Source organism: Geotrypetes seraphini, chromosome 14, assembly GCF_902459505.1.
Source record: "Geotrypetes seraphini chromosome 14, aGeoSer1.1, whole genome shotgun sequence".
In the NCBI taxonomy this organism is placed as follows: Eukaryota; Metazoa; Chordata; class Amphibia; order Gymnophiona; family Dermophiidae; genus Geotrypetes; species Geotrypetes seraphini.
In genome coordinates this window covers 20,758,951-20,831,039 of record NC_047097.1, presented here as the reverse complement: position 1 = coordinate 20,831,039, position 72,089 = coordinate 20,758,951, and the positions used below count along the sequence as shown (strand labels likewise).

The following is a 72,089-nucleotide window of genomic DNA, read 5'->3' as shown; positions in this document are numbered from 1 at the left end:
GAAAAGCTCTTGATGTGAAAGCTCGCATGGCTCGAGGGTTGAGTGCTGGGTTAGTAACTTGAGACTGAGGGTTCGAGTCTCATCTAAGGAGTAGGATCTAAATGATGAATTTTTCGTCGACTAGGTTTTGAGCTGATATGGATAAATAGAAGTTCCGAAAAGCTCTCAATGTGAAAGCTCGCATGGCTCTAGGGTTGAGTGCCGGGTTAGTAACTGGAGGCTGAGGGTTCGAACCTCAGGTAAGGAGTAGGAACTAAATGATGAATTTTTCGTCGACTAGGTTTTGAGCTGATATGGATAAATAGAAGTTCCGAAAAGCTCTTGATGTGAAAGCTCGCATGGCTCTAGGGTTGAGTGCCGAGTTAGTAACTGGAGGCTAAGGGTTCGAACCTCAGCTAAGGAGTATGAACTAAATGATGAATTTTTCGTCGACTAGGTTTTGAGCTGATATGGATAAATAGAAGTTCCGAAAAGCTCTCGATGTGAAAGCTTGGATGGCTCGAGGGTTGAGTGCCGAGTTAGTAACTGGAGGCTAAGGGTTCGAACCTCAGCTAAGGAGTATGAACTAAATGATGAATTTTTCGTCGACTAGGTTTTGAGCTGATATGGATAAATAGAAGTTCCGAAAAGCTCTCGATGCGAAAGCTCGCATGGCTCTAGGGTTGAGTGCCGAGTTAGTAACTGGAGGCTAAGGGTTCGAACCTCAGCTAAGGAGTATGAACTAAATGATGAATTTTTCGTCGACTAGGTTTTGAGCTGATATGGATAAATATAAGTTCCGAAACGCTCTCAATGTGAAAGCTTGCATTACTCGAGGGTTGAGTGCTGGGTTAGTAACTGGAAGCTGAGGGTTTGAATCTCATCTAAGGAGAAGGATCTAAATGATGAATTTTTCGTCGACTAGGTATGTAATGTAGTAATATCGCGTTCTCGTGGAGATGGTAAGAAAGACAATGAATGATGAATGGACTGCAAAGTAAAAGATACAGTATTTCAAATACAATGGCGCCATCTGGTGGAAACGGTAAAAAAAGACAATGAATGTGAATAGGCTGAAAAGTAAAAGATTCTGCATTTCTAATACAATGGCGCCATCTAGTGGAAATCATCACAAAGGACAACGAATGAACTGCAAGTGAAAAAAATATATTTTAAATAAATAAATGCTTAAAACAGTTGTAATATGTATTGTTTAAATGTTTAAAAAAGGCAATATAATAAATATCAGCATTCATACCATAATAGTGAAGGGTATTAAGCTGATAACTGGGTCTCTTTTCTTCCTTATATAAAATATTGTTGATGTTGCCTGGCGAGAAATAGGAATCTATGTGAGATCTTGATGCCATCTATTTTACCTGGCTCATACACTCAGCTACCTGCACACACTGGCCAACCAGCCTGAGGTTGCTGCTCTGTCTGCAAACATGTGGTATGCATTGATTCCTTCACAGATCCACATACTAATAAAGGTTTCAATATACTGTACATCATTCATCCGATTGTAATGCCTATCAAGTTGTTTACATCATAATTTGTCTATGTGATAAACTATTCTATCCAAACTGCTATGCAGTTTTTAGCGGGAGGAGCCAGTCCATTCATTGCCTTTTTTATTGTTTCCACCAGATGACGCCATTGTATATGAAATACTATATTTTTTATTTTGCAGTCCATTCACATTCATTGTCTTTTTTACTATTTCTTATCTGTTATACATAACATTTTTTTCCAGCAGTATCAGCTTATTTTAATTTTTTACTTTCGCGGTACCGCCCCTCCTCTGACATCAGAGGAGGGGCGGGACCGCGACAGAGGAAACAGCTCTGAAGCAGTGGAAAGATCGCTGGCATCGCGATCTTGCTGCAGGCTGCTTTGTTAAGGTAAATGGTGCGGGGAGGCCAGGGGGAACACAAAGGCCTTCTCAGGGGGGGGTCAGCAGTCCTTCGGGGTGGGGGGTGGGTGGGGCGGGCAGGCCTTTGGGGGGATGCAGGCCTTCAAGGGTGGGACAGGCCTTCAAGAGGGGGAGACAGGCCTTCGGGGGGGATGCAGGCCTTCAAGGGGGGGACAGGCCTTCGGGGGGATGCAGGCCTTCAAGGCGGGACAGGCCTTCCCAGGGGGGGGGTGAGCAGTCCTTCGGGGTGGGGGGTGGGACAGCTCCAGCCCCGGAAGCGAGAGGACGCCAAAAATAAGTGCTCTCTGTTGGAACCCTTGAAAAAGCCTGTTTAGGCGAAACGGGTCCCGTCGGGCATACAATTGTTGGTGCAATAAAGGATAAGTGAATGATGATTCATCAATGGTTGATTGCCGTTTTTGAAATTTGAATTATGTAAAAGAATTTTACTCATTGACTAAATAAGATTTTCACAATCTGTGATTGAACCCATGATAAGTGAGGTTACTCTTTTTTGTGGATTTTTCCATTTAGCCTCATTTTCTATCTTCTATACTTTATTTTTTTACAGGTCTTCAGGGGGGACAGGCAGGCAGGCCTTCAGGGGTGAGATGCAGGCCTTCAAGGGGGGGAACAAGCCTTCAAGGGGGGGGTAGACAGGCCTTCAAGGGGGGGACAGGCCTTTAAAGGGGACAGGCAGGCTTTCAGGGGTGGGATGCAGGCCTTCAAGGGGGGGGCAGGTCTTCAAGGAGGGACAGGTCTTCAGGGGGAGGTGTAGGCCTTCAGGGGTGACAGACCTTCTAGGGGGGGGGGCAGGCAGGCAGGCCTTCGGGGGGGATGCAGGCCTTCAAGGGGGGGCAGGCCTTCAGGGGTGGGATGCAGACCTTTAAGGGGGGACAGGCCTTCAGGGGAGGGAGACCCTGGTGTAGAAGTACACGGAGGGAAGAAGGGATGGAAGGGGGGTTCAAAGAGACATGCATATGCCGGACTTTGGGGGGGAAGAAATAATGGGTCTGAAAACAGAGGAGAGGAAGAGGGATGATGGACAATGGGATTTAGGGAGTGAAGGAACAGAAAGGGAGAGAAGTTGGACACAAGGGATGGTGTGGAGGGGGGATAGAGATACTGGATAGGAGGGTAGGCGGGAAAAGAAAGAGAGAGATAGTGGACCCTGGAGTGGTGGGGAAGGAGGGAGAGATGCTCGATGAAAGGGTAGTTAAGAAAAGGTGGATCTGTGGAGGGAGACGAAAAAAAGGAAAGATTCCAGACCTATTGGGGAGGGAAGGGAAATGGAAGGGGAGGACAGGGATGGCAGATGAATGGTTAGCACAGAGAAAGAAGAAAGAAGGAGACCCTGGAAAGCAAGTTATCAGAAGACAACCAGAGCCTGGGACCAACAAGATTTAAATAATGACCAGACAACAAAAGGTAGAAAAACTAATTTTATTTTCTGTTTTGTGATTACAATATGTCAGATTTGAAACGTGTATCCTGCCAGAGCTGGTGATAGACCGCTTGTTTATTTTGTTTACACTACAGCGCCAGTGTGGTTAGGAGAAGGCAAAGGGGGTGAAGAGACAATAAAATAAACCCACCAGGATGTTTGAAAAAAAACAAAACAAAACACCCAATTGGGCAGGAAAATTGAATTGAATTGAAAAACCAATTCAATAGGCTGAATCGAATCGAAATTTTTTTTCCTGAATCGGACAGCACTAGTGCCAAGTGGTATAAGGTGGTATAAGTGATTGGGCCTTATTTCTCTTTTGTGATATCTCTATTTATTATCTTGAAAGTCAATTAACAGAGCAGCCACTACTCTACCTGCAGAAAACCCTTCTCTTCGAAAACTGAACACTACATGGACCTTCAAAAATATTCTGTCTACTATGACTAGGTCTCTCTTCTTTTCTCCTATTAATTCTCTTCCTTCCCCCCTTCAAAACCCCTCTATGCCCCAAGGTACCCTTTTATCCCCACTGTAAGTCGCCTGGAGCCTTCATAGGGATTGCGCAACACACAAATATCAGACCAGATTAGATTATCATGGGATCATTTTGGTGGCCTTGAATTTTTAGTGCACTGTGTTGAATTTGTGTTATAAATTATTATAATAATATAATATGACAGTTTATATACTGCAGGACCGTGTGGTGCAGCGGTTAGTGCTACAGCCTTAGCATCCTGGGGTTGTAGGTTTAAGCCCCACGTTGCTCCCTGTGATCCTGGGCAAGTCACTTAAGGCAGAATTCTATAAAAATGTTGTGTTTTTCTATGAATTAAATATTTTCCAACTCTCAGGACAGGTTCAGCTGAGAAAGTGGCTATTTTGGGTCACACTACCCTCACATCAATATGCACCTAGGTGGGACAGGCACAGCAAAAATGGTCTTGAACACCCTACCTGCTGGGCACAGAACATCAGCTGAACACAGTGATGCCTTAAGCTGTTGAGCCACTGTAACTTGCTTCTATAGATTGTAACTGTTAGATACCTGTTGACAAAAAAGTGGACTTGACCTCCCCACCTGGGGAACAAATAAAGTAGCTAAGAGCCTTGCGTATTCACATCAGAATTTGAGATCTGCTTTGTTTCTTTTTTGAATATCTAATGCTTCACTTAGGCTCACTACCACTTCCTTACCATATATCATTGAGCAATACCCAACAACAAATTTGTGTGGCTCAACACCTTAAGGCATTGCTATGTTCAGCTGATGCTTTGCATCCAGCAGGTAGGGTGTTCAAAACCCCATCAAACCATTTTTGCGGTGCCTGGCCCACCTGGGTGCATATTGATGATGTAGTGATGATGTCAGAGTAGTGTGACCAAAAATGGCCATTTTTCTGCTGAACCAACATGAAACGTGAGTGTTCTCTTTGTTTTTGGGGTTTTTCCTGAGAGTTGGAAATGGGATGTATCAAATAATTCAAAAGAAAAAAGTTGTGAAAAAACAGCTATATCTAGAAATGCTGAATTAAGTGAGTCACAGAATTTATGACTTTAAACAAGATATTTTGAGGGGAGAGGGGAAATAGACTATAGCATTATAGTGAACATGTATTCTGCTTGAGCTGGTTTGAGACATGGCTGGTCAATACATTTTAGAAGTGTCCCCAAAAGTTGACTACCAGGCTTCACCATGTCTCTGGCCAGGGGTAAAAGAGTTAATAGTGCAAGTTGGAACCCCTAACACTACATCCTCTCTTGACTTTGCACAGTGGAGGAAGAAAAGTGCATCTCTTTCCACATATATAGTGTTGTACTACATGCAATGACTGCCTTTTGCGGGGTTTCCATATGGCTATGGTTTGTAGGTAGCAATGTTCTTCTGAGTGTCACAGACAGTGGGGCTTTTTAAAATCTATATGAGCTACAAAGCTAACTGAAGGCTGTGTTTTGGAATGTGTGCCAACATTGTGGATTAGCGAAGAATTGGACAGTCTTTATATGTGTGGCTGAATATCCACTGAGTTTGGGGAATACCCTGCACAGCTTCTAACTAGCTCAACTACTTCATTGAGAGGTGCAGTGCAAGCTGCACTGTGTACCAAGGGTGGGGTGACAGCCAAAGCTAGAAGGATGCTATAAAACTAAGATGTATGGCAGGGGTCTCCTAAGTCCCTCCTTGAGGGCCGAATCCAGTCAGGTCTTCAGGATTTCCCCAATGAATATGCATGAGATCTATGTGCATGCACTGCTTCAATGCATATTCATTGGGGAAATCCTGAAGACCTGACTGGATTCGGCCCTCAAGGAGGGACTTTGGAGACCCCTGGTGTAAGGGGACAGACTCAAAAAGATCTCAATATATTGTGGTATGCCTGCTAGGAGTGTCCTTAAGGTAGCAGAGCTGGTTGAGGTTGTTAGATACATTCCAGCTTTGAGAAAAACAGAAACTCCTGAAACTGGTGTTTTCTCCAGAAGCACCAGAGGGAGCAAGAGAGCAGAAGGGTCTGAAGTGCAATTCACATTGAACTGAAAGCAGTTTTAATTAGGAAGCTGAACTCTTTCACCTGGTGGTTGGGGGGGTGGGGCATTTGCCTATTAAATGCTAGCTGCACTGCTAGGAGCAGTGGTTTCAAACTCTTGGCCTACTAGGTACTATTTGGAGGACCTCAGTATGTTTATCACAGTCACAAAAGTAAAATAAAACAGTTTCTTGATCATATGTCTCTTTAGCTATAAATTATAATATTATTATTATTAAGACTTAGCCAAAAAGAAAGATTTATAAACTATAAAGAGTTTTACTGAAAGGTCACTTGGACACACAAAGTCAGAGGCGTGAAGAAAGTAAAAGAAATTTATTCACAGCATGCATGTTGGACCCCTGAGCTTCAAGCTGGCTCAGAAGTGCCGAAACCAGGAAGTTACAGAGATATTTATTCATTTTTCTGGCTATACAACTGAATTCTAGAAAAAACTTTTCACGTGTTACTTTTCTTAACACTCATTGGTTCTAAGCTCACACTAGCAGGTCACTAGCAGGACACTTATCTAACTCTTGCAGGTAAATGTACAGAAGGGCAGGGTACATCATGGCTCAAACTCTTATCTATTCAGCTTACAATGTGGTAAGGTAGGGACATACATTTTAGGCAGATGCAGTCAATAGATTATACACTGTTTTCAGCTATGTAGGCCAGAGCAATATTTTAAACATCAGTTAACTATTTCATGACCCTACATTCCCCCCTTTCAGGCTGGCGTACCTAAGGAGCCAAGCCTGACAAAATAAAGTTAGGGGTCAGGAAAGTCGGGGTTCCCAGTGGGTAAGGGACGATACTGGGAGAGGGCAAGGGCCAATTCAGCAGTGGAACGGTTGACAGCAGAGTCCATAGTTCAGTGGAGCAGCTTTATGGCTATGGGGACCATACAGGGCAGGCAGCAAAGGAGCAGAGAAGACAGGGCAGCAACCAGCAAGATGATCTTCAATGCTGAACCAGAGGGCAACCAGGAGCTGAAGGTACCAGAGATCCAGTCTGCAGTAAGGTCACGCTAGGTCTGGTCAGGAACATGAGCCAGTTTGGTGATACGATCCACATCGTTCTCAATCACTTTACTCAAGTTCAAGGCAGCAGTTGGAGAGGTTGAATTTATCACAGGCACAGCAGCTAGTAAATAGTCCAAAGCTAGACGATTCTGATAAATAGCAGTGCACATTTTAGCATTCGCTCTGCCAATGGTACTCAAAGCTCGGGAGGTCTCATTGGTTATCAGTTCAAGTACAGCTTATAGACAAATAATGCAGTTCAGCATATAGATTGGGGTCCGATAGCCCCAGGTGTCATCCTCGGTCCATGTGGCAGGTCCATAAGCAGCAATGATCCGTTCTGCAGGCCAGTCATCACCCCATTCACCTATTTTAAGGGAATTGGTGGAAGTAGACCGCTTTTGGCGACCTCTGGTGTTGAATACAGGGGCTCCCAGGTGTTCACCATCGGGAAGAAGCTGGGACGAATCATGCAAAGCACACATGTACCAGTCTAGTTAGCAGGCAATCAAGAGTAGGCAAACAGATCACAGAGCCAGTATCAACTATCAGGAGCTGACCATCATTCATAGGAAGTTCCATTAAGCAGTGTCTGAAGGGCTGAAGACAGTGGGAAGCAACAATGGAGGTTCACAAGGCCCATCGTGAAGGTTGTGGACCTGACGTAAAAGTGAGGGTCTGTGAAGTCAGGTTTAACATGTCCAGCTGCATTGCCTCCCATAGCCACTGTTCTCCCATACCAGTCCCTCCTCATACAAAATAATTGCTAACATTAAGAGTCTGACCTATAGTTTCAGCAAACTATATAAACAGATTTCTAGTGATTACAGGATATCAGTATCTACTTTCATAAAACTGGGGAAACACCACAGAGTGATGGACAGAAGCACATGAGTGGGATACAATTCGGACATATACATCAGTACCTGAGTCTCACCTTTTACCATCAATATACAATGCCATGCAGTCTCTGGCCTTCTGGACTTGGACATTGGCATTCCAGTTATATGGGTCAGTGATAGTGAAAACCATGGGATTACAGTAGCCTGTAGTACACAAGGGGCCGGAGCTAGGACCTATAGTAAGGGAGGCAGACGGGGTATTAGGAGGATATTTGTGTGGGTTATTGTAGGTGGCCCACAAGACACTTTCTCATAAAGGACAGGCTCCACCATTAGTGAAGGTTTCCTCATAGGGGCAGTTCTTAAAGGCATCAGGTTATACAGACCTATATACTTAGCACATTTGGTATAATAACGCTGTCAATCTAGGGAGCCACACAAAACTGAATTAGGGGTAGTACCATGACCTTGAGAAACATCAAATAGCACACATGTATCACAATACAAAGACACCGGGCGAGTGGGGTCTACAATAAGAGTCTAGTTGATAAGTGGACCCTCAACATTATAAATGCAGATTTCCGCCCACTTAAACTTCATCACCAGTAGGTTGGAAACAGAAAATACTCTCTGATGTTTGACACTTTCTGTACTTAACTCCTTCATGCAAACAAACATCAGGCAAAGGGGCTGCACTTGTTAAGTACAATAGGAAAGAAATACAGAAGAAAGAAGCATAAGTAAGGGCAACACAAATATCAGATATATATATACTAACAGGGGAAACTCATTTTTCTTTCAGGCACAACTTAGAAAACTTCAAACAGTTATATTCAAGACACTTGCTAAAAGCAGTGGTGAACCACAGGCAGTCAATTAAACTCAAACACTTATAAAGAATTATATTCAGAACACCTGCTAAGTACAATGGTAAATATTCAGAACTTTTGAGGTCTTAGAAAGCTTCAGCTGAAGATCCGTGTTGTAGTGGAACCAAGTTTCATGTCCGGACACCTTTGACAACTGTAAGAGAAGAAATTAGGACAGTAAAAGGACCTATCCACCTAGGTTTCAGGGGGTCTGACTTCCAAGTTTTAGCCATACTGTATTTCCAGGGAATTACCCATGGACTTGTGTAGCTATCGATAGTGGGGCCCTTTCCAGGACCCATTTGTGGAGCTCTTAAAGGGCTTTAGCTAAAGACTGGACCTGACTCTGGAGGATATCTGATCCCAGAGTAGCAAAGGAACCAGGATCTGGGTTCACAATGGGTGGTGGCCGGCCGGACATGAGCTCAAATGGGGCTTAGATGGGATGCATCTAATCTGGAAAAGAACAGAAGGCAGCAGGACAGGCCAGGACAGATTAGTTTCTTCAATTCATTTTGTGAGAAGGGTCTTAAGAGTTCTGTTTATTCTTTCGACCTGACCAGAGCTCTCAGGATGATAAGCAGCATATAATTTCTATTCAATTTGGAGGGCCTGAGCAATTTGTTGGACAACATCGGCAATGAAAGCAGGGCCATTGTCACTGCCTATAAAAACAAGGAGACCAAAGCACGGAATTATTCAGGAGGTGTTTGGTTACATCTCTGGCGCGTTCAGTGCAAGTAAGGAAGGCTTTGACCCATCTAGTCAGGGTGTCTGTGAAGACTAGGAAGTGACTGAGGGAATGGGAAATGGGCATGTGGGTAAAATCTACAGACAGAACCTGCATCGGATATGTTCCAATAGGTTGGTATCCAAGAGGTGGCAGTCATCTGATTGGGAATTTTATTCTAGAACCGACAACACACTGTCGGACCATATTCCGGACTAGCTGATCAAGGTGATTGATAAAGAAATATCTCTTGAGAGTCAATTTTCATAGCGGGTTCTCCAGAGTGTGCCAAATCATGGCATCTTTTGACAATCGTGAGGGCCAGGTGTTGAGGAATAACTATGAGGGTACCCGCTGTGCTTGCGTTTGAAGTATCAGTGTGTGGGTCTGGATTGGCACTTGAATTGGCGCATTTTGTATCCACCCCCCTTTCAGGACAGACTGGCCCAAAATAATGCATGCTCAAGTCTGTTCCTGAGAAGCGTACTGGGGTGTAAGGGAATCCAGAAAAGGAATGATTGTATACAGAGGGGCCAAAAGAGGGGGCAGAGACTGGCAGCTCGGGCTGTGCGGTCGGCAAGGGCATTGCCACGAGAGACAAGGTCCATCACGCGTCTGTAAGCATGGCAGTGCATAACAGAAACACATGAGGGTAGTTGTACGTGGATCAGGCGGCCGGAGGCTGTAATGAAACCTCGATGTTTCCAGATGGCCCTATGGGAATGCAAGTTAAGGAAAGCATATTTGGAGTCAGTATATATATTGCAAGACTGAGAGGCAGAGTGGCGCAGGGCAGAAGTGAGGGCATAAAGCTCAGCTTCTTGGGCAGAAGGGCCAGAAGGCAGGGGCCTGAGTCAGAAGTTTTTGGAGGCAGCGAAAAGACCGCTCCTGAAGTTGGGTCCAGACAAAAGGGGCTGAGTCAGCGCCTTTGGTGGAATCATACAGAGGACGAGCAATAGTAGAGAAATCAGGGATCCAGATGGGACAGTATCCTGCAATACTGAGAAAGGTGCTCAGAGCCTTGCAGTTATCAGGGACAGGGAGACTACAGACAGCCTAGACCTCGGTGTAGGAAGGGACCTGGTACCCTTGGAGATTTGAAAGCCAAGGTAGGTGACACGAGGAAGGCATACTTGAAATCAATGTAAATATGGCCACAGGAAAATTTAAAAGGCAGACCCACTATCTGAAAGACTCAGATAAATAATAATAATAACAGTTTATATACCGCAATACCGTGAAGAGCTATGTGGTTTACAAAAGATTAGAGAAGGTACAAAATAATTGAACTTAAGATGTGCACTAACACATAAGAATTGTTCTCAATCCCTATTCTATATCAGGTTCCTACCCCAAAGAGCTGACTTATAAAATTAAGCTAAATGCAGTTCTGGATCCACCCACTAAGCAGGGTAGTCTGACACAAGCACTCTCTAAAGCAGCAGTCCCTTCACTATCAGCTGACTGGCAAAAATATTTACTTCAATACAAAAGCATTCCTAAAAATTACATTGTTATACCTAAACTTACATTTTTTATATACAGAAATACAAAACAAAGATTGGAATATACAGTAAAACTTTGGATTGCAAATAACTTGGTTTGCAAGTGTTCTATAAGACAAGCAATGATTAAATTTTAACTTGCTATACCAGCAACGTCTTGCAATACACATACATACAGTATAGAAGCATCACATTTTCACAAGTGAGCCAATGGTTCCTCTCTATATGACGCTGCAGGAATGCAGTGACTGTTCCAAACGAGCAAGGGCTTGCAATACAAGTATGTATATTTTTGTACACTAGTGCCCTGGAATACAAGCATACTTCTGGAACAAATTATGCTCCCAAACCAAAGTTTTACTGTACTCACAAGTTTAAACATTGTTCATTTTTATTTTTTTTACAATCAACATGGGTCTCAGTAGAGACTTACTCCCCCTTCCTACAGAATTTCACAAAGGAGAGAAAGTTGCTTAAAGATCAAAGAGATCAAATTACAGATGTAGTCCTTTTCAGAACTTTTAAATTTAGACAAATAACTACTAAATTTGGACAAAGAACTTCTTTTTAGCATGGAATATAAGTTCCAGAAATCATATTTTTCGTTTATATGCATTTCTGAATATGCATATACATTTTATAACATAGCCAAAAACTTCAAATGCAAAACCACTTATCTGTTTCAGGAGAAACCACATTGGAAGTGCTACACACTTCATGGCCCTTATCAGCACAAAAGGAAAAGTACTCTCCTCTCATGCTATGAACAACTGACAGTTTAAACTTCACTGAAACATTTGAACAGACAGAAGTCATAAAGAACCCGGGATACTGCAGGACTTGGGAATCAGATGAAGGGAAGAATTTGGCAAGGTCTGAAGCAAGGGCAGTGCTGAATAGAGAGGGGCTATTTTTAAAGCCCTGGGGTAGACGGGTCCAGGTTACTTAGGAGGTTTGTCCAGTGGAAGGGTTTTCCCATTGGAATGCAAAAATTGGCTGACTGGAAGAGGAACTGACAGCAAACGAATGCATAAAAACCTGACGAGTTATGTCCTCTTCCAGGGAGCCAGAGGGGGCCAGCCCACACCAAATATCGGCCATTCTAACTGGCACAGACAAATAAGGGTTGATTTGTTAAGTATAATCAAAGACAAATTCCTTTTTTTAAAATTAGCTAACATATCAAGGGATCCCCACAGGTAGACAGACATCCCCCCATTGTGCAATGGAGGACAAAAACACTTCCCTGTATTCCTGGCCCCGCCCGTCTCCGGGCTAGGGAAACGCAGTACTAACAGGTCCACACTCGCTTCGTCCTCAAGGACGTCTCAGACACTCTCAAACACACAAAACACAACAGATTTCAGTTCAGTTACTCAACCAGAAAATAACAGTTCCTAGAATCCCTTTCCCACAACTTTTCAGCGACAGATCACGTGGCTTACTAGGCAGGAGACGAGAGACAGGATAGGGATGATCAATCCCCACTTACCAGATAGTGGCCACTCCAGGTACAGATACAGATACAGATACAGATTCTTGTACTTTAAACTGAGACTAGATAAGTCAGTTGAAGCGGTCCAACGTCCTGAGGTCTGCAAACCCCCCAAAAGGAAGGCAGCCGGCTAAGCAGACATATCAGCCGTAGGACCAGAAACAAGTGACCAATCGAGTAACCAGTGGTCAAGAGACCTTCAAGTCCCTGTTCGGGCGCCAAATGAAAGGTCACTTGGACACACAAAGTCAGAGGCGTGAAGAAAGTAAAAGAAATTTATTCACAGCATGCATGTTGGACCCCTGAGCTTCAAGCTGGCTCAGAAGTGCCGAAACCAGGAAGTTACAGAGATATTTATTCATTTTTCTGGCTATACAACTGAATTCTAGAAAAAACTTTTCACGTGTTACTTTTCTTAACACTCATTGGTTCTAAGCTCACACTAGCAGGTCACTAGCAGGACACTTATCTAACTCTTGCAGGTAAATGTACAGAAGGGCAGGGTACATCATGGCTCAAACTCTTATCTATTCAGCTTACAATGTGGTAAGGTAGGGACATACATTTTAGGCAGATGCAGTCAATAGATTATACACTGTTTTCAGCTATGTAGGCCAGAGCAATATTTTAAACATCAGTTAACTATTTCATGACCCTACATTACCTCATGCAAAATTGTCATTTCTTTAATAAGACATTAAGTATTTTTTCTGAGGCCCTCCAAGTACCTACAAATCCAAAATTTGGCCCTGCAAAGGGTTTGAGTTTGAGACCAGTGGCTAGGATAGGAAAAGAGTGCGGTCCTGACTGAGGAAGTAGCCAAGCCTCATGGCCAGGGAGAAGCCAAGGCTGAGGGTCAGGCAACAGGAGATTTGCCATAAGCCATGGACCTAAGAGAAGCAAATGCAGACCAACAAGCAATAGAGGGCTGTTTGAACTAAGGCAAGTGAGATTATTATGAAATGCTGAGCGTGTTTAAAAGTAGAGTGGTTTTGCCTCTTGCTAGAGACTTTGAGTGTTTGTTTGTTTTTTTGCAATAAGGAACTCTTTGCTACACAGTATTGTGTGATACCCAAGTTCTAGGAGGAACCATTGAAAGTTTTATTTCTCTTGTGGGTTTTTTTTCTCTCTCTGGGATTGTGTAAGAGACTGGCTAGTGCAGAAGCATAGGAGCTGTGCTGATTAACCCAGCACAGCTCTGAAAAAAAGTTGGGTGTTTTTTTTGTTTGTTTGTTTTCTTTCCTGCTCTAACTCAGAAATTTATATGTTTGAACTCAGGGTGAGAACGGAACTCTTTTGCAAATATTCTACCTGTGTGCATTTCCTTCCTGCCCTACATGTGGCTTAAAGAACACCTGAATAAGGACCTGGAGGGAAGAATCTGAGAGGCACAGAAGAACCCAGAAACGTTTTGGTTGTTGCAAGTATGAACTGATGCTGGAATTTTCTTTGGATTGGGAGCATACTGACACTGTGAACTGTGTTCTGATTTTTGTCTTTTGAATTGTTCTGTTTGGACTTTCTTTTGAGGCTTTTTGAGGCTTCTTTTGAGGCCTTTTTGAACTGAGTTATAATAAAGCATAGTTCATATTTCAGTTACAGATAGTGCGTGGTATCTTAATGGTTAAACACCAGTACTCAGTAGTCTCCTAAAATTTGTGCTTCCCCTAGAGCAGGGGTCTTAAAGTCCCTACTTGAGGGCCGCAATCCAGTCAGGTTTTCAGGATTTCCCCAATGAATATGCATGAGATCTATGTGCATGCATTGCTTTCAGTGCATATTCATTGGGGAAATCCTGAAAACCCGACTGGATTGCGGCCCTCAAGGAGGAACTTTAAGATCCCTGCCCTAGAGGCACATGCTAACCCCTGTCACACGCCACTCAGACCAGCTGCCGCCGGAGGGTAGATGTGACAATATGTATACTTTGGAGAAAAGGTGGGAGAGGGGAGATGTGCATGAGGTGAGTCTTTCATTTGAAAGGAAGCTCTGAAATGAGAACGCAAGAATTGCCTTACTGGGTCAGACCAATGGTCCACCAAGGCCAGTAGCCCGTTCTCACGGTGGCCAATGCAGGTCACTAGTACCTGGCCAAAACCCAAAGAGTAGCAACATTCCATGCTACCCATCCAATAGAGCAGGGGTAGGGAATTCCGGTCCTCGAGAGCCGTATTCCAGTCAGGTTTTCAGGATTTCCCCAATGAATATGCATTGAAAGCAGTTCATGCAAATAGATTTCATGCATATTCATTGGGGAAATCCTGAAGACCCGACTGGAATACGGCTCTCGAGGACCGGAGTTCCCTACCCCTGCAGTAGAGGCTTCCCCATGTCTTAATAACAGACTATGGACTTTTCCTCCAGGAATTAGTCTAAACCTTTCTTAAAACCAGCTCAGGAGTTATCTAAGTAAATACTTATTTTAATAGAAGGAGTGGTAGATGCATGGAACACTCTCCCAGAAGAGGTAGTGGAGACAGAGACTGTCTGAATTCAAGAAAACCTGGGATCTCTTAGGGCAGGGGCATCAGTCACTCCTCGAGGGCCACAATCCAGTCGGGTTTTCAGGATTTCCCTAATGAATATGCATGAAATCTATTAGCATACAATGAAAGCAGTCCATGTAAATAGATCTCATGCATATTCATTGGGAAATCCTGAAAACCCGACTGGATTGCGGCCCTCGAGGAGGGACTTTGACACTCCTGTCATAGGGAGATGAAAAGATAATGGTTACTGCAGATGGGCAGACTGTCATGTTTCTATGTTTCTGGGGGAGTGGACAGCTGGCCCACTGCGTCCAGAAACAACCTACTCTGCCGATTTCCCAAACCAGCAGCAGTAATCTTTCCATTCAGCCATCCATCATGGACCCTCCTGCTTGTCCCTATATCCGTTGATCCCCCCCCCCCCCCGGTGTCATTTTCTTGTTCCACCACAGCAGAGTTGGTAAAGGCAGGGAAGTGTAGAAAGATTCCACGATGGCTGCATTTAAGTTAACAGCTGCTGCTGCTTGAGAAGTATACAGCAGTGGTGGGAAGGCGAGTAGGCAAGGTAATGGGGAGAAGGAAGAAAGATGGGGGCAGATGCTGGCTGGAAGGGGTGGAGATGATATATGATGGAAGGAGGGGAGAAGCAAAAAAGGCCACATTCTGAATGGGGGAAGAGGCTACAATTAGATAATGGAGGGGGTGAGGGAAAGAGATGGCAAGCTGTGGGTAGACTCAGTGAAAAGAGCCATTGAGGACTGGATACGAAGAAAATGTCATCTAGACCAGTGTTCTTCAACCGCTGGTCCGTGGACGGTGCTGGTCTGCAGAAATTTCTTGCTGGTCCACAGGACCGGCATGTGCATTGGGCCCGAGATAGTGATCTTCAACCGCCGGTCCATGGTGCGATGGATGCAGCTTTATCTTTGGGCCGAATCCCTCTTCTTGACTGCTGTGGGCAGCGGCTCCTATGCGCCTCCTGCACTTGAACCGGAAGCCTTCTCTCTGACATCACAACGTCAAAGGGAATGCTTCCGGATGAGGCACGGGACGCACGAGGAGCAGCTGCCCACGGCTTTGCACTGAGGCAGTGAGGAAGAGGGAGCCGGCCCGAAGGTAACACCGGGGGCGGCATAAAACGACCAGGCTGGAGCAGGCACCTAATTGAAGCACAGCATGGAGGGAGACAGCAAAGGTAGGGGGAATGATTTTATTTTTGAATTTAGTGATTGAATTGTGCCAATTTTGAGAATTTACATCTGCTGTCTGTATTTTGCACTGTTCAGGAAGAAATGCATTTGTTTTTATTTCTCTGGAGTTGTACTGCATGCAGAGTCTTGAATCTTAGGGTTTCCTTTGTATATTTTAGTACTTTTAGTTTTTGGTCCCATATTTGCATAGGGGTTATCTGTGTTCTGGTAGGAATGAATGTTGAGAAGCATACAGTCTGCTTTGTGTAGTTTAATTTTGTGGTTAACCATTATGTGTTGTTAATTAGATTATATTGTGTGTATATATGAAAAATGAATGGAAAAAATGGTGTTACAATTAGTACTATTATGGGGGCGGGGTCTGGGGCGAAGATGGGCAAGGTCTGGCCCGCGACTTAGCTCAGTGTTCTTCAATCGCCTGTCCGCGGACCGGTGCTGGTCCACAAAATAATTCTTTTATTTCTGCCGGTCCATAGGTGTCAAAATGTTGAAGAACCCTGATCTAGACAGACGGATGTAGAAAATAAATTGAGAAGGAAGTTGAGGGAAGAAAAGGAGAGAGGTGCCAGACCAACCCCTAGGACAGCCTGTGCGCTGCATCGACCCTTGCAGGAAGGGGAGGGATTCTGTAGATGCAAGCTAGGAACCAAACTCAAGTAATATGTGCAGTATGTTGAAACAGCAAGAGGCTACACTGATGACATGGCTGCTTACTGCTGCCCACTGTGCACCCATATAGAAGTGCTGCAGACCACTAGGTTTGCAGTTAAGAAGGCACAGGTTTGATGATGTAAACCTGCAAAGTCCACGAGGCCTTCCCTGACCCCAAAGATGACTACATGCGAGTACAGCAGTGATGCACACACACGCTTTTTCTCAATGGAAATAAAGGTTTATTGACATATTTCCAAAAATACCTGTACGTTCAAAACATAACAAAGACTTACAAAAATAAAAAAACCCAAGTGCATTCTAATCACTCCAGTCCATAAATTGCAGAGAACATACAGAGTACACCCTTCGCTCAGCTCCAGACTTCAAAGTACAGTACTCCCCCGATATTCGCAAAGGTTTCATTCCAGGAACCCCCGCGAATTTTGATAAACCGCGAATACGGTTTTTAGACAGGGGAGACAGGAGAGGGCAGCTGGAACGCCAGCGAGTGAAGGTAATCACTCGCTGTATGCTCTGACCGTCTCTTCCTGTACTAAAGTCGGGCCTCACCAATCAGGAGCTGCGTGTCTTTTTTTGCCCCTGACCACCAGCCCCATATCCAACATTTATGTTTTTATTACCCCTCTCCAGCTCCATGCCACATCTCTTCCTCCATGCCCTCCACCACCATGTCCAACATTCCTCCCTCTTGCATCCATTGCCATCTGTCCCACTGTTTCCTCTCCACCACCACATCCTCCACCATTTCTCCCTCTCTCTCATTTCTCTCCCATCGCCATGTCCAATAATTCTCCTCTTTCTTCCTTTCCCTACGTACACCATGTCTTTCCCTCTCACTTCCACCTATGCTTAACAATTCTCCTTTTCTATTCCCTCCCCCCCTACCTCAGCATCTCTTTCCCCCATCCTTCCATCCTATGTCCCAATTTCATGCCTCCTCCCAAGAGTGTGTACTTGTGTTCTGGCTGGCTTTAAAACGTCCAAGTAGGTCTCCACCTCATTCTTTCCAGCTGCACTTCTTTCTTCGCAAAGCCACAGGCAGCAGCAGCAGAGGTCCTGGTGTGGTCCCAAGTATAACATTTCTCACCTCTCCTGGCCCCCACTTCATGTCCCCTCTGCCCTTCCCTAGCCATATCTTCTCTTCCATCTCTCCCTCACTTACTCCCTCTGTCCTTCTCCAAATCCATCTTATTGTCCCTCTCCCGCCCCCCTCTGCCACCTCTCCCTGTCCTCCTTCTACCCCTTCTGCCACCATCAAATCCAATTTCCCTCTGTTCCTCACACATCTGACATCATTCCCTCCCCCCTCCCTCATCTGAGTCCAACTTCTCTCCCTTCCCCCAGTCCCATATGCTCCCTCCCTCTCTAGAAAACACCTAGCTACCGGCCTGTGTGCCTGCTGGTGGGCACTCTAACGCGCCCCTCCCCCTCCTCCCTACTGCCCGTGAGGTGTCTACCTTTAACATCTTAGAGAAGCGCTGCCCTTCCGCTGACCCGGTGTCTTCTCTCCACTGCAGCCTGCCCTCTCTGACAATTTCCTGTTTCTACAATGGCTAGTGGCAGTGGCGAGAAGATGCTGGGCCAGCAGTGGTGCCAGTTTACTGGCGATGGAAGGAGTCTGGCCCGTTGGCTAGAACATGGTCTAGCCCAGTGAAAATGCTAGACAGACCATGCTGTAGCCTGGACATGTCTGGGGAAATCCCGACATATGGTAACCCTACCCCCACTGCCATGCACACTGTCTCCCTTCTCCCTGTACTTCTGTAACTGTGGATACAGACTGCCATGCCATGACTGGCATGGGGGTACCCCAGGACTGATTTGGAAAACAGTGTACGCTAGTATGTTACCCCTGCTACATATTGCATCACAATGTCTGAATCGGCCTTAACTCCTCCTTAGTGAAAAGTGACACAGTCAGGAGGCGAGAGGGAATTACCATATTTTTCCCGCCATAAGACACTTTTTCCCCCCCCAAAAGTGGGTGGAAATATCAGTGCATTTTAGGGAGTAAATATTAAAAAATCCCCCCCGCGGTCACTCTTTGTCTCCAGTTTGCTTCGGCCCCAGCCTGCTTCAGGTGGGCGAACTAGTGACGGCAGCTGTCCTGGCCCTGGGTAGCCAGAGATACAGAAGGCAGGGGTAGGGGCCAAGAAAGAGGGGCATGATGCTAGTAAATATTAGCGTGACGTCACAGCCGCTCTCAGGGCAATCAGGGGGCGCTCCCCTGCCGCAACATCACAATGGCCCATTGTGGGAAGCACATGCACCCACGCAGGTTGTGCGGGATGGCAGGTCGCGCCCAGCTGCAAGGGCAAGGCTTACGTGGCAACAAGTGGCAGACTGTCCCGGGGAAAAATATTTGAATATTCGTGGGTCACATGGGGAACAGTTTTTTTTTTTTTTTTTTTTTTACTCTAAGCTATGTGCTCCATTAACCTACTCAAGTATTCTTTTATAGCGCCTGGCAAGAAGTGAGGGGAGCTGGGTGTAGAGGCTGGCATATTTTGTTAAATATATTAGTGCACCATTTGGCTCTGAATAATTTTTTTCTTGTTTTCCTCCTCTAAATCTAGGGTGCATCTTATGGTCAAGTGCGTCTTATGGAGGTAAAAATACAGTATATAAGGCAGAGTCAGACGCCTAGGAGAATAGAAGTAAGATGTAGGGCCAGCATACTCCTTGACATCAGGACCCAGAGGACCTCTTGACTGGGGTAAGCTAATTCTGTGTACAACCTACATATGACACTGGCTGTGGCAAGCAGTCTGAGTTTGGAGTGTGGCTGTAGGAGCTCCAGCCTCAGGCAGCCACCGGCCACTGTTCTACATGCACCATAAATGCCATATTTTTCTTGGTACGCTGTCAGTAGCACGTAGGACATTGGTGCGCCGACAATCCCAGCTTGACATTTGTGCACAGGACAAAAGCACACCACCCTATTACCTTCCGTTTGGGCCGAAATTATAAGTGGAGTGGAGCGGAAAAGTCAAAGGTTGGAGTTTGTGCGAGGAGAGCGCAAGTTGTAAGTGTAGTGGGAGGTGGGATTCCCCCCCCCCACCCTTCCCCTCAACGAGAGCAGGAGTGTATCGGGGGTTCCCTACTCAGAGCACAAACGGGAAGGTAATAGGGAAGACAATAGAGCGCCGTACAGGGGGGTCACATGATGCAGCCTGCCTAGTTGGAAGTGCGGAAGGAGAGCTCCCGCTCCACAGAGAGTAAAACTGCAAATATACCTGCCTTTTCCTGCATCCCCCAGGTATTTTTTCATTTTACCTGCTAGGTAACCTCCTTGCTTCCCAGGGGTACCTTCAGGAGTAGGCTACCGAGTCGGTTATGCCCATTAAAACGGCCCGTAGTGCCCGGGATAAGCCTTTGACTACCCCCTCCAAGATGGCGGCGGAATCAGCCACTTTTACTATCCCGGCTGGGGGACTGGATCACGGACATTACCAGGTCTGTGTCCGCGGTGTTGGCTGATCGGCTTAACAAAATCCAGTCGGCTGTGGACGAGACGCATGAAAAATTCGATTCCCACAGCCGACATCTGACGGAGGTTGAGCAGCGAGTGTCCGATAAGGAGGACACATGTATGGGCCTAGCGTCGCAGATGGCGGAGCTCCGGAAAACGTCCCAGGAGCTGGCAGATAAACTGGAGGAGCAGGAGAACAGGAGCTGCCGAAACAATCTGAGGCTTGTTGGGCTCCCGGAAACGGTGGCGGACCAGGACTTGTATACTATCTTCACCACCTGGCTGCCGGCCAAACTGGGTCTGCCCGAGGGAGCGAACCGCTATGGGTGCGAGAGGGCCCACCGCATCGGTGCGAAACCTACAGATGGGAGGAGAGTGAGAACGGCTATTGCCCGCTACACCAACTGGCGGGAGAAGGAGATGATCCTCCAGGCTTATCGCAACGCTGGGGCCTTGGATTATGAAGGATCCCGTGTGCTGGTCTTCAATGACTACTCGGTGAGAGTCGCAGCCCAGTGAAAGATCATGGCACCGTTCTGCACGGACCTGCACAACAGAGGGGTGAGGTTCACGCTGGTTTTCCCGGCCAAGCTGCGGGTCTGGCATGATGGCACGACCCACACCGTGTCTACGGCTGAGGAGGTCAGGGCTTTGCTGGCGAAGATGCCTACTTGAGTGGATCACTCGGGAACTTTTGCTTTCTATCTGCATTCCCTTCTCCCGTTGGGACAGGCTTCTGCTCTAGAGGACTTCAGAGAACTGCCCGTGGACCGGGGACCTTTGATTCAAATGGGCCAGTGCCTGATTCATGGGGCTTGCTATTTTTCATTGTCACAAGCTGCTGAGATCTGAGAGAAGCCTTTCTCGCCTATCAGGCTATTGGGATGTCTGCTACGAGTCCAGTCGTACTTTTGTGAGTCACTGAGAGCTGCTCCACATGCTGGGGTTCCTGGATTTGAGACTTAGCCTGCCCATACCTGGGCTACCAGATTGGACTTGTTGTTTTGTCTTGGTCTTTTTGGATTTGGGGGCTGGGGGGGCTGCAGGATTGCAGGTCTATTGGGGAGTGGGGTGGGGGGTCTCGGGGTAGGCTGGGGGACTGTCTTTGGGGTTGCGTGCTGGAGGAGAGAGTATGTTTTGGGGGCAGTGGGCTGGGGGTTTGGGGGAGAGTGGGGTGTGAGTGGGGATGTGCATATGTCTGGGGATGGGATGGGATTGTAGGGGATGGGCGGGATTGGGAGGAGGTACCTTGGGAGAAGAGGATGCGACTCTTATTTCTGGGAGCGGCAGAGCTTGGCTGGGAGGCTTGGCCTGCTCCACTTCAATATACCACTGCTGGTTCTGTACCAGAATTGCCCGATGAGCCTGGCTGAGCCTATCCTGATATTGAGGGGGGGAGGGAGGAGGTTTTCTTTTTTTTTTTTCTTTCTCTTTCCCCACTGTATCTTTGTTTCTTTCTCCCTTTGTTTTCTTTTGGTATGGCAGACTTGAAGGTGGTCTCATTTAATGTTGATGGCATTCACTCTCCCATTAAACGGGCTCGCATCCTGACTGGTTTGCGTAAGGTGGGTGCGGACATCGCTTACCTGCAGGAGACCCATCTCATTCAGATTGAACATGCTAAGTTGCGGAAGAACTGGGTGGGAGAAGTCTATTCCTCCACTTTTAGTGGGCGGCAGCGCGGGGTGGCGATTCTGCTGCACAAACGACTGCCCTTCACGTTACATAAACTTCAAGATCGGGATGGGAGATACATCATAGTTCTGGGGGAGGTGTGGGGTCTGAAAATATCCTCTGTAATCTCTATGCTCCAAATGTCTATTGCCATAAATTTTTTTCCACAGTCCTTTCCTTAGTATCAGCTTACCCCGAGTAACACACGATCCTGGGGGGAGACCTTAACATCATGGCGACTCCGGGGGTGGACTGCAGACCACCTAGGGCTTGTATGCGGGATCATGACAACAAGGGGGTGGGATCTTGGTGCAACATTTAGATCTGTTTGATGTGTGGCGTGCCTTATACCCTTATGACTCTGACTTTACCTTTTACTCCCATGTCCACAAGGTTTACGCCCGGTTAGACTACATTCTTCTTGATAAATGGCTGTTTTTCTGGGTTACTAAGTCCGAGATCACTGAGGTCATGATCTCTGACCATGTGATGGTGAAGCTCACATTGACTCTCTCCACGGGCCGTAAAACATCTTGGAAATTGTCCCCGCATTTGTATAATGATCCCGCGTTCCGGACCTTTCTGCAGGCGAGATGGGTTGATTATCAGACTACAGACACTACCCCGGAGGTGGGACCGGTGTCTTTCTGGTATGCATCCAAGGCGGTCATGCTAAGCGCAAGGAACGAGAGGGGGAGCTTTTGCAGCTTACTCAGCAATTACATGGGTTTCGTAGGGCGCACATAGCCTGTCTGACTCGGACCGTCTGGAATACAAGGGGATTCGGGAGAAAATAGAGGCCCTGCTCCATCAGCGTGTGGAACAGTCTCTCTTTTACCAACGTTATAATCTGTATCGCTGGGGCGGTAAGGTGAACCTGGTTCGCCCCCTTTAAAAAACGGCAAATTATCACTGCTATTCGAGATACCAAGGGGAATCGGCATGAGGGGGAGAAGCAGATAGCCAATCAGTTTGTCCAGTACTACAAAGCCCTTTACGAGCGGAGGTCGCTGGACAGGGATGCCCTAGGTGCTTTCTTTCAGGACCTGCAAGTGCCGCAGCTGGACGCCGACCAGGCTGTTTCCCTGAGTCAGCCTGTCACTGTTGAGGAACTGAGGGCTTCAATTAAATCACTCAAATTAACCAAAGCGCCTGGGCTGGACGGGTTTGGTCCGGAATACTATCGGATCCTCCCAGACCTGATAGTGCAGCCCCTGTGTGAGATGTATAACATGGTGGCTGCGGAGGGGGGTGCATTTTCAGATAATATGGCTCATGTGGTCCTGATCCCCAAGCCCGGCAAGGACCCGGACCTGGTGGGATCTTTTTGGTCCATCTTCCTCTTGGACCAGGACATCAAACTCTTGGCTATGACACTGGCGAGACGCTTGAACAGCTTTCTTCCTGCCCTTATTCATACTGATCAGGTTGGCTTTGTGCCGGGGCGCTATGCCTCTATGAACTTGTTGAAGGTCCTGGGTGCTATCCATATTCGGTCGGGCCGGGGAGGTTTGGAGGCGGTAGCAGGTTTGGACATGGAAAAGGCATTCGATAGTATATCTTGGGAATACCTTTTTTGGTTTCTAGGTCAGGGTTTATTCTTGGCCTGGGTGTCTGCTTTGTACACTAACCCTAGGGCGAGCCTCTTGATTAATCGGGGACTTACAGTGGACTTTGGGGTGCAGAGGGGTACCTAACAGGGCTGTCCCCTGCCCCCGCTTCTTTTTCTCCTAGCCATTGAGCCTCTGGCTGCTAAGATACGGCAGGATGTGGGTATCTGAGGGATTCAGGTTGGAGGCCAGGAGTGTAAAATTAGCCTTATTGCCGACGACATCCTGCTCTATTTAGACCAGGTTACCCCTGACTTGAACAGAGCTTTGGATGTGATCAAGGCTTTTGGAGCCCTGTCTGGTTTGCAAGTTAACTGTAGCAAATCGGAACTTCTATTATTGGGGTGTGGTCCCCGGCACCTTGGCATGCCTTGCTGCCTATTCCCCCTGCGACCAAGCCTATGCGCTATTTGGTTATTTTCCTTAGTACTGACTTAGCTACTCTTTATAGCCTTCATGAATCCACCTGAAAAGCACGGCTACATTATACAGCCGAAGATCTGGAACACCGAGTCCACCCGAACGTTTATCCAGGGTAAGTTTAAGCATCCCAATCCGAGGAGCCCTAGATCTCCAAATAAAGCGCGAAATAGCTGTTTTAAATGAGAGTTCGTCTTGGCGTCGAAGCCAGGGTGGCATAGTTTGCAGAGGGTACAAGATTTTTGGGACCATAACCATCTGGACCAGGGCCACCCTCCCCAGGATGGCCAGTGGCAACTCTTGCCAAGCCTGGCTTAACTTCCCAATGGCTGCCAGGGGTCGCTTAACCAATCTCTTGATGAGCCCAGCCAGTAGCTCGGGATACCGCCATAGGGCCTGTAATGCCATTACAGGCCCCCCCCCCCCAATAAACAGAACTGCAACTAAGACAACGCCCAATGCTCACAACCCGACGAGAAATCATACAGCAGCAAATCCCAGCCCACATCGGACAAGTGCACTCAATCCCTCACGAACAACCCTGTACCGGACACATCCACCCAATCATGTCTAATTTGGACCCCTCCTAAAACTCCACCCAATGCCCAACTTGACGGATAACCTTACAAAGACCCCTGGTCCATCTCCGGGACTCCAGCCGGCGTGATCGGGGAATAATATCTGACCACAGCAGCATCGTGCCAGGGAACCATTCCAACACCACAAAAAGGATCTTGAAGATAGGAAGTGAGGTAAGTTAAACAACTCAAACAGTATATAATCCTCACTCAACAGGATGAACCATTCAAAAAAAGAAGAAAAGACCAACTTGTGACTTTCTTCATCTTTCTTTATTCAAAAATTTTTCTTTTTTCATATTATTCTTGCTCCAATGCTCAAATGCCCGACGGGACCCGTTTCGCCAGACAGGCTTTATCAAGGGTTCCAGCAAAGAGCACTATACAATATAATAAATTAAAGAGTTAATACATATATTATCATGAGTTTATATTTAACATCCTGAAAAAACTGCATTTTAACTGATAAAATTATCTATATTGAATGTACAAAAATGCAAATCCTATAAAAATATATGTATTTAAATTAATCTATCACTTATCATTCAAATTCATTTTTCTCTAATAAATCAATACATACCTTCATACCTAATATTAATTACATAATTACATTTCTCAATGAATGAATACTTCCTTAACCACAGACAATGGTGAAATAATATCGGAAACCAACATATTTAATAAATACTTATTCATATAATGTCCAACTCATTTATGATATATGAAAATTAAATAATCAAATAATCAAATTAAATACTTCATATATATTAAACATTTATCATATATACAAATACAAGTTTTAATGAATAACTAATCAATAAAAATTTTAATATTCTTAAAACACCATCTAACTTAGAACATATTGGCTATTCATTAATAAATAAATGTAATCAATCATATATATATTTTCTCACACCTTTTATCCACTATATACATACTAATTCACCATTAAAGACCTATGTCTTTAAATATCAATTAATGAATAAATAATCTTTAAACACCCTTTCTCTTAAAAAACATATTAACTCATAATTAATAAATAGATGTAATTGGTCATCTATGTGCAGTCTCACACTTTTTATCTAATAAATTCATACTATAGCACCATTAATATTTAAAAAAATATTTACATATAAATATTAGTTAATAAATAATTATAATCAATCATATAAATATATGTACATATGATAGCTAACCAATACTCAAATAAAATACTTTAAGAAGTGAAGTAGTATAATCTATTACTGTGCAACTATATATAACCACTCATAAAATTCGTTATCAAAAATTAAAAATTAATAGCCAATAAAATTTTTTAAAATAATCTCATTTGCATAATGTGAAAGTCTATGTAAACTTCAAAGACTGTGTATTTTTGTGCCAACACTTTTAATAAAATAATAAATAATATGTCAACCTCTGAAACGCTTATAAACTAAACTTATATTCATTAACTACTCTTTGTTAATTTTCATATACTTTATAAAAAACACATGTATGATGACTATTCTTAGGGGACCACAACTCAAATAAATGTCATCTGCCTTGTATAAACTGCTTTGGGCCTGAGTTAAATCTCTCCACAATCGGCATCATTTACGCCCGTCGTGCTGGGAATATTTTGAAAAACAAACACCATATAAAGTTTGAATATCTCAAAATCTTTAAAAGTCTACGTCAAAAATCGCTGCTTAAACTAATCTAAGCTTGATTTGGAGCCCACACACAAACGGCACAGCTCCAAATCGTCACGGAGACCGAAAATCATAGTCAGAAAATCAATCAAAAAGAGACTAATTAAACTGTCTTGATCAGAAAACATCCAAGTCTTTTTATAAAAACACTCATTGTGACACGATTTTAGAGCAAAGAAGAATTTACTAACCTTAATTTAGCTTCCTCTTGCTACCAGGAGAAGAGCAATGTGCGGTGTCCATAGTGGTTGCTCTTTTATTCATAAGCGCATGCGCTAAATAGCGATTAACTCACATGTGACCCATTAAGTGTTATGCGCATGCTAATGGTGCCAAACTTTAAAAAGAAAAAATTAAATTAAAAATACCCAACAGCACACAACTCACTGAAAGGCAAAACGGAAAAGAAAAATAAAAAACCAAAAAACACCCAGTCCCGCTACTATAGGCCAAACACACAAGCCGAACGGCGTTGCCATGGTACCGACTCGGCAAAAACAATGGTGAAAATGCAAAAACCTAAGAAACAAAACTGAACTCAAAAAGCCCAAAAGATAGAAAAGATAAAAGGTGTGAGAATATATATATATGATTGATTACATTTATTTATTAATTATGAGTTAATATGTTTTTTAAGAGAAAGGGCGTTTAAAGATTATTTATTCATTAATTGATATTTAAAGACATAGGTCTTTAATGATGAATTAGTATATATTTAGTGGATAAAAGGTGTGAGAATATATATATATGATTGATTACATTTATTTACTAATTAATAGCAAATATGTTCTAAGTTAGATGGTGTTTAAAAATATTAAAATTTTTATTGATTAGTTATTCATTAAAACTTGTATTTGTATATATGATAAATGTTTAATATATATGAAGTACTTAATTTGATTATTTGATTATTTAATTTTCATATATCATAAATGAGTTGGACATTATATGAATAAGTATTTATTAAATATGTTGGTTTCCGATATTATTTCACCATTGTCTGTGGTTAAGGAAGTATTCATTCATTGAGAAATGTAATTATGTAATTAATATTAGGTATGAAGGTATGTATTGATTTATTAGAGAAAAATGAATTTGAATGATAAGTGATAGATTAATTTAAATACATATATTTTTATAGGATTTGCATTTTTGCACATTCAATATAGATAATTTTATCAGTTAAAATGCAGTTTTTTCAGGATGTTAAATATAAACTCATGATAATATATGTATTAACTCTTTAATTTATTATATTGTATAGTGCTCCTTGCTGGAACCCTTGATAAAGCCTGTCTGGCGAAACGGGTCCCGTCGGGCATTTGAGCATTGGAGCAAGAATAATATGGAAAAAGAAAAAATTTTGAATAAAGAAAGATGAAGAAAGTCACAAGTTGGTCTTTTTTTCTTTTTTTGAATGGTTCATCCTGTTGAGTGAGGATTATATACTGTTTGAACCATTCCAACACCACCCTAAGATAGCCCTGTATAGTGTCAATCAGGTGCTTCCCCGTCTGGAAATCCACATTGTTACCGCCCAAATGCAGCAGCAGTACATCCGGACGGCGAGGGCGACGTTGGAAGTCCACCAGCAACGGTAATAGCTGATGCCATTGTATGTCCCATTGACCCCACCAGGAAACGCGAATCCCCAAGTGCTACAGACCCAGATGCTGGCCCCCAGGCCGGATCATGGCACGCTCCCCTGCCCAGTGGACAAAGGAGTGCCCGACAATCCACACCGAATGCTGCTGCTGCACCACATCTGCAAGGCAAACCCAGCAATCAAACCCAGCCCAAGAAGAAAACCAAGTTAGTAAAGTGTCAGCACAGAACCTGCAAACAGAACCGTGCAACCCCATAGAGGAAACCAGAACAGGCCTGCTCAGCCTAGGTCCCTCCCTGATCCAACCGCTGGGCCACCCCATGAGGACGAATGTAACTCCTGTAGCTCCCCGAGGACCAACGCCCCAACTGTTGAATCCCCTCACCCGGCACCCCCGCCAGAAAGGCACACGTGGCCGCCCCGATCCTAAATGAATGAGTACCGTAGAGCGCTGGGTATTCACCACACCGGTGTAAGACCTGATGCAGCACGGCCAAGAACTGATAACGCGTAAGGTTCAACCCATCCGCATGCAACAACAAGGCCAGCCCCAACGGAGGACGAACTGCCATATAGGCAGCTAGAGCCGCTACTGGGCATCTAACACAGCCCACTATCTTATGCAAAACCACCGTGCGGCCCCTGCCCAGCTGGTCCGTTTTGGATCTGGCCACATATAAACTAACGGAGCTGGCACCACACTGAACATGCTGCAACAAGAGGCCACGCGCACCCGTGGAATCAGCAGGATGCACCAGCAGCTCCCCAATATGGAAGGCTCCAAAGAACGCTAGAGAAAAAGCCACTGTAAACAACTCCTTGTATCGGGAATGAGCCACGGCCGGCAACTCAGCGAGGATCCTCACCAACAAATTTTGAGAGATCGGCTGCCGGGAATCCGGCTGCTGCGGCGCAATCCAAGCCATCTATTTCTATTTCTATGTTTCTATGTAGCCTTGCGGGACTCAGCCAACTGAGATATCTGCAGCAACAGCAGCCGCACCTTACCTAGGGGTAACCTTGTGACCATGGCCACAGTATCAATCTCAATACCCAGGAAAGTAAGCACCGTGGTGGGTCCCTCCGACTTATCCATCACCAAAGGAATCCTGAAATTGGAGGCCACATGTTCAAATGTGGCCTTTAATCTGGAACACACCGCAGACTCCGCCGCTCCAACGAATAGAAAGTCATCTAGATAGTGCACTACAGAATCCTCCTGCGCTTCCTGCACTGTGACCCAGTGTAAGAACGTACTAAACATTTCGAAGTAAGCGCAAGAAATGGAGCAGCCCATTGGCAAACAACGATTGTAATAAAACACACCCTCAAATCGAAAACCAAGCAACGGGTAAGAGGAGGGAAGTACAGGCAAAAGCCGGAAGGCGGACTCAATGTCCACTTTCGCCAGCAGTGCACCGCGCCCAGCCTGCAAGACAAGTCGAAGCGCACAGTCAAAGGAGGAATAGCGAACTACACAAAGGTCTCGAGGGATGCCCTCATTGACAGAGAGGCCCAATGGCCGGGACAAATTGTGAATTAATTGGAACTTACCAGGGTCCTTCTTGGGAATGATCGCCAACGGGCTCCTGAAAAGGCCCCGCAATACGCCTCCGCCCAATCTCTTCATCCAATTTAGACCGAACCACCTCTCGGAGTCTGGCCACCGAAGAGGCATTGGGAACCCGCACCGGCTGCACCGGTTTCTCATACGGAATAACAAAACCCTCACCAAAACCCTTCTCTAAAACTACTGCTGCTCTCCGATCGCTATAACAGCTCAACCACGGCCGAAGAGCCCCCCACCCTAATCGGGGTGGGTACCACAGAGGTACCCACCTCACTTAGCCGGCCCTGCAGGCACGGCAGCTCCTCTTTTAGGGCATTTAAGTGCGGAGTGACTCTGACCACATAGTGAACAGGCATACCGGAATCTACAGTCCAGAAACGGGCAGGTCGCTTTGTTGAACTTCCAGTAGAGGTCGTTCCCGCCCACCTGAACCCTGTCCTGTTTGCCCTGCTGAAGAACGAAAGGAACGATTCGCACCCATCGAAACCTGTTGCATCAACCGCACTGCACCACTACCAGCAGCGCAACTGGGCCTAGCCATGTGTATTAACCGCAGATTGATATCTTGGGTACCCCAAGACATGTGCTGGTTTTCTTCCATCTTATCACAAAATGCTTCATCATAGTTGAGCCAAGCCCAACCACCGAAGCGATGATAAGCATCAAGAACGGAGTCAGCATAAGCCAAAAGCAGGAAATAATCCTGAGGCCGTTCCTGACCCCATTCGCTAGCCAGCCTAAGAAACGCCCGCGTCTAGTTAACCACATTATGGGAGACCTGACCTGATTTAACCCTACCTTCTTCCTTCTTAACCTTCTTTTTGCTCCTCCTACGTGCCCTACCTTCTAAGAGCCAGAAAATATCAATACACGTTCGCTTCCGAATTTTGCGGCGTAACGCTCTGGGCACCTTCTTCCAGAGCTCGGTGAGCATCACCAACACCGAAGCTCCCCTATTCTGGCCCTTCTGTCCCACCTGCGCCCCCGACCCCCTAGCCTGAGATCGGGAGGAAGATGAAGAAGTGGAGGTTAAGGAGGAAGAAGATGAAGAGGAGGAAGCCCTATCACTCTGCCTGTGCTTACCCTTCCCCGTCCCCCTACCCCAGCACCCCCCCTCAGCAGCCACTAAGGCTATGTTACCCATGTCCTGCGCTCCTCCAGCGATGAGCACTCCGCTCGTCGCTCCAGAGGTGCCATCTGCAGAAGCCACCGTGTCGCAACACCGCCGTCTGGTCACCGACGACGAGACCCCATCAGCAGTGGCGCTATCCGCAGCAACCATAGGGCCAAGACCACAGCAGCGTCGTGCCAGTGAACCATTCCAACACCACCCGAAGATCGCCCTGTATAGTGTCAATCAGGTGCTTCCCCATCTGTGAATCCACATTGTTACCGCTCAAATGCAGCAGCAGTACATCTGGACGGCGAGGGTGACGTCGGAAGTCCGCCAGCAACGGTAATAGCTGATGCCATTGCATGCTCCGCAGACTGAACTCCTCTGGGACTCTGCACAACCTCCTGGGAACGAACGCTACTATGGGAAACAGTGGCCACTGCCTCACGTCTCGCTGGAACTCCGCCAAATTCCTGTGAAGAAAAATCCAGACAGAGAACAGAAAACTGCACAGCAGCAGTAGCATTAACACCAGAGGGACACTCGGAACCCCCTACTCCCCCATGGGCCCACCAATACGCAGGACCACCGCCTCGACCTGCCCCCCCTGCCCCATGTAGTTGCATTCCTCACAAAGCTTGACCCACCCATTGGCCAGGGAACAGGACCCCAACCCACACCTCATGGCCCCAAAGCCCAGGGCGGCCAAATGGGAGAGGAAACCAGGGTCTGCAAAACATCCTGCGGCTGTGCAGTCATGCCCACATCCAAACTCCCCACCGGAACCCCAACACTACCACCCTCAATCGTCCCCAAGGCAGCCGGGATCACAACTTGCACACAACCCTCTGCAGAACCTGCAGCCCCACCTCTGCCCGGGAAAGAAATCCCAGTTGACTGAGGGATAACACATTCCCTGGCAACCGAAGCCTCACACAGCACAGTCAGCCGGCTCGCTAAGGCTGCACGTGGCTCAGGCCCCGCCATACCCAGCGCCTCCCCTGCGGCCAGCAATACACTTCCCGACGCCACCACAGCACTACCTCGACCTTTACCACCGGACTGACCTACCCCCTGCGGGCCCTCCCACCGGACCACGCTACAGACACACCACCTCCCCCAACCTCAAGGGCAATGGATTCCCGGGCGACCACACGAGAGCACCTCGGTGGCAGAGAACACTCCCAGTCCAGCGCGGTACTCACCAGCACCTCCTGCTCATCGAAGGAATCACCGGCTGCAAAGGAGAGCTCTATCGCGCCGGTTCCTGCACCCGTCTCCATCCCAGCTAACGCCGCGTTGGAAGAAAATCCGCTGCAAGCCGAAAGCCGCTTCGGAGGATCAGGTACACCCCAAGTCCTCCCAAGCTCGGCTTATAAACTCTCCCTCCTCCCGACGCCCACCACGGCTGTGACTATCCAATGGCGGGTCTTCCCCAAGGTGGGAAAGACCCGCCGACCAATCACCTGCCTCCTGCTTCCCCCAACGTCCCCGCGTCTTCAACGGGCTACCACCCGGGCCTCCCAGCTCCGCATTAGGTTCGCCTGTCGAGACGGGCTCTCAGGCTGCCTAAAAATATACATTCGTATGATTATGCAAGCAACTGTAAGCAAATCAGTTAAAGGAGAGGCGAAAGCTGTATGCATCATAATAGTAAAAAAAAAAAAATAATAAGGAAGCAATAAGATATTCACAGAATGAGTGAGTGTAGCTCACTGCAAAAAGCAATGGGCGGTAGCAATGGGTGTCTGAAAAGCGACAAACCAGATAGTCAAGAGAAAAAAAACATCAAACCAGCATCCTAAGCAGTAAGGATTGTCAAAAAGTAGCTCTTGCTGCAAGTCTAATTAAGTTTAATAAGCAAACAGTTCAAAAAGCTCAAGCAATAAAGCAAAAATAAATAGTTGAACAAACAATGACTAAGTGGAAGGTTGCCAGACTAAACAACTTAACAGAGCAAATTGAAGGAGCTCTGGAGCATGACTAGTAAATGCAGAATAACTATAAGAGTACACAAGCAATCTGTAAGGAAATAGCATGATATAGTAGAAAGAGGAGAAAATACTGGTCTAATCGGTAAGCAAATTAAGGTAGAAAGAAAGAGAGAAACAATAAAAAAAGAATATAACAGTCTGATTTAATGGTAAATAAATTGAAGTGTACTCGGAAAGCACATGAGATAAGTCACACTCGAGGACAGTTCAGTTTAGCAGCCGATGGTGAAGGTTAGACTGGGAGTACTCAGACGGCATCAATTGGAGTCGGCGATTTTTCTTCAATGTATGCAGCGAGAAGCTCAGGATCAGTGAAGTCTTTAGTCTAGTTCTGGAAGGTGATCCGCATCCATGCCAGGTAAAAGATGCCGAAGCGGTGCGCCCATTTTCTTGAGTTGCGGGCGGAAGGCGAGAAGTTGTTGTCGAGCTTTGACGGTGTTTTTGGACGTATGCCCCTTGTGAGTTAAAGGTGCAAGGGATCTTGCTTTCTGCATAATTTCTAGAACTTGAGGGTAACGTAGGACTTTGAATATGATGGGTCTTGGGCGCCGCTCATGCGGTTGGCGCGAAGATGGCGATCGATGTGCATGCTCGATTTCAAAGTCTCTTTTGAATTGAAGGTTCAACAAGGTGGGGATGAAAGTTTCTAGGAAGGCGATCATGTTATTTCCTTCTTGACCTTCCGGGAGCCCCAAAAGACGTATGTCGTTCCTACGAGAGCGATTACTTGCATCTTCAAGCTCTCGTTCAATAGCCAGCGTGCGTTTCACGTGGCTTTGAAGCGCCTTGATGTTGATCTCCGCAGTGTCTGCTTTAACTTCCAAGTCAGCAACTTTAGTTTTGTACGTGGTTAAATCCTCATAAATCGTGGTCAGTTCGTCTTTGATTTCTGACATGGCATCTTTGGTATCGGTAAGTATATCCTGAACCATTTTATGGCTTTCCATAAATCCATCATGGAGGGAGCTTCAGGCTTATCCGATTTCTCCGATGCCGCTGATTTAGCCGGTGATTGAGGCTCGGGCTTGTGCCTTTTGTCTGTTTTGACTGTAGCCATTGTTTATGGGATGAATGAAGCTGAGTGAAAGATTCAAAGTCGGGTGAAATACAGCAGAGGATAAAGAAGAAGAGTAAGGGTTGCCGGAGCTGAGTGTTCAGGGGACCATCTTAGTCGGGCTCCACAGCGCCCCCCCTCCCCCCCCCCCCACCTGGCATAATTTTAGTCACTCATATCCCTCTATGCCTCTCGTAAGGAGATGTGTATCTAGTTTGCTTTTAAATCCTAGAACAGTGGATTCCGCAATAAACTCCTCTAGGAGAGCATTCCTGGTGTCCTCCACTCATTACGTGAAGCAGAACTTCCTGATATTTGTCCTGGACTTGACCCCCCCCTTAGCTTCAGTCCATGTCTCTTGTCCGTGTCACATTGAACTTTGTAAATAATTTTTTTTTCCTGCTCTATTTTGTCGATTCCTTTCAGTATTTTGAAAGTCTCGATCATATCCCCTCGCAGTCTCCTTTTCTCAAGGGAGAACAATCCCAGTCTCTTAAGTCGTTCCTCGTATTTCAAGTTCTCCATATCTTTTATTAGCTTTGTTGCTCGTCTCTGCACCCTCTCCAGCAGTTTTATATCCTTCTTTAGGTTGGGAGACCAATGTTGGACACAGTATTCCAAGTGTGGTCTGACCATTGCTCTATAAAGCGGCATTATAACCTTCTCCGATCTACTCGTGATTCCTTTCTTTATCATGCCTAACATTCTATTTGCTTTCTTTGCCACTGCCGCGCATTGTGCCGACGGTTTCAGGGTCCTATCTATCAGTACACCCAGGTCCTTCTCTTGTTCGCTCTTACCCAGAGTTGCACCTGACATTCTATACTCGTGTTCCTTATTCTTTCTTCCTAAATGCATTACTTTGCACTTTTCCACATTAAACTTCATCTGCCATTTCTCCGCCCATTTCTCTAACTGACACAAGTCACTCTGGAGTTCCTCACTATCCTTCTGCAATCTGATTGCCCGGCATAGCTTTGTGTCGTCTGCAAACTTGATGATCTCACTGGATGTTCCTTCTTCTAGGCAGTGGCGTACCTAGGGTATGTGGCACCCGGGGCCCATCATTTTTTGACACCCCCCCCTATATAAAAAAATATTTTTTGTAATGACCATGAAACAGAATAAATGGTCAGAATAGAAACAGGCAGTGAAAATTTTCTTATATTCCAAACATAACATAACACAAATTATGTCTGAATTGTCATGACATCAGAAGTACATATGGAGTAGTTGCAGGTGATGCTTGGGACAGTTCTGATTGTGTTAGTTCGGTTTTATGTGTTTTTTGAATAGAAGGGTTTTTATTTCTTTTTGAAGGTTTTGCAGTCTGTGGTCGATGTCAATTGGTTGTAGAGTTGGGGGTCGAGTGTTAGGAGGTTGTCGAACAGTTTTTTTCTTTTGACGTTTTTGGTTGGAGGGTGTGTGAATGGTGCGTGAGTTCTCCTATGTCTGTTTGAAGTGGATTGAATTATTTAGCTGAAGAAATTAGTTACCCCCTCATCCCACACACATTAATTCTCTTCCATTTTTGTTCCCATTATAAAAAACACTGATAAGTTCCCAGAAAAAAAATACATTAAAATAAGAAGTGAAAACAAAGGCCCCTACAGATGAGAACATAACTTAAGAATAGCCTAACTGGGTCAGACCAATGGTCCATCATGCCCAGTAGCCCATTCTCATGGTAGCCAATCCAGGATACTAATACCTGGTCAAAACCCAAAGAGTAGCAACATTCCATGCTACCGATCCAGGGCAAGCAGACACTTCTCCCATGTCTTAATAACAGATTATGGACTTTTCCTCCAGGAATTTGTCCAAATCTTTCTTAAAACCAGCTACACTATCTGCTTTTACCATAACTTCTGGCCACTTCATTTTTAAGTTTAGATCTTTCCTTTCAAACAGAGACCTTGCTAGATGTCAAATACAGCACAAGATAACTTCACATGGACTTAGCTGTGCAGGAAATGTGAATCTCCTCATACACCCACCATATAGTGCAAAAATGTGCAAAGGTCTGTTTTTTCTTTCGATCACTACATAGCCTAATGCCACACAAGCAGCGCTGTTACAAACATATTCTGTAGGTCAATGCTAAGGATAACAAAGTTTCCTTCCTTGGACCAGAAGGAGATAAACCACTGGAAGAGATCCCAAAACAACACCCAAAGACCCACTCAGTGTGTGAACCAGTTGAGTGGAGTGGACTAACTGGGGGGTGGAAATGGGCCCGGAGTTTGCTCAGCAGAATTTCCCAGACCACCTCTTCCTCTCAACACATTGACACGCTGCCACCATCACCACTAGGAACACCTCACTGGGTAGGCCAGCTATGCTATAAACTTTATAAAACACATTATTATATTTTCTTATAAAGCACATATTTTAACTGAACTCTCTGACATCCTCAGCCTTTCTATTCACAAAAATAGAAGGAAGAAAAGTTCCCATTTCCTGCTGTCTCATGTCCCCGGCCTATACAATATTTTTTTTCTGCAGACCCTTCAAAAGTCTGACCAAATCCTCGTTTCACTTGCATTATAAAGTACTGAGGATGCCATCTCTCCCCAATCCCAGGTCCTAAAGTCTAAGACAGTAGCGCAAACTAATGCTGCCAGATACAGGAAAAAAAAATTTGATTCGATTCAGCCCTATTGAATTGGTTTTTCAATTCGATTTTCCTGCCCAGTTGGGTGATTTTTTTCAAAACTCCTGGTGGGTTTTATAGCTTTTTCACCCCCTTTGGCTTCTCCTAACCACACTGGCGCTGTGGTGTAAATAAAATAAAGAAACAAAAAGGACTTTTCCTCTCTCTGTTAAATCCTAGCTCACGTTTGCAGTACAACACCAGCTCTGGCAGGATACACATTTCAAATCTGACATATTATAATCACAAAACAGAAAATAAAATTAATTTTTCTACCTTTTGTTGTCTGTTTATATTTCAAATCTTGTTGGTTCAAGGCTCTGGTTTTCTTCTGATAACTTGATTGCCAGGGTCTCCTTCTTTCTGCATGCTAACCATCCATCTGCCAACTCTGTCCTCCCTTTCCATTTCCCTTCCCTTCCCAGGAAGTCTGGTATCTTTCCTTTTTTTCATCTCCCTCCACAGATCCACCTTTTCTTAAATACCCTTTCATCCGGCATCTCCCCCTCCTTCCCCACCATCCCAGAGTCCACCATCTCTCCCTTTCTTTTCCTAATTACCCTCCTATCCAGTATCTCTATCCCTCCTCCACACCATCCCTTGTGTCCAATTTCTCTCCCTTTCTGTTCCTTCCCTCCCTAAATCCCATGGTCCATCATCTCTCTCCCTCTCCTCTATTTTCAGACCCATTATTTCTTCCCCTCCCCAAAGTTTGGCATATGCACGTCTCTTTGAACACCCCCTTCGCTCCGTGTACTTCTAAATCATGGTCCCCCCCGAAGGCCTGTCCCCCCCCTTGTAGGCCTGTCCCCCCCTTGAAGGCCTGCCTGCCTTTCCCCCCTTGAAGGCCTGTTCCCCCCCTTGAAGGTCTGCACCCCCCTCCGAAGGCCTGTCCCCCCTTGAAGGCCTGCTTGCCTGCCTGTCACCCCCTCCCCCTTGAAAGCCTGCTTGCCTGCCCACCCGCCCCACCCTGAAGGCCTGATGCCCCGACCCACCCCGAAGGACCGCTCACCCCCCTGGCCTCCCCGCACCACCTATGAAGCAGCCGCAGTAGGATCGCGAAGTCAGCGTCAGCGATTCCTGCGCTGCTTCCTGCGCCACGGTCCCGCCCCTCCTCTGACGTCAGAGGAGGGGCGGGATCGCGGCGCAGGAAGCAGCGCAGGGATCGCTGACGCTGACTTCGCGATCCTGCTGCGGGCTGCTTCACAGGTGGTGCAGGAAGGTCAGTGGGGCGAGCGGTCCTTCGGGGGTGGCGGGGGACTGAACGGCAAGGCCGGGAACACCCCCTTAGGGCTGGCACCCGGGGCGCAACGCCCCCCCCCGCCCTCCCCCTTGGTACGCCACTGCTTCTAGGTCATTGATGAAAATATTAAATAAGATGGGCCCAAGTACCGAGCCCTGGGGCACACCGCTAGTCACTTTCTCCCAGTCTAAGAACTTCTCATTTATGCCCACTCTCTGCTTTCTGTTCTCCAGCTATTTGCCTATCCATCTTAGTATTCCATAGCTTTGTAGTTTCTTGAGAAGTTTCTCATGTGGAACCTTATCGAACGCTTTCTGGAAGACCAAGTATATTATGTCCACTGGTTCTCCACTATCAATTTGTTTGTTCACGGTCTCAAAAAATTGAAGTAAATTCATCAAACATGATTTCCCTTTCCTGAAGCCATGTTGACTGGCTCTCATCAGGTCGTGTGTATCCAAGTGCCGGACTATGCTATCTTTAATCAGTGCTTCAACCATCTTTCCAGGGACAGACGTAAGACTCACAGGTCTGTAGTTGCCCGGTTCTCCTCTTGATCCTTTTTTGAAAATTGGCGTGACGTTCACTATCTTTCAATCGTCCGGTATCTGTCCAGTTCTAATTGACAGGTTGGCAAGTTTTTGCAATAGCTCTCCGATTTCAACCTTCAGTTCTTTTAAGACTCTCGGGTGAATTCCATCAGGTACAGGGAATTTATCACTTTTATGATTGTCAATCTGATAGTATATCTGGTCCAATTCCACTTCTACTGTGGTGAGACTGTCCTCTATTACTCCTTCGAACACTTTCACTGCTTCTGGTATTGTTGCGGTGTCCTCCTTCGTAAAGACAGATGCAAAGAAGGAATTTAGTCTGTCTGCAATTTGTTTGTCTTCCTTGATGTACCCTTTTCTTCCCTGGTCATCCAGCGGTCCCACCGCCTCTTTTGCGGGTTTTTTTCCTTTTACGTATCTAAAGAAGGGCTTGAAATTTTTGGCCTCTTGCGCTATTTTCTCCTCATAGTCTTTTTTGGCATCCCTCACCGCCTTGTGACATTTCTTCTGATCATCTTTGTGTTTGTTCCAAGCTTTGGTTGTTTTCGCGCGTTTCCATTTTTTTAAAGGAGTCCTTCTTTTCTTTTATGGCTTTCTTCACCTCTCTAGTAAGCCATGCCGATTCTCCTTTGCCTTTAGTTTTCCTTTCTATGGAAATCCGTGGAATGTAGAGATTTTGTGCTTCCGTGATAGTATTTTTCAGTAGAGACCATGCCTGATCTACCGTTTTAACTTTGTCCATCTTTTTCTTGAGCCGTTGTTTTACCATGGCTCTCTTGCTATCATATCTTCCCTTTTTAAAGTTTAAGGTCGTGATTAAGGTTTTGGTACATTTCCCTTTCCCGATTTCAAGTTTAAAGTTGATCATGTTGGATCGCTTGTCCCCAGCGGGACCGTGACTTCTACTTCTTTTGTCGGTCCCGTAATGCCATTTAGGACCAAGTCCAAGGTGGCGTTTCCTCTCGTCGGCTCTCCCACCATTTGTTCCAGGAAGCAGTCTCCTAGCGCTTCCAGAAACTTGGTTCGCAGGTTGCAAGATGTAGAAGCTGTGACCGTAGCTTATTGAAAAGTTTGGAGTTGGAGGTTTAAGGAGCAATCACATTGGAGTTTTGTGAGTGAGCTGTTGAAGCTGTGACTGGAGCTGCTGGTGGAGGAATTCTTCGAGTTCGTCATTTTTTTACGGAGCGATCTTGAAGTTAAGTAGTGCACGCTTCTAACCAGATTAACAACTCTCTGTTTTTTTAATCTTTCTTTTTGGTAAGTTGTTTTAAAGTGTTGGCAGTTTGATTGCGTATTTGGGGGGAGGGTGTGAGGAGACCCGTAGGTTTAGGCAATATGCACTCGATACTGTACCCTCGGGCAGGAGGTGGTAGGTTATTCAGTGTAAGCTGGCTTCCCAACTCTCCATCCTATTTCTCTTCCAAGTTGTTTAAAAGTGTGAGCCGTTTGTTTGCAGATCAGTGGGGAGGGTGTGAGGAGACCCGTCGGATAAGGGGGTTATTCAGTGTAACCTGGCACTTCTTTTAAATTCCAGGAAATATATGGACATTTTTGTTTCTAAACCTTAAGGTTGGAGGGTATGGCGATATGAGAGTACTCTTGGGGGAAGGGGGGGGTTCGTTATTCTAACCTGTTACTTTCAATTGCAGGAGATATGGAGGCACAGGAGGTGTTCAACACTAAGCTCAGAGCATGCAGATTCACAGATGAAGAGCTTGCTGTTCTTGTAGATGGTGTGGTGGAAAAGTTTAAAGATCTATTCCAGAACGCAAGGCTTTCCTCTGGGATGAAACTGGCTATTTGGTCCAAAATAGCGTCTGATGTCACCGCCCTCGGTGTTTGTAAATGCACTGTCCCGCAATGCAAGCACCGTTGGCAGGACATCCGTGGCGTGGTAAAGGCCAAGTCCAGCAAGATATACAGGCATGGAAAGGGTGGTGGCCCTCCATGTGCTGTACAGCTGACTGATCTGGAGCGTCGTGTTTTTCAGACGCTGCGGCCTGAACAGGTAGTGGGTGTCCCTGGTGGGGTGGACACATCAGCGCCAGCCAGCGATGATGAAAATGGTGAGTTTTGTGTCCTTTTTTGTGGTTATTTCACATTTCTACGTCACATGTTTTATGCTGTTTTGTTGTTCTAACCGATTTGTGTTTTATCTTTTGAACCGCGATAAACAAAGAAGAAAAGTTAAAGAATTTCAACAGATATCACTTTGAGCTAAGTATACATTGACTGCTGCTTCATGAATTAAACATCTAATAGATGATCTTGGCTAACCGCGTACATAGAATATTTGTAGCTTAACCCAGCTGTTCCACCTGATTGCACCCTGCACTTTATAAATAATTGTTATCAATACACAAATGTGTTGATTTTATGAAATGATATAGAAAATAAAATTGGTTTTTAGTATGTATTACTTAAATAAACTAAATTTATATGAAGACGCATACCATAGCATTTAAATATTTCCACTCCAACAGCTAGCAAAATAAATATGAACCGCTTTCAAGAAGCGATCCCTCTTCCTGATGTTATATCCTCCCCCCTCTTCCCTTTAATTAATTTGTTTTTAATGATGTAATTAATAACTTTCCCCTCCCTCTTCACCCTCAAGCTCGTGTTCGTATCTGTAATTTGTCCATTTAATGTTCACATTTCCCCTCCCCCTATAATAATTTATTTTAACCTTTCATTTTTAGCATTGTAAACCGGCCAGGTGCACGTCGATGGTCAGTATATTAAAATTAATTAAACCCAAAAATGGTCTTAGAGATATTTGGAGCATTGAGATTAAGCATCAAATTTCAGCATCTCAATGGCCACAAATTTGGTCTTGGAGGATGAGATGTACAGTGTCTGCATCTATGAGATAAACTTGTTTTTTTTCTTCTGCATAGAGCGTTTTGGACCCCAGTTAGAATTCAAAAGTTAAATAGTTCAGTCTAATAGATGCTGGCACTGTAATCTTGAAGTAGGGACTTTGGATCATCTTTTGTTTTATTGTCCCTTTATCTTAGCCTTTGGAACTCAATTTGGGATCAAGTAAGTTGTTTATTGGAAAAGCATATGGCATTATCTTATGATACAATACTATTTGGTATGTCAATGAGGAAAAAGAGCAAAATATCAATAATAATAAATTTTTATTGATAATGACAGGAGTCGCCATTCAGCACATCACAAGTAATTGGAAAAATTACAGTAGACTCAATTATAATTTCTGGTGGAACTCATTATATCACATATATAAAATGGAAAGAACAATAGCTATACAACAAGGGAACTATAAGAAATTTAATAAAATTTGGGAGCCATTAACTTCTTATTGTAATGAGTAAACAACATTTTCTATTGAAATTTACACCGTCTAATGTTTGGGAGGGGGGGGGAGATATATTTTTTTAATATTCATATTGGGAAAATAATAGAGGAATGATGGGAGGGGAGGGTGGTAATTTTATGTATTGTAAGATAAATTAGAAAGATTGTCAAGTGATGTTTTAATTGTATTGTTTCACTGTTTGTACACTTGATGTAAGATTGAAAATGAATAAAGAATTAAAAAAAAAAAAAAATTAATTAAACTTGAAATTTGATGAATTAACATTCTGAGTATATTTTATCTTATAGCGCAAACACATTCTCTTGTGTCTATTGGCCAGACAGGGGCTGAATGCGCCCTAGATCCTTCAGCGTTTCCCGGGGGAAGAGGACAGAAATGAAAATTGTGTACTGTTGAGCCTGTTGCCCCTTCGATGTCTAGGAATGCAGAGGAAGGTGAGCTGGGATCTAGGGAGGATGGTATGCTTTTTCAATCTTCATATGCTAAGGAAAGTCAGATTCTGCTTCCACCAACAACATTTCGCTGTCCTTGTCCAATCCATCATTCTTTCCAGACTTGATTACTGCAACTCCATCTACCTAAACCTAACAAAGAAAAGCCTTCTCAGACTTCAACGGATTCAGAACACCGCAGCTAAACTAATCTTCGCAAAAGGCAAATTCGACCACGTCTCCCCGCTTCTGTCTAAGCTTCACTGGCTCCCAGTCTTCCTCAGGGTTCGCTACAAATGCACCTGTCTTACCTTCAAATCTCTTCACGGCATCCTCCCTCCCCTCTTTCCTCTATCTTGGCTCTCGAGTACTCACTCCACCAGATCCACTCAGAAATTCAAACTATCCTTCCCTTCTTTAAATGGCATTTCCCATACAGGAAAACTTGGAACATCCCTCCTCTTCAGGATCACCGAGCTGTGGAACAGCTTTACTGCCCATCTTCGGAGTTCGACCTCCCTCCAACACTTCAGAAAACATCTGAAAACCTGGCTTTTCTCCAAAATGTAACTACCCCCTCCCTCCCCCTCTCTTCTTCCTGTCTACCAAGCCCTCCTTTCTTCCATTGGAGTTCCTTTCTTTGTTTTTAATTCCTGTAAACCGTGTCGAGCTCCACTTCCGTGGAGATGACGCACCCCTTCATAGGTACCATCACTAATTGGTACTAGGGGTGCGCTCTAGTTAGTCTTAATTCAGTTCTTTAGTGACCTTGAAATTTGTAGGTCAGTAAGAGGAGTTTGAATTGTATTCGGAAACGGACGGGAAGCCAATGAAGTGACTTTAAGAGAGGGGTAACATGAGTACAGCGGCTACTTCAGCATCAAAGTTTTGGCAGAGATAGGCATTCTAACGGATGCAAGGTATCAAATTGGGACAAAAATGGCCGACCTGCATGACAACACACATCACACTCATTTATAGCAGAGTGCCTAAGTGCTTCCATAAGTTTCTGAAAAGGGGGTGTGGCCATGAGAGGTCAGGGGCAGACCCTTAAAATGCACACAAGGGTATAGAATAATGCGGACCGCACTCCGCTTGTGCAGGATCTATACCTGGCTTCAGTCAAGGTAACTCTTCGCACCCAGAATTGAGCACAAGTCCCATCGCTACTTGGCCTTCTATAAAAGGTGCCAGTTTTTTTGGCACCAAATTTTGAACGCCGTATAACTTAATCTAGAGTTTAATGTGCAAATGAGTATAAGCTGTTGAAGCAGAAGCATGTGTTAGCAAGGCTCTAATTCATTTGTTAACTCTAATTCATTTGGCTCTAATTCATTTGTTAACTCTAATTCTAAAGGCTCTAATTCATTTGTTAACTGCATGCTGTGTTAGGGGACAGGGACTGGGCAGAAAACAGATGTGGCCTGCAGATTGCTCTTGCTGTACAGTAAAGAACGTTTCTGTGCTAAAGTTCTGGGATTATATTAGGCATGTTATTGCACAGCCTTTGCATTTACCGTGCATTAATATTTGCTGTTAAAACACAGTAAATGCAAACCTTGCTGCACTTTGGGGAAAAAACAGTATAGAAATTAAAAAAATAAAATAGTAAAAGGCCCATTAGTGTGTGACAAACGCTTATAATACATGCTAAAATTTTTTTTATATTAACATGAATATGGGAAGTGTGCCCCATAAGCCATAAATGGAGAATAAAGCCCAAATAAATCATAAACAAACCAAAAGATGTTGTCCTAAGAACAAAAGCAGTGCCTCTGCTGGGTCATCATGCCCAGCAGTCCGCTCACGCAGCGGCCCATCAGGTCACATCCTTAGCCATGTGAACACTGAGGAATCCACCCTGTGATGTTTCACAGTAAAGTACAGGAGTGGTGTGTCATTGCCTTCTCCTGGGTGGTGTATGACTCTACTATGTTGCTGCTATCTAATGTGGGGGCCCTTTGGCCTATGGCACCTGGTATTCCCAGGTGGTCTCCCATCCAGGTCTGACCCTGCTTAGCTTCTGATGGGAAGAGTGGGCCTACTCAGGATGGCCAGATCATAGGCACTTTAATGTGTAGAAGTAGGGTTACCAGATGTCCGGATTTACCTGGACATGTCCGGACGGCTTTTCAAAACTCAGCACTTTGTCTGGGCTTTGAAAAGCAAATTGCTTCAGGATGGGAATCTGCGCATGTGCGGATGCCTTCCCGATCGAGATGAGCAGGCTGAGGGGGCATGTTGTGGGTGTAACTAGGTGGGGATGGGATGGGTGAAACTGGGCTGGCCTGGATCTAGGGGTCCAGATTATACATAGGTAAAATCTGGTAACCCTAAGTAGAAGAATCCAAATTGCTTTAGCATACAATGTTATATAGAAGCTGCTGTTCCAGTACTGACTATTTCTGTCTTTCTTCTAGATATTGATGAATGCCAAGTAGGTAATGGTGGCTGTGACACAACCTGCACGAACTCAGAAGGAAGTTATGAATGCAGCTGCAGGCATGGATTTGCTCTCATGCCTGATCAGAGAACTTGCACGGGTAAGGGACAGTTCAAAATCTCTGCAGAGAGTGCTATTGAATTTATCGTCTTAAAATGTGATACAAGAATCAGTTTCAGAAGTGTGCATAATGCTGGGATGTTTTTGAGCAAATCTGAAAGGTCTCTTTTAAATGAAAAGGCAGATAAAGACCACAGGAAGTGCTCTGAAGGGGGAAGTTTATGAACTGTGGAAAACTTGTTTTCTATCTGACTCAATCTCCTTCTAGTGGATTGAGTACAAACCACCGAAAATACTCTGAGCGACATGGAAAGTTGCCCCACAAGGTCATAGAACAGACTATTTCAAATGCCAAAATCCTTCTGGAGGTCTGAAAACAAGCCAGTGGTGGGACGAAAAACCTGGCTGACAGTTTAAAGAAAAATTAAAGAATTTATTATTTTAATTTGACTTACACATCTGAAAAAATAAATTAAAAAAATAGCCAATTCTGCTATTTTTCAATTGGTAGCTGTATAAACTGTGCAATGAGTAATGGGCAGACACTTTTCAGACGGGTCTAGCTAACTAATGCTTTCATTTTTTTGTTGGTTTGTTTCATTTTGAAAAAGATCCCATTCCCCGCCAACAAATTGATCCCCCTTTTATGAAGCCATGTTAGCGTTTTTTATTGATGGCCATGGCGGTAAAAGCTCAGAGGCTCAGAATTCCTATGAACGGCAGAACTTTTATTGCCGCAGCCAGCAGCAAAAAACATATATTTCAGTGCATTAATATAGGGGCAGGAGCAATCTCTAGACAAACCTTTTGGCTTCCCTGGGCCGCATTGGCCGAAAAAATTTTTTCTGGGGCCACACAAATGCACAAACGATGCAGCAATACAGAGGAGGGAGTCGGCAAGACGGTAAACACCCAGGGGCAGCAGAGGAAAACACTGCATCGCCCTCGACCGGGGCCGCACAAAATATTTCAAGGGGCTGCATGAGGCCCTCGGGCCGCAGGTTGGACACCCCTGCTCTAGACCTTCTTGCCCCATCATAGCTGTAATTCAAAATGCATAGGTGGGCCAGGGCCTGAGGGAGACAGGAGATGCAAAGGGATGGGAGGCCAGATGCAAAAACTCATTGTGGAACCCCACAGGAATTAAAAGGGAAGGCTGAAAAGTGGGGCCGGAAGCAAAAAACACAGTAGCATCATGGTAGGCCTGGTCTTGCCAAAATAACATTTGGCTGACTTGATGCTGGTGTTGTGTTGAAACATGGCTATATTCATACTTTATTAGTAATTAGTTCAAAGTCCAAAAACAAGTCCTTGACATACAATATGAATATGGTCCTGACTAGGATCCAAGTTTCGGCGACAACATCGCCTTCCTCAGGGGACAACAAGGAACTTCAAAAGGTAGTTCGTCAGGTTCTTCCAGCTCTAACATCTCCACATTAGGCTTCCATTTAGTCTGGGTAGTACCTGCCCCTCTGCCTCCTTCAGTCTTGCCTGCTTCCATTCACCTGCATCTTTTTGAAATAAGGCCCAGCAGGGCAGGAGAGGCTGATAATCACCCCTGCCCTATATGAACCCATTTAAATTCAGAGGGTTTAAACAAGCTACAAACTACATGAAAACTCATAAAGACTTTACAATATACATGATCCGAGGGGAAAGAGGGAAGAAATACATTTTCTAATACGACAGGGAGACACTTAAGGAAAGAACAATATGGAAGGGGATAGAGAAAAAGAAATCAGAAGGAATAAATGATCCTCTGTTTTGTCCTCTCTAATATGGATTGGTAAAGCATTCCATGTTCCATGTTACGCAAGAGGCAAAGTGATGAGGGATGGGCCAGGGGGTCTAAGGGGGTCATTTAGTTTTGCAGGCTGGACAGGTTGGGAAGGCGGAAGGACGGCGGAAGGCATCATTTATAGAATCAGGGCCGTACTGTCGACACTTCATCTCCTGTATCCTCTCCTTCTCCCTAACTCACTTCCTCTTCCTTCCCCTACCTTCTTCCCTACTCTCTCCCCACCTCCCGCCCTTCTTCCTCCTCTCTATAAGTCGCCTTGAGCCTGCCTAGGTATGAGTGACGCAGAAATAGAAGATTAGATTAGATAGGTTGCGGTAAGGATTCACGCAATAATTTGTGTTAATGGCCACACTTTAAAGGCAACATTAGCACATGGCCATTAAACTGGAAAAAGGAAAAAATCTGCCATTTTCAGGCTGCAGAAAAGAATTGGCCTTCATGCATGGCAAGGACGCATTAAGGACACTTTTTGCTGCAGCTTTGTTACCGGTGTACAGTGTCATAAGAACATAAGCAATGCCCCCACTGGGTCAGACCCGAGGTCCATCGCGCCCAGCAGTCCACTCACGCGGCGGCCCAACAGGTCCAGGACCTGCGCAGTAGCCCTCTATCTATACCCCTCTATCCCTTTTTCCAGCAGGAAATTGTCCAATCCTTTCTTGAACTCCAGTACCGTACTCTGTCCTATTACGTCCTCTGGAAGCGCATTCCAGGTGTCCACCACACGCTGGGTAAAGAAAAACTTCCTAGCATTCGTTCTGAATCTGTCTGCTTCCAACTTTTCTGAATGCCCTCTCCCTTCTTATATTTCATACAGGTCTTTACACTAATGTGGTTTACATATTTACAAAATAAATACATTAATAAATAGAGGAATAATACACTCCTTTAACAACAGACATGACAGCAGAAGGCAGCCATAAAATCTTTAAAATTGAACAAGACTCTGAATATCCTACTCAACTATTGTAGCAGGTTTCCGAGGCTTACTGTGTCTGTATAGAAAGAACCGATGTTTCAGCCATCATGCTGTGGCTTTCTTCAGGGTATGCTGAAGAAAGCCACAGCATGATGGCTAAAACGTTGGTTCTTTCTACACTGACGTGGCGAGACCCCAAAACCTTCTATAATCATGATGCCAACCACGGAAGCCAAAGAGAACATCCTACTTCACTAGTTCTTTGACAGGCTGGATGAGCAAAATATCCAGTTTGTTCATAACGCAGTCATTCCAATGAAGTTTTTCTTCACTGTGTCTTCATATCCAGTTCCAATACCTAAAGACTTAAGCGTAATTGGCAGCAGTAGCACATCTGCATCTGAGGAGTTTTAACATTTGCCACATTGTTTACAGTTCTTGGATATCTGACTGATGAGATCAAATTTTCCTCCCCTCCCTTCTCCCCAAAGAGAAAATGAAAAACTCCAACGGCACATGAGATTTGGACACTACTCCTGTTTCATAAGGCATTCCCCAGTTTTCTGCCAACATTTTCTCCCTCGGTCTTAGAGTGTGTCCATGTGAAATTTATATAACCATAAAATACGTAGCTCTTGGGAGAAATAATTCCCAGTTACTTTGGTAACATAATAACACAGTAGATGATGGTGGATAACGATGAATTGACCCGCCCAATCTGTTGTGAGTCTTTTCCTGTCTGGTTATTGGGTTCTGTCTTTCTAGGTATCTACAATCTGGGCAGATGGTCCTACAAATTCCCATTACACGCCCTCAGCTCTGTCTCCTACCTGACACAGATCAAAGAAAAAAAACAAGTGGGAAACTAGAGATGTTTCCAAATAAACTTTTATTAAAAGCAGAGATTCAGTTCTGTAAATGTAAAAAAATGACTCAGTGCTGCAGGTGTTTCGGTACATAAAACTGGACCTTCTTCAGGAGTGGTGCTAGAACCAGCACAACTTTTTGGTTGCTTTGCTCTCCATATAATTTCCTCTTGAGTACATGTTTTTTTCCAAAACTAACTTAAGAAACCTGACCACATTTGGGTTATTGAAAAATCTCCTGCAAAGAACATAAGAATTGCTGCTGCTGGGTCAGACCAGTGGTCCATAATTAATTATCCTACATATACGTATGTACACATTTATACTATAAAAAACAATGCTAGCATTGTTTTTTTATGGTATAAATGTGTACATACGCATATGTAGGATAATTAATTATGGTATAATTGTGTCTGTATTGAAAACCACTTAAAACGTGAACTCTGTATTGTAACACCATTAAACCGCTCTGAATTGACTTCTCAATCATTGGTGGCATTATAGAAGCTTTCAATATACAATAAGTATCAAGGTTATGCGAAGCAAGTCACTAGAACATACTTTCCACTATCTAATTGATGGACCCTAGCTACTAGCAAATGAATTAAACCTTCATTCTTGTAACAGGTTTGCCCTTTTGATTTTGAGAGATAAATTTTCCAAATCTTTATTCATTTTCAAATCTTTCAACAAGTGTACAATATTATAACGAATAATTCAAATAAATCACTTGAAAATCCTATCCAATAATGTCTTAAGTACATAAATACCCTCCCCCCATAACAACAATGAACTCAATCAAATCACATACTGCATACCCCCCACCCTTCATTAATAATACTCCTTATACATAAAGGTGTCTAATCATTCGAATATACAATCAATGGCCCCCAAATCTTTTTAAAATTAGTATAATTTCCATTCTGTAAAGCAATGATTCTTTCCATCTTATATATATGACATACGAGAGATAAATTTTCAATGGGCTACCCAACTATTAATGTATGAGTGTCATTTTCAGTCCACAAGGTATTCATATGCATAGGTCCAGTGTTCAGCTGACACCGGGCAGCACACTGTCTGCCCGATGTTGGCTCTCAACTTGGATATTCAATGCTGGGCTGTTTTTGGCGACTGACATTGAATATCTAGGATTTTTGAGGCCGACCCTAACTTAACCAGCTAAATGAATTTTCAGCATTGGCTGGATAAGTCGATAGAGGACAAAGATAGGCTTGCTATTGTTGCAGTCCAATTTGCCCACTAAACTTATCCAGCCAGCGCTTGAATATTTGCAGCTAGCCAGCTAAGTCGTGTGGCTAACAGCTAGTCCATTGTGCGAATATTCAGCATAGATAACTGACTCTCTCCCGGTGAATATTAGTGGTTAGCTGGCTAAATGCTATTTAACTGTCCAGGAACCTTTCCTGGCCAATTAAATAATTCTGAATATAATGGGGGGGGGGGGGGGGAGGTGGACGGCGACAGCAGCAAGGATTGTATTTGAAGATTATTTTTTTTGTGCAGTTTAAAACAGCAGTTGCATGCTTTCAAATAATGTATTGAAATAGGTGGCATGCTCTACTGCATGTATAGTTTCTAACCATACCACTAATACTGTATGTATACCCCAGGCTGGCAGTATAGGAAGACAGTGCTTGCATGCATTTGCCAAGTAGCCAAATCTGACTGATTCACTTTATTTTCACCATCCTGAGTCTTTGACAATTGACTCTGTAGGTCATTATTTTCAGCCCCTATTTCTTGATTCTGCTTCCAGAATAAAATCACTATTACCAGCTTTTTGCTGGAGAAGAATACATCTAGAAGGCCACAGACCAGTTTAGTTCTCTGGATATGCATGTTATATTTGCAAGCATATAAGACAATGCAGGAATATGTATCTGATGCAGTCCTTATAAAGATTTGCTCCTCTAATTTATGGATTTTTTCCCCCTTTGTAGACATTGATGAGTGTGAAAACAACCCCAATATTTGTGGTGGTGGCCAGTGCACAAACATACCTTCAGAATATAGATGCCTCTGTTTTGATGGCTATATGGCTTCTGTGGATATGAAAACTTGTCTAGGTAAGGAAAAATACTTCATCTTTATAATAAACCAATTCAAGCATGTGCTGTATTTTAACTGTATATATTTATAAATGCTTTGTCATTAAAGTAAATTGAACTAACTTTTATTTATATCTTAGAAAGCTAAATTAGCATACAGTAGTAAGAATGACTAGTTAATTCAATGAAGAGTTAATTTAGGATTTGTTGGCCAGCAAAATATTACCAAATCGCATTAGCCACAATTCTTTAAAAATCACTAAAAATTGTGTATGCAAATTTGGGCGCAGACCTGATTTGCATGTGCAATTATTTAATTGGTATTTTAATAAGCAATTATTGGCACTAATTAGAACCAATTACAAGTTATGCATGATTCCACACCTAAATTTTATACATCAGTCAAAAAATGGGGTACAGAAATAGGCGAATTGAGGGCATTTCTTTAAGTTACATGATATAGAATGAGGGCATCAACACCTAACTTTATTGATGCAAATGGCCAAACCTAAAGTTAAATGCAGTTCTGTAAACCATGCTTAACTTTAAACGTGGCTTATAGAATAGTGCTTTTCTCAGCACCAATTTTTTTAGGTGCCACATATAGAATTTACTCCTAGATGTTACCACGATGCATTCTAATTTCCAAGTGAACTTTCTAATGGGGGCAGGGAAGGGTGGAGAATTCACCTTACAGTTAAAATGGCATTTAGGGCCAGATTCTTTATAGAGAGTCTACACGAGGCACCACTAAGTGCTGTAATCGAGGACACCTACTGATGCCTATCTTAACAATCCACACTCAATGGTTTTTTTTTTAAATTGGCTTAATTGGTATGATGCTTGACCATGTCAGTTTTCAACCAATCTGTGGCGTAGTAAGGGGGGGAGGGTGGTCCACCCGGGCGCTGTTTTGGTGCCCACCCGCTCCTTCCCCACCCCCTACTACCATATGCACATGCCCCTTCCCTTCCCCCGTGCTTCTTTCACATTCTCTGCATGGGCAGCAACTTCAACCTGCTGCTTGCGCCAGCAATGACTCTTCCTCTGACTTCAATTCCTGGACCCGCGCCTAGGAAATAGCGTCAGAGAAAGAGCCGACACTGGCATGAGCAGCAAGTTGGGGTTGCTGTTTGCACCAGGAATGTTAAAGAGGTACGGGGGGAGGGAAGGGGTGCACACGCACAGCAGGAGCGGGCGGGGGCATGGAGAAAAGGGCAGTGAAAGGGTGCCACCGCCCTGGGCACCTCTTATCCTCGCTACGCCACTGCAGCCAATGAACAAAAAATTAAAACAACCAGTTAAGAATTCAGCGCCAAACTCTTAGGATGCATAGTGATGCCTAAGTGAAGTGATGCTCTCCAATGCCTAATGATGCCTACCTGTAAAGCAGGCATGGTTAGGAATGAAGAGCAGTGACATAATAAGGGTGAGTGGTGCCCCTCCCCTGCCATCTTCTCCACCCCCCACCTCACACACTCCTTCCCCAATACTTCTGCAGCGTTCCTGGCATGAACAGCAACCCCCAAGCTGCTGTCGTGCCAATGTCGGCTCTTTCTCTGATGTCATTTCCCAGACGCTGGTCCAGGAAGTGATGTCAGAGGAAGAGCCGACGCTGGTGTTACAGCAGGTTGGAGGTTGCTGCTCATGCCAGGAACATTATAGAGGTACGGGGAAGGGAAGTGGCAAGCACACCTTGCAGTGGTGGTGGTGGTGGTGGGGGGGGGACGGGTGCCTGTGACCTCACCAAGACAGCGCCCAGGACAGACTGCTCCCCCTTACTATACCATTGGTGGAGAGTAGGCATGGTTAGGGGCAGTTGACTTAGGTGTCGCTAGGCATTCAAGTTAGGCTCCAGTAAATTAAGCCAAGTAAAACATTAATATAAACACCAGAATAAAACTTACATAAACCAGTCAGTACAAATTGCTCTTGTAGTTGATTCATGAACAATTTCTTAATAAATTGTCTAGATAAAAAATAAATGATGATTTGAAACAACCATGTCTTCTTTAGTCAGCTCCCTTTTGTGAAGAGTTGACTTCTACTTTGAAGATAAACCACATCCTGTGCGTGGGGAAGGCCAGCACTGGCTGTGCAGTAGCCCCCAACTCATCAATTTAACAGACTGAAGGTTCCACGGAAAGCCAGAAAATTTGCTCTTCTACAAACATAAGGGATACAAAAAGAAAACATTTGCTACTTTATCTTGTTGGACCCATGTCTGCTCAGCCCTAAGCACCATGGCAAGAAAATCAGCAGAATGTTTGTAAAGATGATGTTTGTAATGTGGATAAATGATGCGTAGGCACCAATGGTTTTAGAAATCCATATTTTCAACGGAGTTAGTACCATCTCTGATTGATGGAGTCTACCAGAACAGAAGTCCTTCCAGAGTTTCAGTGGTGCTGTGTGCCTAGTGTGGATGCCACCAGTAAATAGGACTGCAAGTAGGCTTAGGCTTGCTCACCTGGGTGGCCAGAAGATGGTGCGATACCATCCGATGGTATCAGACAATGATAGAAGAAGTCCACATCATTCGGCCCCACCTGCACAACTCTTATGGCTTTATGATCGTGCAACAATGCTGGTGATGTTAGCATCCTGACCTGACTGGAGAGGAGATCTGAGGAAGTGACTTAAGCCCAGATGCAGGGGAGAGAGAGAAGGGTTCAGGAACAATAAAAGGAGTTGCTAGCCCAGGCCTTCATCACCAGCATTGTCCTGCCACTGACATGCCTTTTACGTTTCCTGAATTATGCATTTCAGTAAAAAGGCTCCAGATAAGATGCATGTGTATTAGACAGCATATACTGGGAAGTGCAAGATTCTTGTTTAATAAAAAAAAATTTAAAAAAATCAGAACCACAAAAAAATCATAGTAACCCTCAACGTAACTTTGTCACTGTTTGGATGGATATCCTATTTTTAGGGAGGGATTAATAATAATAATAATAATAACAGCTTATATACCACAGGACTGTGAAGTTCTATGCAGTTTACAAAGATTAAAAGATGGTACAAAGATTAAAGGATGGTACAGGTTGAATGAACTTGACAGAGGAGAGAGATCGAGTTATTAGTTCAAGGTAACCGATATTGAAGAGATAGAGTTGTACGGGTCAGTTGTTTAGATACATCAAGAACAAATATGTTTTTAGGCGTGTCCTAAATTCCCCATAAGTGGAAGGCGTGAGCAATTGTTCTAGATCTTTACCCCATAGTGCTCTGCTTGGTTGGAGAGGAGGTATTGGTGGTGTCTTTTGAGCTTACATCCTCTAACTGGGGGTAAACGAAGATTAGGTGTGTGCTTCTCTTGTGTCTGTTGGCAGAGAAGGAAAAAAGATCAGTTATGTAATTGGAGGCTAGGCCATATAGTGCTTTAAAGCAGAAGCAGGCGAACTTAAAATTTTACATGTGCCTCGATTGGTAGCCAATGTAACTGTCGGTAGTAAGGTGTCACGTGGTCAAACTTCCTCAGTCCGAAAATCAGTTTGACTGCTGCATTCTGTATTAGTTGTAATCGTCGCATATTCTTTTGGGACATAGCTAAATAGGTGATGTTGCAGTAATCAAGCTGACTCAGTACAAGGGATTGTACCAGAATTCTGAATGCTGACATGTCAAAATATGCTCTAATGGATCGAAGTTTCCATAAGGTGAAGAAACCCTTACTGATCAAGGAGTCCACTTGGTCTTTCATGGTTAGGCATTGATCTAGTATTACACCCAATACCTTCATAGTTGTTTGAATGGGATAACTAATTTTATTGATGCATAATGGAGTTTTGTTGTCAAACGGATGTGGCGAGGCTACTAAAAATTTTGTGTTTTCTGAATTAAGTTTCAGATTGAATTCAGACATCCATTGCTCCATCAAGTTTAGTGCTTCTGATGCTTTGGGAGTAACTTCCGAGAGCGAGTTAGCAAATGGGATGATTATCGTAAAGTCATCTGCATAACTGAATATTTTTATCCCCAGCTGGGACAGTTGCACACCTAGTGAGGACATGTAGATATTGAAAAGCAGTGGGGATAGTGGTGAGCCATGCGGTACTCCAGATGGATTGCTCCAAGAGTCGGAGAGATCATAATTGAAACGTACTTGATAAGTACGGGACTTAAGGAAGCCTCAAAACCAGTTCAATACCTCTTCCCCAATGCCAATAGAATCCAGGCATTGTAGCATTTTCCCGTGGTCCACCAGATCAAAGGCGGAGCTCATGTCAAACTGCATGATCAGGGCATTAAGGCCCTTGCTGAACAAGAGACATAGGTTATGTAAAATGGCCGCAATTATTGTTTCAGTACTGAACAGAGGTCTGAAACCAGATTGAGTTTCGTGTAGGAGAGAGAACTGGTCAAGATATTCCATCAGTTGGATATGTACTAATCCCTCCATGATTTTTACAAGTGGGATGGATGCTATTGGTCTATAGTTGGTTACCAGTTCTGGTGATGTTTTGTTATTTTTTGGAATTGGGGTTATTATTATGTGACCATTATCTGTGAGGAACTTTCCATTTTTTAGGTTGTGGGTTAAGTAGCGCAGCAAAGATAGTCTAAAGTCTAGTGGAGCCGCTTTCATAATTTCCAGGGGACATGAGTCCAGTGCGCAGTAAGATTTAGAGTATTTGTTATAGAGTTTGATATAATTGTTCCATTCCGGATCATGAAAGGAATTCCAGATCATGTCCTTGTGTGTTAGTTGTTTGGTGATCATTGGAGTCATTTGTTTCTTAGATTTTTGATTTTGTTGTTTGGTGAAGATTGGAGTCATTTGTTTCTTAGATTTTTGATTTTGTTGTTTGGTGAAGATTGGAGTCATTTGTTTCTTAGATTTTTGATTTTTGAATCAAAGTGGTGTGCTAAATCATTTGCTGAAGGTACAATAGTATTGCGTATGGCGTGTGGTGTCAAATAAATTTGTAACTAAGTTGAACAGCTCTTTAGTATTTATTCCTTTAGAGTTGGTGTTAGATAAGTTGATTTTGGAGGAGTAGAAAGCTTTACGTTTGTCTTTTATCAGTTGTTTGTAGATTTTTATGTTGGTTCTCCAGTTGGTACGGTCTGACAAATCACCTGTTTTTTTCCAAATTCATTCTAGTCGTCTTGCTAGTTGTTTCATTTTTAGGAGTTCAGTGTCAAACCATTTGTTATGTTTGTTTGCGCTGCTTTTACTAATTCGTTTAGGGGCGATTTTATCTAAAATGGATGTGCTAGTTTTTGTCCAGTGATCCCAAAAATCGATTCCTTCTCCTGTCCCCGCTTGTAGTTCGTATTGTGACCAGTATTCTTGTGGATTAATGAAGCCTCTTGTGTGATGTTCTCTTTTTGTCTTTGGATGTGTTTCAGATTTTAAGTGGGTCCAGCTTAACTTGAAGTAATAGGTAAAATGGTCAGACCAGATATCGTGACACCAGGTGCCATCAAGCAGAGAGATGGCGGGGTCTAAAATATCCTTTGTGTACATAGCCACTACGTCTAAGTGATGACCTTTTTCATGTGTTTGTGTGGGTGAATGGAGATTGTAATTGAGTAGGGTGAGGAAGTTATTAAATTCTGTCGTGTCTGGATTGTCCTCTTTGTCCAGGTGTATGTTTATGTCGCCTGCGATGATATTGTAGGAAGGAGTAATAGAATTATGTAGGACAAATTCATAAAAGTCATCTTTGGCTTTTGGCCAGTTTTTCGGTGGGACATAGAATAGTATGCAAGACAGGGATTCTTTTAGTTCCTTACTTAATAAGGATAGGATAGTGTACATTACAGACCAGGGTTGTCTGGTCTGGTGCTTGAGACAGTGTAATGTTAGGCTGGAGATCCTCTGTAAATAGGGTTGCCATATTTTCTTCCACAAAACCCCAGACACATGATCCCGCCCTGTTCCGCCTCCAGGGCCCCCCCCCCCCCAGCTTCCTATCTTCCCCGACAAGTTTCAGCTGCATCTGGAGAGCCTGGAGCATGCATGGATGTGTGTGATGTCATCTGCACATGCTCAGAGACCCTCCAGAAGCGGCCAGAGCTCATCGGGGCTTTCCAAAACTTGTATAAATGCCGGGTTTTAGAAAGTCAATCCGAGAGTTCGGACAGTCCTCTAAAATGAGGACATGTCAGGTTTTCCTGGACGTCTGGTAGGCCTACTTATGAAGCTCATTTGACCCAGAGGGCTAGGGGTTCTGCTCAATTAGAATGAACCACCTAGCAAGCCCAGGTCTAGTAAGACTTTGCCCAGGTTAAGTAAGACCTTGCTAGGTTAGGGCAGGTTGATGGGCATGCGATGAATTGCTACTAAAGTCTTGGGAATATAGAGATTAATTCGTTTCCAGTAATATATATAGGCCCTCTTTTACAAAGGTGATTATCGTGGTGGGCCGTGGTAATCATTCTTGTCGCCCATAGGGTTCAATGGGCGGTGGAGCGTTTGCCGCATGGCAGTCGCTACCACACCTTTGTAAAAGGCGAGGAATACTGAGGTCCACACATATGTCCAATTAAAACACAGTTGTTATGGGTTTATTTAACTGGAAGGAGAGGTTGGTCAGGACCACCTACAGATGTTAGGAGGCTGAGATCTGCCGTAATAGTACACAAAATTATTCTTGTTTGCTATGTATATTGAAATACTTTTACAAGATTAAGCCCCATATTTTATCCACCTTTGCTCTAATGGGAGCTAGGCAGAAGCTAGGATTTGTCAGCGCTGGAAAGGTAATAAGGAACACATAATTTCAGTTGCCAGGGTAAGAGAATAAGCAAAATATGTTTACAGTGCACTTTAGAAAAAGTAAAGAACAAGTGAAAACTTTGGACCTGATAGTTAGAGCTACTTAGCCGGCCAGAAACAGCTCTTGGCTGTCTAATTAGCACATAGCTGGCTATCCACTGAATTCAACAGGAGATCACCCTCTATTGGTGGAGACTGGCTATGTCAGTAGCTCTTTGGCCTTTGAACTTAGCTAGCCAGCTGCCGAATATTGTCAGTGACTGGCTATGTCTCGGCCGGCCAAATGTAAACCAGGAATTCAATGCCGGTTGCCAAATACAGCACCGGCATTCAATTTCTGGTTTTACCGTGAGCCGCAGGAGATAGCCAGCAGTCTGAATATTGGGCGGTTTATTCTCAAGCACAGTTATTTTGTGTTGAAGACCTAAAAATGTGTGTGCGCGCATGTAAAACTGCGCTTACAATGTATACAAATGAAGCCCCACGAAAAGCTTAAATCCTTGAAGAATCCAGGCTTGTGTCCTTTTGGGACTGGGGTTTACAAGCACTGTACATTTCTGCTAACTTTAGAGGGCGTAGGTACTAACGTTGCTCAATTTTCTTCACAAATCCCATGATTTATTTTTCAGATGTGAATGAGTGTGATCTCAATCCAAACATCTGCCTTCAAGGAACATGTGAGAATACCAAAGGTTCATACATTTGCCACTGCGATCCAGGATATTCTAGCAAAAAAGGATCAACCGGGTGCACAGGTACACGACCAACAAATTAATTGTCTAGGAAGGATGAAAGGCAAATGCAAGAACATTTAGAACAATTTATTGCCTTTTTATGGTCACATGATTCCTGATGGTTGAAGCACTGTTGTATTATTGTTTTTTCATGATGTTTTCAGAACATTCCTTTTTCATATAACTAACATATAACACACAAGGAGTGACACTGGCTGCACATACTGTAACAGGACATACAGTGGCATAGCGAGGGTGGGAGGCGCCAGGGGCGGTGGTGACCCCCCGCACCCTCCTTTCTGCCACCCCTGCATCTTCCGTGCCCCCATGCCACACTCAGGCCATCCCTTCCTACCCCTGTAGCTCTAAATCTTCGCCAGCGCGAGCAGCTTCTCTGCCTGCTGCTCGTGCTGGCTTTCCCTCTGACATCACTTCCTGGCCCGGAAGTGATTTCAGAGGGAGCCAGGCCTGCGCGAGCAGCAGGCTAGAATAGTTGCTTGTGCAGATGAAGAGGTATGGGGGAAGGGTGTGGGGTATGGGGGATTTTAAAGAGGTATGGGGGAAGGGTGCGAGCGTGGCAAGGGCAGACAGAGAGGTGCCGTCGCCCCCACTAAGACGGCGCCTGCCTGCCCCCCCTTACTACGCCACTGAGCAAATGTTTATCCAGTTCTACCCTAGCTGAGATCATTTTCAAGCACTTTCCTGACCTTACATTTTGCCCCCTTTGGGCCACTTTTACAAGCTGTGGTGGTGATTCCTGTGCAGCAAATGCAACAAAGCCCATTCAGTTCTTATGGGCTTCATCGCATTTCCTGTGCCAGGATTCGCTTCTGTGGCGTTGTAAAAGGGGCCCTTATTTTCTAACTCCTGTTACTCTGTCTTATTTATCTATAGGCTCCTACTTTGCTTATATACTGTGCTGTTAATTAAAATGTCTTATCATGTATTGTGTTGCCATTGTAATGTATTGATAACGAGCAAAGCCATGCTGGGAAAGCTACAACATAATGAGTTTTCTATAAAATAAAAAAAAAAGGATAATAACAATGTGAAGAGCCTCGACCCTGAAGATGGATTTTGAAATATGGTCATGTCGGGAGAGGCATTTGGCGATACGCTGTGACAGGAAGATAAGATAAGTGAATTATGATTAAAAAAATATATAAAGATATAAGGATAAATATAGATAAATATTGATAAAGTAAAAAATGTTAGGAAAATATGGACCTATGGAGAACTGGGCAGCAGGATTGGATTAAAAAACTGAAAATCCATGGCAGCCATCTGAGTATCCATTTTACAATTTTAAAGGGTCGGATTGACCTCGATGTGATTGCTAGAGGTAAAGTTTGCTCAATCAACTTGAAGCCATTTATGCCATCATGCTTTGTATTGTAATTTGAGTATTTTTACTGCTGTAATTAAAGAACATAAAACCATAAGAATAGCCTTGCTGGGTCAGACCAGTATCCATCTAGTCCTTGTAGTCCATCTAATCCACAGAGGCCAATCCAGGTTTCTATTACCTACCAAATCGCAATGTTTCATGCTACCAATCGAGGGCAAGCAGTGGCTTCCCCCATGTCTGTCTATTGCTTATGTAAGACTTATTCTTGCTGCAGACCGCCTTGAGTGAATGCCTTCAAAAATGTGGCAAATAGATTCTGATAAATAAATATAGCAATTATGAAATTTAACTCTAAATACTACACTTGGATATATATTATTTTAATATATCTCTTTTATCATAAACCTTTTTCCATAGAGATATTGAAATCAGTCCGGTGAAGAATATTCAATTGTCATTTGTTTCAAAACCATCATGAGTTAAGAACCAATTTCTGGATAGTGGCTGATGCTGAATGTCCAGATAATACAGTCCATGAAAGAATGTACCTGGTCAACCTCTTTGCTGTCTTAACATCTCCAGATAAACTATCCACATTGGGCTAGATTCACTAAGCCAGGGGTGTCCAATGTCGGTCCTCGAGGGCCGCAGTCCAGTCGGGTTTTCAAGATTTCCCCAATGAATATTCATGAGATCTATTTGCATGCACTGTTTTCATTGTATGCTAATAGATCTCATGCATATTCATTGGGGAAATCCTGAAAACCCGACTGGATTGCGGCCCTCGAGGACCGACATTGGACACCCCTGCACTAAGCAAACCAATCGTGTATTGATCAGTTTGCGCTTTGCGACCCGATTTCCCTCCGACCCGATTCACTAACCTATGTACCGATCCGATTCTGATCCATGCATGCAAATGAGGGGAAATGGCATGCAAAGTAGGCAGGGCTGCGATTCACTAAAAAAAAGAAAAAAAAAAAAGAGGGGCACTGACTGGGCTGACCGATCCAAAATAAGCGACTGCCCTGCCTTCAGGCCCAATCTCCTGCTCTCGCCCCGAATCTCTCCTGCCCTTCCTCGGGTTAAAACCACGGGCTTGCAAAAAAAAAAAAAAAGTTTCTTGCTGAGAGCATGTGCAGACAATCTACAGGCAAGGATCGCTCGCTAGCCAACGGACACTGTTCGGACATGGATCGAAGGTTAGCGAATCTAGCCCATTGTAAACTAACACCCCCCCCCCCCCCCCCTTTATCAAGGTATTCTCTGAGCGTCGGAGCATTTAGCGCTCTGGGCCACAGTAAAACCTCTATCGTGGCTTTTTAAAAGGGGGGGGGGTAAAGGACTTAGGTACCTATAATGTAGGCTTTTAAAACCCTGGCCTACCTTACAGGCACCTAAGTTTAAGTTAGGTGCCGATAAGCATGATTATATAATGGGTGCCTAAGAGTAATTGACATGCGATGAGTGCCATATTTATAGGTGGCTATCTTTTTAGGCGCCCATTATAGAATCTGGTTCTAAGCGATCACGCAGTAATTTTATTTTAATGACTGGACACTAATGACAATATCAATGTATGATTATTAATTCAAGAAATGGAAAAGCAGCCATTTTACTGCTGTGTTGAAAATGTCCTTAGCACACGGGAAAAATCCGCATAAGGACACCTGAGGCCACTTTTTACCACGGCTTAGTAAAAGGACTCCTTAATAACAATTGAAGCAAAAATAAAGAAAAGAAAAAAATGTTCAGCCCCAGCTATTTTTTTTTTTTATAATTATTTTTATTGAATTTTTACAATGAATAACCCATTAGACAACAAATTCACAATACAGCAAGCAAAATCAGCTATTTATTAAAAATCTTTACATCATAACTTTTGTGAATCCACAAAACCCTCCCCCCCTCCCCGCAATAGAATACCAAATGCCCAAATCTATACAAAGGCTCTCAGGTATCGCATAACTAAGGAAAAAAGGAGAGGGGAGACCCCAGTTCTAGGTATTTTCCCAATGTAAATTACCAGGGCCAATGACATTCAAATTCCAGATCGCCAGAACAAATAAGAATCCCATACTTTATGATACAGGGGCAAGGTGTGCCGACAGATAGCCGTTAACTTAGACATAAGATGTAAATAATCCAGGCGAGCACATACTCGTCACATGTCTGGCAACCCTTATGCTTCCAACTAGCAGCAATCTCCAAACGAGCTGCTGAAAATAGCTGTAAAGCAAATCTATGCTCCGGTTTCCTAAAACCTGGAATCGGAGCTTTAAGCAAATAACAAGATATCAATATTGGGCAAGATTTGCGCAGTGTAGTTACCAGCACGGCACTGACTGGTCAAATAACGTTTAACTAGCTAACCGAAATATTCAGCATGAGATAACCAGTTTTCTCTTCTGAATATTTGCAGTTAGCAGCTGAAAGTTAATCCGCTCTATCACGCGCTGACTGGTTAAATTTAGCGGGCAAGCTGGACCACCTAAATAGCAGTCCTGTCTTTGCCCGTTATAACTTAACCAGTCAGTGCTGGATTTCGACTTAACTGATGAAGTTACAGCAAGTCAAAAATACCTGGATGTTCAAATGCTTGTCGTTGAAAACAGGCCAGCAGTGAATGTCTGGGCCTACTTCCGACCATCAGACTTAGGCGGGCTGCCGCCAACGCTCTGAATATCTGACTTTCACTGTATATCCCTAAAAAAAACTATATATAGTTGAAGAAACAAAACTCAAAATGAAACAAAACCAAACATTTTTTCTATATAGACTCTCAACTGGATCATTTCAGTTGTACTGGTCTTTATCGAGCCTTGAACCACATATCTTAATAGCTGGAAATTATAATAGTCTTAATAACCGCCTTCCTTTCCTAGGGCTGTGACACTGCCTTGTGCGTCTATCCTAATTAATGAAACTCGTTCTCCTTTTTTCGATATTTCGTCAAGACTGTCCTTTGTCTCCATTACTTTTTCTTTTATATTTAGAACCTTTATTACAAACTCTACAAAGTGATATTCATAGTACAGGCCTTTCCATTGCGGGGTAAGATTTGAAGGTATTGGCATTTGTGGATGATCTTATGCTTACATTAACCAATCCTGAAAGGTCTATAGTACATTTACTTGATTCATTTGCAGAATTTGGTTTTCACTCTGGCTTTCAATTAAATTATCAGAAATCAATGGCTCTTCCATTCCATTCATCTTTACCTTCTAAATGAATGGCACTTTTCCATTGACCTGGGCATCTGAAAAAATAATATATCTTGGTATATCGATTCCACAAGATCTTAATCAACTTCATGATATTAACTTTGTGTCCCAGTAACAAAGCAAGTCCTTGGGTGAAAATGTATGTGTATATGTTTAAGACGGAATCTATGCCTATATTCACCATTTACCTGCCTTTGTCACTATAGATATGAGAAGAAGTTTGTGTTACAGAAAGTACTACACAGAGAATCAGACTTGTGATGGAGAACTGCCTTTCAACATGACTAAGAAAATGTGTTGCTGTTCATACAACATTGGCCAAGCCTGGAATAAGCCTTGTGAACAATGCCCTGTACCAAGCACCGGTATGTGTTTTAAAAGCATAGTCTTCATCGTCAGTTATCCTTAGCTTGATCCTACTGCTCAGCTACAAATTTCTGTTGAAGGGAGCTTTCGTTATTACTACAGTTCTTATGAAAGGCCCTTCTGCTCTATTTATTATTATTATTTTTTTTTTTTAAATAATAATTTAACAAGGGGTTTCCTGGAGCCTTCTTCAACACATCACTGCTTGCTTTGAAGTTGCAAGCCTCTAGGGTTGTTCATTCTGTTTAACCAAACATAGGGTTACCATAGGGCTCCAGAAAAGAGAGGATGGATTGAGAAATTTGGATTTTACTTAGATTGAAAGCAATAGAAATAAAACCTGGATGTCTCAATCCGTCTTCCATTTTTCTGGAACCATATGGTAACCCTAAACAGGGTCAGAGATGGGACATGGGGCTGACTCTACATTCCTCTTTTACTGCTAGTCCTGTCAACTATGTTCTTTTAACTGGTTACTTCTTAAACTATCTCATCTCAATGAATAAATCCTGCTATTCAAGCTGCCCTTCTTAATTGGCAACATAAATTTTATTTATTCAATGTTCTATACTATTCTCCCAGGGGAGTTCAGAACAGTTTAAATGAATTTTTTTCAGGTACTTGAGCATTTTTCCCTGTCTGTCTGGGCTCACTATCTATCTAATATACCTGGGGCAATGGGAGGATTAAGTGACTTGCCCAGGGTTACGGTAGAAACCTCTACCGTGGCTTAGTAAAAGAGGGGGTAATGATATATAAGCAACACTGCAGAATAAATAAATGAATTTCACAAACTAAAGAAAGCAGAAACAAAATATGACAGTCAGTATATGCCATATGTTCCTGAACAGATATAACCTTTTATTTTATTTATCTTTAGATGCATTTTCAACTCTTTGTGGATATTCAAGGCCTGGGTTTGTCATTGACATTTACACAGGGCTTCCAATTGGTGAGTGATATCATCTCTATTTTAAATTTTGCATTGCTCCTGCCTTTGACGCCCTTGTGTTTTCAATTTTAATTTTTTTTTTTTTTGGCCAAGAATTTAACATTACTGTGTTCCTGTCTTTGGCAAGAGTCAATTGTGCTTAAGGTTTGGAAAAACTGAATAAAATATTGTAATCAAGGGAACAGAATAATTTTTCTCACAGAAATTATCATTAGGACTTAGATCAACTGCTTTCGCCCACTACTTATGAGGAATTCAGAAAACGTCTAAAAACTCACCTGTTCCTAAAGTATCTCGACAACTGACCCACTCATCTTCTTTCTCCTCCATAGTGATTCCTCTGTCCTATTATCACTTTCTCCTCAACAACGCATTTCTGGTCCTATTAACTCTCCTTCTTCTCCCCTCTTAAGTTCAATCAATTTGTACCTCGCTTAATCTTTGTAAACCGCATAGAACTTAACGGTATTGCGGTATATAAACTGTTGTTATTATTATTATTAGGATGAACTATAATACAGGGCATATAGGCACCATGTAATGAGAATTTTAAATTGTCTAACCAAAGCACGAGTTTCAGTTTAATTTGGCATTTCACAGCAATCCCTCTGTGTATGGAGTTAAATTTTCTGCTCAGTTAGGCCAATCTCTAGTTCAGAAAACATATAGGGGGAAATTCTAGAAAGAGCGCCTAAATTTAGGCGCCAGTTGGGCTAAGGTAAGTAACAGATGCCGTTTAAAATGGCAAAAAACATTAAAGCGCCTATAATATGCGCCGGAACCATGCCTACATAGATGCTTTAGGCTGCTAGGGGCGTGGCTAATGGCAGAAGTGGCGTTAATCGGCCTATAGTGCCTACATAGGCGCGATTAACGACAAAGATAGGCACTGGAAATGTAGGCCTGGAAACCCCTGACCTACATTTCCAGCACCTATCTTTTGCGATTCTCTACAGGGCACCGTTGCATGACTGACATGCGATTGGCGACCACTTTTTAGGCATTGGCGCATTTACTGCACCAATTGCGCTAAAAACCAATTGCGCAGTTTGATAAAAGGTGAACTTTTAACTTAACGCATTTTGATAAGGTGAACTTCATAAAGACAGCACTGCATTTTTTGCACTCTTATTTATGTAATTTATGTTATTTATGTAACCCCATAAATGCCAACTCCTCTTCCAGACCACCTGCAAATTAGCCAGTTTCAACTTAGCTGCTAACCACAGATATTCAGCAGCAGTAACTGGAAAAGTGCCATTGAATATCTATAGTTAGCCCCAGGCAAGTGATTTAAATGGCCAGGAGCTTCTCACTCCTCTACTGACTATTCTGTGCCCCTGGAATCAGTTACAGTGATTTCTGTTGCACATATCCTTATGCTACTTTATGAGTTTGCATGAATTCAGAAAATACTGTTCTATACATTCAGTTTTTTAAAATTAATATGCACGTTACTTATATTTCAGTGTTCCCATTCAAGTTTTTTAATGTTTCTAATATGTTATTTAAATAGTATCAAAGACACTCAAGTTGAAAAGATTTTTATATTCAAATTATTTTTATTAAATACAAATGTACAATAAATTGAATAACTACAATTCAAGGTTCAAGGTTTCAAGGTTTATTAAATATTTGATGAATCGCTATATCTTTATACAAAGCGATGTACATAAAAATACAATTAGTTAAGATAAAAAACATACAATAAATATATAAACACTAGATATTAGACAAGACCAACAACAATTGAAAGGGAAGGGATGTATAACATATAAGTATAAATACAAAATTAAACAATTCATAAATTAATGGAATAAACTTTGTTTCAAATATAATTATAATAAAGAAAGATTATTCGACTATTACCTTCTCCCACCCACCCCCACCCATTCCCCTTCTCAAGACTGCATATAAAATAAATAAATAAATCAATTTATGATCTACTCATTAAAACACGACTTCGTGTAGTAGGTGTCAGTGTATTTAAAAAAGGTTGCCAAATCATAAGAAATAGTCTTTCCTGCTTCTTCTCCCAATCAGAAATAGACATAGCTTCCATACATATAAGATGCAACATACAAGCTCTCCATTGACCATAAGTTGGACCCACAGATTTTATCCATAAATAAAGAATAGTTTTTAAACCTATAAGAATAACTATTTTCAAAAAACCTTTATAACTTTTAGGTATTGAATATTGAATATCAAAAATCCAAAATAGATTATAATTATTACAATACCATGGCACTTGCCACATATTGCTGACTTCAGAAAAAACCTCTGCCCAAAAACTTCGAACCAAAGGACACTCCCTAAACATATGGGATAATGTTGCTTTTGGGTGATTACATTTCAAACAAGAGCCCATAGATATAATAGTTTTTTTAATAGGCTCTCCAAGGTGCTATGTATAATTGACAAACAAATTTGTAACCCATTTCAAAAAATGAAATGTCAGGTAATAAACCATATAATAACTGCAAAAAAATGCTTAATATGAGCACCTTGTAAATTTTGTAACACAATACTCCAATCAGAGGCCACTTTATCATAATCCTTGGACTGAGAAAATTCCAACATGGAATGTCTAAAATATTTTAGCCTCTAACCAAAATACTTCCGATAGAGTTTCAAATATTTTAGAACATAAAAATTTAGAATTTAGTGAAGATACATAAAATTGTAATTGAAGATATGAAAAGTATCTAAATGAGACTACCCATATTCAGCACGTAGCTGAGAACAAGTTGGCAGAGTACCATAATCTTTAAGAATCTGATACAAGTAAGTAAGAGTCCCTCTCTTTTCTGCTCTAAAACCAGCTGATGACATACCAGGTTGAAATGATCCATTGCCCCTTATAGGTAGCAAGGGGGTGATTTGAAAATTAATTGATAATTTATTACCAATTTGACGCCAAGTAACTCTTAAAGGGGCCAGCAAAAAATAATAAGAGTTCTTCAAGACAGCAGAGTCTAATCTAGAAGAATGCAAAAGATAACTAAAATGAAAAAGCTTCCAAAAACAAAGTTCCACTGGAGTCCAAGAAAAATAAGATGTAGTAAGAAACCAATCATGTATATGCCTTAAATGGCAAGACTCTACAAATTGGCGTAATAATAATAAACCAAGGCCACTCTTATTTATTGATAGAGCTACCGTATTCAAAGGGAGACGAGACCGACCTCCTTGCCAAAGAAATCCATTAATAAATTTATTCAATTGTATCTCAATTCTTTGATAAAAAATAAGAGGGAGCATCATATTACATAGTGCAATACGCCCCATTAATTAAATTGGAAAATGACGCCATAACAAAAAATGTGATTTAGTCTTATCCATTAATGATTGTATATTTACCTCATGAAGCTGAGTAAGATCTTGTGGGATCACTATTCCAAGATATACTACCTTACCATGTGCCCAGGTTAAAGGAAAAGTACCATTCCATTGGGAGGGTAACGTCGAATGAAAGGGAAGAACCATCGAGTTTTGAAAATTTAACTGAAAACCCGAATGAAAACCAAATTCGGCTAAAACATCCAGCAAATATGATAATGAGCGCTCCGGATTCGTTAATATGACCATGAGATCGTCTGCAAAAGTCAAAACTTTCAATTCTCTACCCACAATAGATAGACCAGTGATATGAACGTCACACAACAAGGTACGCAATAAGGGCTCCAAATAAATAATAAAAAGTAATGAGGATAAAGGACAACCCTGGCGAGTTCCTCGAGAAATATTAAAATACAAAGTATGAACCCCATTAATAAGAATAGAAGTACGCGGGCCAGTATACAAAGCATGCAAACAATAAAAAACCAACTTGAGAAACCTATATAATGAAGTGTCGAAAAAAGAAAAGACCATTCTACCCTGTCAAAGGAGGCTTTTTAAGCATCTAGACTAGCCAAAAGCCCAGATATTCCTTGTGCCTGACCATCGCCAATGCTATAAAAACTTTACGAACATGTAAAACTGATTGTCGACCACAAACAAACCCAACTTGCTCCGGACCAATAAGTATAGGTAAGTGAGTTGCAAGCCTCTCTGCCAAAACTCTAGCAAAAATTTTTAGATTGACATTAAGCAAAGATATTGGGCGATAAGAGTCAACCATGTGTGGATCCTTCCCAGATTTCGGAATTAAAGTAATTAAGGCATCCGAAACACCAAGAGGGAAGGAACCCTCCTCTACACATGAGTTAAAATATTGCACCAATGATCCTGGAAGATGGTAAATCAACATTTTATATTATTCAGCTGCAAATCATTCTGGACCAGGTGCTTTACAAGCAGATAATGATTTAATAACCTGCTGAATTTCTACTGCTCGCAACGGAGCATTTAAAGAGTCTCTCATCTGAGGAGATAAACATGGCAAAACAAAATCCTCTAAATATGACTGCCACCAATGAGGGTTGTGAAGAGGAGTTTGCAGTATATAGGCAAGAAAAATACTCACACAAAATTCGAGAAATTTGAATAGGGCTATTAGTATAAGTCCCATTAGGAAGCCGAATAGAAGAAATTAAACGAGACCCACTCCATGTTATAGTGAGACGAGCAAGGTAACGGCCAGGTCGATTACCAAAATGAAAAAAACAAAATTTGTGATAAAAGGTACAACGCTTAAACCGTTCATGAAGAAGAGTATTTAAAGCCACTTGCGCTGCTAACAAACCCTCCTTATGAGCCAAAGTAGGGTAACAAAGGGTTTTTTTGCAGTTTGTAATTGACGTTCCAGAGATATAATTTTAGAAGCAATGCAACTATTACGCCTTGTGACATAAGAAATAACATCCCCACATAGTACAACCTTGGAAGTTTCCCAATAAAGGATCAGATCAACTTCATGTTCTGAATTAAAATAAGCATAATCTGCCCATCGTTCCACAAGAAATTGTTGGAAATGGGAATCTTCATATAGATAAGCCAGAAAATGCCAATTACCCTTATGAGTACTCAATTCCAAATCAATAAATATCAGAGCATGATCAGATATGGCCATTGGGCCGATAGTAGAAAAGATTAATCGAGGAAACAAGAATTGAGATACAAGAATATAATCAATTCAGGACCAAGTGAAGTGAGAACAAGAAAGATGTGTATAATCTCGTTCATTAGGATGTAATAGCCTCTTAAGGATCAACTATGGGCTCCTTTTATTAAGCTGCGATAGCGTTTTTAGCGCGCACAGAATTTTAGCGTGCGCTAAACCTGCGCTATGCGGCTAGAACTAACGCGCGCAGCAATTTAGCGCACTCTAAGCGTGAACTAAAACCGCAAACACACGGTAATTTAGAAGCACATCTTTTGTTTGTTACTCTTAAATACTGATAACCTAGATGTAATCTAGGTATGCCCAAGATTAGATATAATGGATGTAATCTTCCATAGGCTTTTGCTGACGCTGGTTAAGCCAACAGAACATGCTGACAATTATCAACTGTATGGCAGGGTTGACACTGAGCATAGTGTTAGATTAAACTTATCTTTTGACAGGTAAGCTCTTTGGAACAGGAACCTTCTACAGTGACAGTAGTTCATTCAAATAGAAAGTTTAATTTTCTCCTTTAGATATTAATGAATTTGCAATTTAATAGTTGGTCATTTGGAAATTGTATTAATGTGGTTTTGCCTCTGATTATGTTGTAGATGGTAGAAGATGAGGTCTGCAGATTGCATCAGGCAGACAGAGGACCTTTCCAGACTGCATACGTGAAATCTATGGACAGTCATATTTCTCTGCCCTGTTATGACTCCAATCAAAAGGATTGTACAACTAAATATATTAAGGAATACAATCGTATATAATCAGTAAATATGTATCAAAAATGTATTGTAGGTGATATTTAATAGCAGGGAGTCATTCATGCCACATATACACGAACTGTTGACAAAACACCAACTGTATGAAAAATCATAATACAACGGAGAAAAATAAACCTCAGTTGTGAAAGACCGGGACTACACCTTCAGATGAGTGCATTTTTTTTCTCTTCTACTGTGATTCTATGCCCTCCGCCTCCACAACCGTTTATACAAGTGAAGTTGAGCTGTAGCCCTCGCTAATATTTTAGTTAGTTTGGGATTCTGGTCACTTTTTTGACACGATCTAATGCATTGAACTTTGCTTACACTACTTATATTGAAGAAACTTTTGAAAAATATTTGATTCTGTATGAATGGAAATTATTTATTTATTGATATGTATACGAAGATTTTTTTTATAAACCAGTGATGATGTGAACAGGTTTAACTTCCAATCAAAAGGAAACATACATACCTTTAAAGCTTCACAAGACATCAAGCTAATGACTGTGGCTAACTCCTGATTTTGAGAGACTGTTGCAAATCTACTGTCAGAAGAGTTTGCACAAGTTACCAGCCAATCCACACTTTCCTTTACATTTTCCTTGGTTTTATATTGTCAATTGTTGTCATATGTTTTATGATGCATTCTTGTTAAGAAATTTTGCTTTGTTTAGGTGTTAACGTTAGTTATGTAATTTATCTGGATTTTCACATTTTTCTCTTAATTGTGCAACTGTTGTGCTTTTCCTTTATATATATATATATAATTTAACAAGCCTGTATTATGGTTTAGATAAACACTTGATTTATGATTACTTTAATCCCAAAAAATACACCTACACCAGGGGTCTCAAAGTCCCTCCTTGAGGGCCGCAATCCAGTCAGGTTTTCAGGATTTCCCCAATGAATATGCATGAGATCTATATGCATGCACTGCTTTCAATGCATATTCATTGGGGAAATCCTAAAAACCCGACTGGATTGCGGCCCTCAAGGAGGGACTTTGAGATCCCTGACCTACACCATGCAAGCTATTTCTAGTAGCACTGCAGATCTTCAAAGGATCCTCTACATTTATTGCCATTATACCTTAATTTACCCTCTTTGAAATATACTTCTGAACTTTAATTATGATTTCTTGCATAATCCAATAGGCCCGTTATGATATCTTGTTAGCTGTTGTATTTTCATTATCATTGTCTCATGCATTGTTCTCTGACAATAACTATTTGTTTATCCTGTATTTTTATGTACTGCGTTTGTAGTAGGTTATAGGCCTGTCACACATGTGGCAGTGTTTTACATTTTTATTATTTGCTGACACATCATGAGTTCTTTTAACGATTTAATTTTATTTTGAGAACTTGGTTCTTATACTGTACCCAGAGAAGAAAAAAATATGTCTTGTATGCATTCATTGCTCACATCACCTTCATATGGGTCATGTTTATCTATTATACATATTTGGGTTTCTTAGGAATATCACTTTGCATTTATTTTACAATCTTAGTGCCTTCAATTCTAGGTTGTTGTTTTATTTATTCATTGAGTTTAAACATTATTATTACATATAATAACAAGGAAAGGATACATGGAAATAAAAAAAAGAAAAAGAAATAAAGTTCCTTATTAACAAATCCTCTAGTCCACATCATGGGAAAGTAACCTGATCAGCAAGAAAATTAAAACATAATCATGATTAAACAAATCAACTATCAATGGGGCTTGAATATTTCACCAAACTCCAATGGCTATTACTTATTAGTTTCAAGCAATTGCAAAAATTGTTCAAACTGAATTGAATCCCAAAATATATATTTGTAATCTTTAAATTTCAAGATCCATTTACATGGAAACTTAAGCTAGAATGTAGCTTCCAAGGCTAATACTCTAGGTTTCAGATCCAAAAAAGCCTTCCTTTTCAACTGATTTGCCCTGGTGCCATCTGGAAAAATGGAAACTCTATCCCCACAGACTTTTACATGTTTGTTTTGAAAATATGCTTTCATTATTAAAGATTTATCTCTTTCCCTTACACATGTCACCAATAGGGTTGATCTTGTATGTATTGTATCCTGTGAATCTTCCAGGAAACCCATCAGATCAAATTCTATTGGTTCTAATTGATCTGTTCCCAGATCAGCAGAAACCTTTTTCTGCTGTGGGATATAGTAAGAATTTGTAATGGGCAAAGTTTCTGTGTCAGTCAATTTCAAAACTTCTTTAAAATAGTTATGTAACAAATATCTGATGTTAACAAATTAAGTTTTTGGAAAATTGAGTAGGTGTAGTTTCTTTGCCCTCAACATGTTTTCCATGAGTTCAAATCAAGGATGAATAAGATGTGAATCCTTAACAGATGAAGAAGAAACTGCTTGCAAAGTTGTAATTTGGGATTCAGTTATTACAATACGTTTCTCCAGAACTTTAAAAGTATCATCCATATTTTCTAATTTATGCACTACTTCTTCTGAAAATGTAATATTTCAATTTACCACTGACTGCAATAGCCCTTCCACGCTAGTATTAATTGCCCACAAATCTTATAAGGAAGCATCCTGAGGCTCTTCCTGGGACTTCTGTGCTAGTAAGGCCTTATTCTGAAGGGCTAGAGCAGTGATTCCCAACCCTGTCCTGGAGGAACACCAGGCCAATCGGGTTTTCAGGCTAGCCCTAATGAATATGCATGAGAGAGATTTGCATATGATGGAAGTGATAGGCATGCAAATTTGCTTCATGCATATTCATTAGGGCTAGCCTGAAAACCCAATTGGCCTGGTGTTCCTTCAGGACAGGGTTGGGAACCACTGGGCTAGAGCCTTAGGCATCTCCCCAAAGGTCCATAGGGAGGATGCTAATTGCGCAGGTGAACTTGTCAGAAGAGAAGTAGACCCAGTCATTGGGTCACTATTATTTGGAGGTGTATTTGGAGAAGGAGGTGGAACATGCTCTAAAGGGCTGAATGATGCCCTAGAAAAAGAGTAAGTGTTCACATTTTGACCAGTCACACTAGTTGCTACAAGGTGTCTAT

The 72,089-nt window shown here is 43.0% G+C and overlaps 1 protein-coding gene and 1 long non-coding RNA gene across 2 annotated transcripts; both read left to right on the top strand.

Annotated features, from left to right (window-relative positions):
- Positions 1–4,762: 4,762 nt before the first annotated feature.
- LOC117348164 lies at positions 4,763–13,933 on the top strand. Its single transcript, XR_004536919.1, has 2 exons — positions 4,763–4,876; positions 13,611–13,933. It is a non-coding gene; the product is annotated as an uncharacterized LOC117348164 (long non-coding RNA).
- Positions 13,934–41,552: 27,619 nt separating this feature from the next.
- LOC117348474 (fibrillin-1-like) lies at positions 41,553–69,926 on the top strand. The gene is made up of 7 exons (XM_033920669.1): positions 41,553–41,723; positions 44,141–44,263; positions 49,777–49,902; positions 57,241–57,366; positions 62,124–62,282; positions 63,164–63,235; positions 68,900–69,926. The coding sequence occupies exons 1-7, from the start codon at positions 41,702–41,704 to the stop codon at positions 68,911–68,913; spliced, it is 642 nt and encodes a 213-aa protein (XP_033776560.1). The 5' UTR covers positions 41,553–41,701; the 3' UTR covers positions 68,914–69,926.
- The last annotated feature ends 2,163 nt before the right edge of the window (positions 69,927–72,089 follow it).

Excerpts from the sequence above, each read along its gene's own strand:
- LOC117348474 (XM_033920669.1), top strand. The coding sequence starts at position 41,702 with ATGTCTAGGAATGCAGAGGAAG. Across the intron at positions 49,903-57,240 it reads GGATATGAAAACTTGTCTAG|ATGTGAATGAGTGTGATCTC; the intron begins GTAAGGAAAAAT and ends TTTATTTTTCAG. Across the intron at positions 62,283-63,163 it reads ATGCCCTGTACCAAGCACCG|ATGCATTTTCAACTCTTTGT; the intron begins GTATGTGTTTTA and ends ATTTATCTTTAG.